At 38.0% G+C, this 72089-nt stretch overlaps 5 protein-coding genes across 6 annotated transcripts; 2 read left to right on the top strand and 3 right to left on the bottom strand.

Annotated features, from left to right (window-relative positions):
- Positions 1–16511: 16511 nt before the first annotated feature.
- Positions 16512–17598, bottom strand: LOC114490327 (olfactory receptor 4M1). The gene has a single exon (XM_028504308.2). It carries the CDS (start codon positions 17583–17585, stop codon positions 16656–16658), a length of 930 nt encoding a protein of 309 aa, XP_028360109.1. The 5' UTR covers positions 17586–17598; the 3' UTR covers positions 16512–16655.
- An 8793-nt stretch (positions 17599–26391) lies between these two features.
- On the bottom strand, positions 26392–39985 carry LOC114490268 (olfactory receptor 4S2-like). Its single transcript, XM_028504219.2, has 2 exons — positions 39746–39985; positions 26392–28395 (listed from the first exon to the last, which is right to left on the bottom strand). Exon 2 carries the CDS (start codon positions 28355–28357, stop codon positions 27419–27421), a length of 939 nt encoding a protein of 312 aa, XP_028360020.1. The 5' UTR covers positions 28358–28395; positions 39746–39985; the 3' UTR covers positions 26392–27418.
- A 4786-nt stretch (positions 39986–44771) lies between these two features.
- LOC114490349 (olfactory receptor 4Q3-like) lies at positions 44772–50681 on the bottom strand. 2 transcript variants are annotated; one of them, XM_036031186.1, is made up of 3 exons: positions 50542–50681; positions 46501–47481; positions 44772–44911 (listed from the first exon to the last, which is right to left on the bottom strand). In XM_036031186.1, the coding sequence occupies exons 1-2, from the start codon at positions 50577–50579 to the stop codon at positions 46518–46520; spliced, it is 1002 nt and encodes a 333-aa protein (XP_035887079.1). In that variant the 5' UTR covers positions 50580–50681; the 3' UTR covers positions 44772–44911; positions 46501–46517. The 2 variants fall into 2 exon arrangements, with proteins under 2 accessions (XP_035887079.1, XP_028360131.1); XM_028504330.2 differs by lacking the exon at positions 50542–50681 and adding an exon at positions 49557–49752.
- Positions 50682–57156: 6475 nt separating this feature from the next.
- Positions 57157–60248, top strand: LOC114490273 (toll-like receptor 11). Its single transcript, XM_028504224.2, has one exon. The coding sequence runs from the start codon at positions 57157–57159 to the stop codon at positions 59926–59928; it is 2772 nt and encodes a 923-aa protein (XP_028360025.1). The 3' UTR covers positions 59929–60248.
- Positions 60249–62930: 2682 nt separating this feature from the next.
- LOC114490368 (olfactory receptor 11G2-like) lies at positions 62931–70648 on the top strand. Its single transcript, XM_036031180.1, has 2 exons — positions 62931–63339; positions 67000–70648. Exon 2 carries the CDS (start codon positions 67017–67019, stop codon positions 67983–67985), a length of 969 nt encoding a protein of 322 aa, XP_035887073.1. The 5' UTR covers positions 62931–63339; positions 67000–67016; the 3' UTR covers positions 67986–70648.
- The last annotated feature ends 1441 nt before the right edge of the window (positions 70649–72089 follow it).

Raw genomic sequence — 72089 nt, 5'->3', positions numbered from 1 at the left:
AAACAGTGTTTTCTATCACAAAGGCACATACATGTGAGTATAAACACATGCATGTACACACACACATGACCAGCACACACATTTTTTCCTAGTGAAACTGAAGCATAAAAGTTTACAAATGGCACCATCCAATTAGCTTTTCTGTTCCCTTTATGCTCTCTCTCTCTCTGTTTCTCCATCCTTCTCTCTCCCTCTCTGTCTCTTCCTCCCTTCTTTCCTTCCTTTCTCCCTTCCTTCTTACTCAGATATCCATTGGCTTCAACATTTATCATTCCTTCTCTGCATAAAACCTGCTGTGAGACAAGTAAGCCAGGAATCTCTCTCTACTTACTCCTGAGTAGTGTGCATCTTCAACATGTTATACTGATGGTTATTTCACACTCTTTCAAACATCGAGACTGCCTGTCGGGCATAGAAGAAACTTTTAAGCAGCAGTAAGGTTAAAAGTTGAAGGCTCTTCCAACTGTGCTTTGTGTTTTATTTCCTGTCATGTATTTCTGTTCTACAGACTCTTTAACAGGTGGGATTTATTATCATGTAACATCCCTCACTTCTTTTAGTTAATATGATATATATATATTAAGACCAAGTAGTAATACCAATCTCCAAGACAATTGGTATTTGAATAAAGGCTTTCTATATCCCCAATAAAGCACTTGTAAAACTATCAGGTGGAACTGGAGCTGCATTACCAGGAGCAGATAAAAGGTGCTGCTATATTGCTGAATTCAGACCTCATATATTGACCCCTTTCTACTGTAATCATGACCATTTCATTCCAAAAGAACAGATATCTCACTTGAAGAGTTGTGATATATTTCCATTCTTTCTTCTTTTGTTTGTTTCTTATAAATATAAAGAATGGCAAAGGTGTTTACCTTTCTAGCAGTGTTACCAGAAGGTGATGGCACCCAGAGCAGGTTTTCTTCAGGCTGGCCTGTAGTGCATATGTTCTTGTCTTGACAAAGGAAAGACTTTACAAAACAAGTCCAGGTGATTTTGACAGTAAATTTATTAAAACTGGTGGCCATGAAACAAAAGCAAGACAGAGGACAGAAGAAGCAACAGGAGAGAGCTTAGGCAGTGCACTGCTTTAGCTTCCTAGAAACTTTATAGGAAAGGAATCATCCAAGACACCCTGCTGTTAGCTCACTGGGAAGTTGAGTCTCAGTGACAGAAGTGATCCAAGGTGAGGTTGCTTTTAGCTCACTGGAAAGTCAGAGCAAAAGGGGGCCTTGGAGACATGCTCAAGAGGTAAGCCCTGGATGAGCTGCAACTGCCCACTTCTCCCTTGGTTGCAAGTCTCATGGGAACCCTTAGAGTATAGGGGAAAGTAAAAATTTCATGCCCTAGAAGAGGCATGGTTGTGCTTGAGAGTGAGCCCACCCTGATATCCTTTGTCTTGAGGGTTTTTATCTTTCCTCTGCCAAAGAGATTCTTAAGGGAGGGCTTCAGCAGATTATTCATCAGCTTTCCAGGTGTGTTTTTAATATGCTGGTGAATCAAAATGATTGTAAGGGAGAGTTTGGGATTCTTCTTTGGTTGGCTTTACTGTTTTATTTTTATCTTGGGTCTGTGGGTTTATTTTTATCTGTGTGACTCTAATTGAGTTTTTGTCATTTGTTCCCTGAAGGTCATCCATCCTTTCATTTGGCTGGCACAAATGGCATTAATTGGGTCTCTGTTCTCTAAATCATCTTAAATCCAGAGTAATTTAAGCTATTTATTTTGTGTTCAGGGAGGAGAGGTATAAACCATTTGTTCTCAAGTGTCCTTGGTTAGGGAAGACAAGATCTCAGGCTTCACTATCTGTCTGTGAATTGGCCAAATTGCTGAGCTTGCTTTTATTGTCTTACCTCAGTTTCCCCATTCTGCAGGCATAGGAATTATCCTAGCTTCTTCCTCTCTTGCCTCAGCAGTCTAACACTGCTCTCACACAGCAGGCATCACCTCCTAATGAAAGGGACACTCACTGGTTATTCCTGTCTTGTTCTTACATATCTTTTCTCACAGACAATCAATCCTCTTACATTTTGAAATACACAACCAATTTGTGATGCAAGGAGGATATCCCTTGGGATTTGAAGGCCATCAAAGCTATAAAACACTTTCAATGGGAATTATTAGAATACTAACAAGATGTAGTCAAAAAATTAGATTAGCAGTCTGTTAGGTAAAAATATACAAATACAGGGTCTGATATGAATAATGTTCTTTTTTATTACAGAATCTTTTATTACAAAATCATAAGCATGTAATTCTATAACATAACAGAAGCACACTCAAGCATACCATATGATATTTAAGATAAATGTTCAAATTAAAATATAAATGATCACAACCATATTATTAACTAGCCAACCATACTCATCTGGCACTTATTCTATCAGACCCTGTATGTATCAGTTAAAAAGACATTGTGTCACATGGGGGTTGTAAAATCAGCATTCCATCAGTGGCAGGGATGATGGAATGTCAAGCATGTTTCTTGGGTCTGAGTGGAAAGTCAAGGAAGGTGATTTTATGTTTTACACTATAATTCAAAAAGAGAAAAATAGTATAATTGACAAGAAATCATTGATATGTCAAGAAAGGAAACAAAGTGGTCAAGTAGGTGGTAAAATGTTAGATTCAACATATTGCTGGTGATGAAGAGATAGGCAAAAAGAAAATAAATGATGCTCACACAGACTCATTTACATAGTCCTTCTTAGGAAAAAAGAACTGCATGTTGTAAGTGTGACAATTCCTGTAGGGCAGATGTCCTCCTAAGTAGACCTTATTGCAGCCTTGGTACTTGTTCTTTTTCCTTTTAGGAATAATTGTCTCTTTTGCTCTGCTAAAGCAATGAAGAGGAACTATTATTTTTCAGTTAAATAATTTTAAAGGGAAGAAAATTGTTCAAAATGATGTGGTAGAAGGAAACAATTTAAATTTTAGTAGATATCAATCATATAGTATTTGTCTTTCACTGCCTGGTTTGTTTTGCTTAGCATAATGCTTTCCAGCTCCATCCAAGTTGTTGCAAAGGGTCGGAGCTCCTTCTTTCATTCTGCTGAATAGAATTCCATTGTGTAAATGTGCCATAGTTTTTTGATCCATTCATTTACTGATGGGCACCTAAGTTGCTTCCAGCACCTAGCTATTGTAAATTGTGCTGCTATGGGGTACATAGGTTCTTTTGGATTGGTGTTTCAGTGTTCTTAGGATATAATCCCAGCAGTGGAATTGCTGGGTCAAAAGAAGATCCATTTTTAGTTTTCTGAGGAAGTTCCATACTGTTTTTCATAGTGGTTGTACCAGTCTGCCATCCCACCAACAGTGCACTAGGGTCCCCCTTTCCTCACAACCTCTCCAACACTTGTTGTTTGTTGCTTTGTTTATGATAGCCATTCTCACTGGTGTGAAGTGGTATCTCATTGAGGCTTTAATTTGCATCTCTCTGATAACTAGCGATATTGAGCATCTTTTCATGTGTCTCTGAATCCTCTGTGTGTCCTCCTTGGAGAAGTGTCTGTTCAAGTCCTTTGCCCATTTTTTAATTGGGTTGCTTGTCTTCTTAGAGTGGAATTGTGTAAGTTCTTTATATATTTCGGAGGTTAAATCCTTGTCTGAGGTATCATTGACAAATATGTTTTCCCATACAGTTGGTTCTCTTTTAATTTTGGTACTGTTTTCTTTACCTGTGCAGAAGCTTTTAATTTTGATGAGGTCCCATTTGTTTATTCTTTCCTTTATGTCCCTTGCTCTAGGAGACAAGTCAGTGAAAAAGTTTCTGCGTGAAATATCTGAGATTTTCCTACCTACGTTCTCCTCTAGGACTTTAATGGTGTCATGTTTTATATTTAAGTCCTTTATCCACCTTGAATTTTTTTTTTTGTATATGGTGTAAGTTGGTGCTGAAGTTTCATTTTTTTGCCCGTGGCTGTCCAGTTCTCCCAACAACATTTGTTGAAGAGGCTGTTTTTACTCCATTTTATGTTGCTGCCTCCTTTGTCAAATATTCATTGACCATAGAGACTTGGGCTTATTTCTGGGCTCTCTGTTCTGTTCCATTGGTCTATGTGCCTGTTTTTATGCCAGTACCAGGCTGTTTTGATTACAGTGGCTTTGTAGTATAGTTTAGTGTCAGGTATTGTGATCCCTCCCACTTTACTCTTCTTTCTCAGAATTGCAGCAGCTATTTGGGGTCATTTAGGATTCCATATAAATTTTTGAAGTGTTTGTTCTATGTCTGTGAAATATGCCATTGGTATTTTAATAGGAATTGCATTGAATGTGTAAATTGCTTTGGGTAGTATGGACATTTTGATGATATTATTCTTCCACTGCATGAACACGGTATATGTTTCCATTTGTTTGTGTTTTCCTTGATTCGTTTCCTCAGTGTTATGTAGTTTTCTAAATACAAGTCTTTTACCTCTTTGGTTAGGTTTATTCCTAAGTATTTTATTTTTCTTTTTGCTATATTGGATGGGATTTTTTCCTTGATTTTCTGCTTCTGCTGTTTCATTGTTGGTGTACAGAAATGCCTTTGATTTCTGGATATTGACTTTGTATCCCGCTGTTTTGCCAAATTAATTTATTAGGTCAAGCAGTTTTTTGGTGGAGCCTATAGGATTTTCTATGTACACTATCATGTCATCTGCAAACAGTGACAGTTTTGTTTCCTCCTTTCCGATTTGGATGCCTTTTATTTCCTTTTCCTGTCTGATTGCTGTGGCTAAAACTTCCAACATTATATTGAATAGAAGTGGTGAAAGTGGACATCCTTGTCTTGTTCCTGATCTTAGTGGAAAAGATTTTAATTTTTGCCCATTGAGAATGATGTTGGCTGTAGGTCTCTCATGTATGGCCTTTATTATGTTGAGGAATGCTCCCTCTATTCCCACTTTGCTGAGTGTTTTTATCATAAATGGGTGTTGTACCTTATAAAATGCTTTTTTCTGCATCTGTTGATATGATCATGTGGTTTTTGTCTTTGCTTTTGTTTATGTGATGTATTACATTTACTGATTTGCGAATATTGTACCATCCTTGCATCCCTGCAATGAATCCCACTTAATAATATAAAGTTTTTAAAATACATAATCAAACACATTTCATTCTAATTCATATCCAGTTCATAGAAAGAGAAGTAGGAGTTGCAAATGGAAAGAATGAGAGCCATATGGCCAAGATGGAGGCATAGGTATGCTTCACCTCCTTGCACAACCAAAAGAAGGAAGCAAACAATTAAAAAAAACACCCAGAACTGGAAGAAAGTAGAACTGCATGGAAGTCCAACAACTGAAGAGTTAAAGAACAAACATTCATTATGACTGAGAGGACTGGTGGTGATGGGAAGCCAGGGCAGAGAGAACATGAGTCAAGGCAGTGGCTGGAAAATCTGGTAAGTTAGGCAGCGTCTGGTGTACTGGGCAGCCTCACATTCACATGAAGATAAACTGGGAGGAACAACTGGGATGTGAAACAGACCATGCAGCTCAGTGTTCCAGCACAGTGAAAATAAAGCCTCAGAACCTCTGGCTGTAAATACCTTTGAGAGTTTTGGTGATGGGAGACAGTGCCAGTCTCTTGAAGTAGGGAATGAGCTGAGCAATCAGTATTGTTTCCTCTCCCCCACATACAGAGTCACAATGTAGTGGAGTAGGTTGCTGCACCCTGGTGAATACCTAAGGCTCCACCCCTTACAATGTAACAGGTGCGACAGAACAAAGAAATATGGCCAAAATGAAAGAACAGAACAAACTCCAAAAAAAGAACTAAATGACAAGTAGATAACCAAACTATCAGATGCAGAGTTCTAAACACTGGTAATCGCAATGCTCGTAGAAATCATTGAGTATGGCTGCAAAATAAAGGAAGGAAAGTAAAGGCTATATAAAGTGAAATAAAGAAAAATATACAGGGAACCAACAGTGAAGGTAAGGAAACAGGAACTCAAATAAATGATTTGGAAAAGAAGGAAGAAATAAACATCAACCAGAAGAGAAAGAAGAAACAAGAATTCAAAAAAAAAATGAGGAGATGCTTAGGAACCTCTGAGACAATTTTAAATGTTCCAACATCTGAATCATAGGGATGCCAGAAGGAGAAGAGGAAGAGCAACAAATTGAAAACTTATTTGGAAAAATTATGAAGGAGAACTTCCCTAATCTGTCAAAGGAAATAGACTTCTAGGAAGTCCAGGAAGCTATGAGACCCCCCAAAACGTTGGATCCAAAGAGGAACACAGCAAGACACATCATATTTAAATTGCCCAAGATTAAAGATAAGGAGAGAATCCTAGAAGCAGCAAGAGAAGAGAGTTACCTACAAAGGAGTTCCCATAAGACTATCAGCTGATTTCTCAAAAGAAATCTTACAGGCAAGAAGGGGCTGGAAAGAAGTATTGGAAATTGTGAAAGGCTAGGACCTACATCCAAGATTACTCTATCCAGCAAAGCTCTCATTTAGAATGGAAGGGCAGACAAAGTGCTTCCCAGATAGGTAAAGTTAAGGGATTTCATCATCACCAACCCTTTATTATATGAAATGTTAAAGGGACTTATCTAAGATAAAGGAGATCAAAAGTATGAACAGTAATATAACAACAAGCACACAACGGAACCTAAAAAAAAGAAGAAAAAGAAACTAAGCTAACAACTAGAACAGGAACTTCAGAATCATGGAAATGGAGATCATATGGAGAAAGAACAGTGGGGAGGGGGAAGAGGGAGAGTAGGGGGAAAGGTATAGGAAATAAGAAGCATAAATGGTAGGTACGAAATAGACAGGGGGAGGTTAAGAATAGTATAGGAAATGGAGAAACCAACTTAAATGAATGACCCATGCACATGAACTAAGGCGAGGTGGGTAATGCTGGAGGGAATGGGGGTACTGGGTGAAGGGGGATGAAGAGGAGAAAAAAGATTGGGACAATTGTAATAGCATAATCAATAAAATATACTTTAAAAGGAGATGAGAGAGAGATAAGATAAATATACAGATTAAGAGAAAGGGGAAATTAAGGAACAGGAAGAAATACAGACTATATTAGGAAAATAGGAAATGAACATTAGAAGACAGTCATATAAATACATATTCTATAAAGCCCTGGAGACAAATAAACTCAACCAATAAAAGAAAGTGATTTATTTAAAAAAAATTAAAATATGAGGCAAAAAATCCCACCCTGAAGTATGATGTAGTGTTTATTGACACCAAAGACATTTGAAAATGTGATTTTTGTTCATAATTATAGATATAATCAGAGACCTTACTTCCTAAGGTTTGCCACAAAACTTAAAATTAAATTTAAAAATTCCTCAGACTGAAGACTTTTTATTTCTTCTTGGAAAAATGTATCATTTTAGACAATCTTATAAGCTAAAATCATGAACCAGTCTGTACTGTGTGTAGTATCAGGAATGCCACACTGAAGTAAAGAAAAATGATTTTTGTTTCTGGGGATTTTACATTCTAATGCATAATAACAGGCAATAAACAAACATACCAGAGAGAAAATATCTGATAGTACTAAGTACTATGATAAAAATGTAACAGGCTGATAGGCTGGAAGCTTTTCTGAGGAGATGGCATTTCAACTGAGATCTGAATGTCTAGAATAAACCCACTATGTGAGGGTCTGAACAAGAGCTGGTAAAAGGCCATGAAGCAGGAAGGTGATAGTGCACTGAGTAGAAAAGAGGAGAAAGAAGCAGACAGACCGGTGTGTGCAGCAAAATACTAGTGGGCAAACGTGGTGGGGGGGGGGGAGCGTATTTAAGGCAAGATAAAGAGAAAAGGATAGATGTAGATTAAATGACAATTGGTCTTCATTATATCTGAAAGTTATAAGCAGAGTAGTGCCATTATCTGATTTACATTTTAAAAATATTATTCTGATTGCTATTAAAGAGTGAGTTATAGAGGGCAAAGAGTGAAAGCAAGAAGACCATTTAGGGAGCATTTCAAGTACTATATACAAAAGATGATGGCAGGTTAGGCTAAGTGGTAGAACAAGAGACAGAGGAAAAAAATTTTGCCAAAGATATATTTTGGAGAAATAGTCAAGAAGACTTGATAATGGACTGGATACAAGAGGTGAGTGAGGAAGTAAGAATAACTCCTGGGACTTTGAAGGGCATAACTGTGTGGATGGTTGTGCAATTACAAAGATGGGGATAAGTAGAAAATACAAGATTAGAAGTAAGACATTCTGCTTTAACTCTATTTGGTTTTTTAAATGTATTTAGTTTTGAATAAGTAATATAATATGTTTTAAAAATAAAAATGTAATTTGTACAATGAGAATTTTCCTTTCTATCTCAGACCTCCATATATCCATTTCTCCTCACATCTAAGAACAGAGAGTTGATATTGATTTCTGTTGTGTCCTTCAAAAATTATATGTACTTATAAGCAAGCAGGAAAACAAATTCTTGGTTATATTTCTTAAAATATAATTTATATACATTAAAATGCACAGATAAGTGTTGAAATTGATAACTTCTGTAAAATGCATGTTCTCAAGGTACCATTATTCCAAACAAGATGTAGATTATTTCCATCACTCTCAAATGTTGCTTTGTATCCTTGTCATTCTCCCCCGAAACCAACACTATAGTGAGCAACTACCTTCTAATTTCCAACATCATAGGTTTGTTTTGCTTTTCCTTGGATTTTTTTTAGATTTTTAAAATTTATTTATTTTTAGAGAGGGAAGGGAGGGCAAAAGAGAGAGAGAGAGAGAAATATCAATATGTGGTTGCTGGGGGTCATGGCCTGCAACCCAGGCATGTACCCTGACTGAGAATCAAAACTGCGACATTTTGGTTCGAACCTGTGCTCAATCCACTGAGCTACGCCAGCCAGGGGTTTTCCTTGGATTTCATAAAAATAGAATAATATAGCCCTGGCTGGCATAGCTCAGTGGATTGAGCGTGGGCTGCGAACCAAAGCATTGCAGGTTCGATTCCCAGCCAGGGTATATGCCTGGGTTGCAGGCCATGACCCCCAGCAGCCACACATTGATGTTTCTCTCTCTCTCTCTCTATCTCCCTCCCTCCCCTGTCTAAAAATAAATAAATAAAATCATTAAAAAAGATACCCACAAAAAAGAGAATAATATTATATGTATTGTATTTTATCTGGCTTTTTAACTTAGCATTATAATTTTAAGTTTCACTCATGTTGTTGCATTTTCTGCACCTGTTCTTTTTTATTACTGAATAGTATTCCTTTATATGTAAATAATACAAAGGTTTTATTGTTTTATCTCTTTTTTCTTTTTAAATATATTTTATTGATTATGCTATTACAGTTGTCCCATTTTCCCCCTTCACTTCCCTCCACCCTCCCACCCCCTCCCACCCACATTCCCCCCCTTTAGTTCATGTCCATGTGTCATAAGTTCTTTAGCTTCCACATTTCCCACACTATTCTTGCCCTCCCCCGTCTATTTTCTACCTATTGTCTATGCTACTTATTCTCTATATCTTTTCCCCCTGTCTTCTCCCCCCACTTCCCTGTTGCTAACCCTCCATGTGATCTCCATTTCTGTGGTTCTGTTCCTGTTCTATTTGTTTGCTTAGTTTGCTTTTGTTTTAGGTATGGTTGTTACTAACTGTGAGTTTGATGTCTTTTTTTACTGTTCATATTTTTTTTATCTTTTTTTTTTCTTAGATAAGTCCCTTTAACATTTCATATAATAAGGGCTTGGTGATGATGAACTCCTTTAACTTGACCTTATCTGAGAAGCACTTTATCTGCCCTTCCATTCTAAATGAAAGCTTTGCTGGATAGAGCAATGTTGGATATAGGTCCTTGCCTTTCATGACTTGGAATACTTCTTTCCAGCCCCTTCTTGCCTGTAAGGTCTCTTTTGAGAAATCAGCTGACATTCTGATGGTAACTCCTTTGTAGATCACTGTTTCCTTATCTCTTACTACTTCTAGAATTCTCTCCTTCATTTTTACCTCGGGTAATGTAATTATGATGTGCGTTGGTATGTTCTTACTTGGGTCCAACCTCTTTGGGACTCTCTGAGCTTCCTGGACTTCCTGGAAGTCTATTTCCCTTGCCACATGGGGGAAGTTCTCCTTTATTATTTGTTCAAATAACATTTCCACTTGTTTTCCCTCTTCCCTTTCTGGTTCCCCTCTAATTTGGATGTTGGAATGTTTAAAGATGTCCTGGAGGTTCCTAAGCCTCTCCTCATTTTTTCAAATTCTTATTTCTTCATTCTTTTCTGTTTGGTTGTTCCTTTTTTCCTTCTGGTCCCTTCCATTGATTTGAAACCCCATTTTCTTTCCATCACTATTGGTTCCCTGTGCATTTTCCTTCATTTCTCTTATTGTAGCCTGCATTTGTTCATCTAATTTATGACCAAAGTCAACCTATTCTGTGAGCATCCTGATCACCAATGCTTTGAACTGTGCATCCGATAGGTTGGCTATCTCTCAGTCACTTAAAAAAAAAAACTGGCTCTGGGGCTTTTGATTCTGGTTGAGCCATCTTTTTTATTTTATTTTATTTTCCTTTGGTCTGGTTGTGCCTGTTATGTATGAGGGGCAGAGCCTTAGGTGTTCACCAGTGCGGGGCACCTCAGTTGCTGAGTTGTGATGTTGTATGTGGGGGCGGGGTCTGAGAGGGCACAATAGCGCCTGCTCCACTCTCTCTAGGACTTCAATCCCCTTTGCTGCTTCCCACAAGCAAATTGGGCCCTTCTGGCGCTGGCTCCTGGGCGGGTGGTCTTGTGTACTTTCTTGGACTCTGTGTGTTTCCCCAAGGAGCTTCATGTGACGCTGAGAGAATCTCCTGGCTTCAACTCCCACAGGTGTTTTCAGTTGGTGCCTTCAGGCTTTGTTTCCCAGTGCTAGGTCCCTGGGTTGCTTGGTCTGTGTCGCTGCCTGTTTTTGCTTAGTTTGTCTGCGTGGAATGTGTGGCTGCGGACAGCCAGCTGCCTTGCACACCTCACTAGGTCTGCTCATTGCCTCCCACACCCAGGGTCTGCCACTGGTCCGTCAGCTGCCGTCTATGCCCTGCATGTCCGCATCTGCCAGCCACTGTTTTTTCCTGCTGGGACCCCTCAACCCCTCTCTGTAGTCCTCCGACTCCGCCCCTCCTTACCAGTTTGGATGAATGGTAGTCAGACTTCTGTTCAGTTTATTTCTCTCAGTTCTGGTTGTTTTTTTTTGTTTGTTTGTTTCTAAATTCTTCTTGTCCTTAGTTTTGGTTGCACAAGGAGGCACAGAGTGACTACCTATGCCTCCATCTTGGCTGGAGTGTTTTTATCTCTTTATTGGCATTTGGGTTGCTTCAAACCTTAGGCTATGAATAAGATTTCCACTGAACAAGTTAATATAAATCATTTTGTGAATATGTGTTTTCACTTCTCTTAGCTAAACACTTATGAGTAGGATTACTGGATTATAAAATAGATATATGGTTATATCTATCTGAAATTGTTTTCTAAAGTGATTGAACTATTTTACATTCCCAACAACAAAATATGAGATTTCAAGTTACTCTGCCAACTCACCATTTAATGTTTTGTGTTAATCATGCCTTTTTGTTTTCTGTATTTTTGGTGTTTTGAGATCATAGGGCCTTGCCAGCTCTGGAGATACTGCCTCTCCCAGAGCCAGCTACTTAAAGAACATATACTACAAGAATTTTACATTAAGCCAAGCTGTCAATTTTACATCAGTTTTAAATGTTCACTAACCCAGAAACTCATACTCATCAGCTTTTCCTGTTTAATGTACAACAGGATGTACTATTAAAGCTGTAGTTAAATAATTGAAGTATAATCATTAGAAACAGTATAAAGGTAAAATTAAGATAAGAATTTTAATCACTATAGTCTGGGTTGAAGAAGAGAAAAGAAAGGTATATATTAATTTTATCATTACTCATGGGCCTTATAAATGTACCTAAAAAAATCCAAAAATTATATCACATAAAATAAATAAAAACTCTAAAAATGTGCTTTTTAATATGATATCCACCAGCCATATGTGACTTGTAAGCACTTGACATTGGCTATGAACTGGGAAAATAAATTTTATTTTTTCTTTTATTTTTTAATTGAATTTATTGGGGTGACATTGGTTAATAAAATTATATAGGTTTCAGGTATACACTTCTATAATATATCAACTATATATTGTACCGTGTGTTCACTGCCCCAAGTTAAGTCTCCTTCCAACACCATTTACACCTCCATACCCTCTTCTGCCTCCCCTTATTCCCCTTTCCCTCTGGTAATCACTGTACTGTTGTCTGCCTCTATGAGTTTTTTCTTAATCCCTTCATCTTTTTCACCCAGTTAATTAATTGATTTTAAAAGTCATATGTAGCAACTATTGTAGGTAGCACTTCTCTGGACTAATACAAGAATTTTTTACTCACTTAAATAATAGTCTTTCTAATTTAGTTGCTATTTTTCATGAGAACCTTTTCTATGTTTTGGGAAATCACCCAAACCAGCAACAGATTTTGCATAAGAGAGAAATAAACTTTTGATGTATAAAACCAGTAAAATTTCACTCATTGGAAAAATCAACATAGTTAAAATGGTCAAAACAATACAGAGATTTAATGCAATCCCCGTCAAAATCCCAATAACACCAACTGTGTTAAAGGAAAACCTCAATCCTTGAGAAGAAAGTAATTGCCAGTATCAGTTGTGTTTTTTAATATAGTTTATATATTTTTAATGAACATGTATTATTTTAATAATTAAAAATTACAAAACTTTATTTTTGTTTGGATAATAAAGTCCAACTTGTTAATACTGACATTAGCAAAATGCTATGAGATGAGTGGAACTTGAGTTCTAAAATCTCAGGCACGTCAGTGAGTAATTGAAAGTGTAATTATCTGGAGCTAAAGATAATAACTAAATCCAGATATTGCTGATATTGAAAATAGAAGCTCAACAGCAGTTTTGGAAGGAAGGAAAAATAGAAGAGATTGAAAGACAAAAGAAAGATTAAAAGACATTTAGAAATAACAGAGAAGAAATAGAAAAGAGTTATGTGGGAAGAAGGAGTTTATCTACATAACTGAGGGTCCAGGGTTATTTAGAGGCATGAAAAGACTATACATGAGATTAATACCTATTTATCCTACACTAGCCTGCCTTATATCCCTGTTAGTTATCTAATGCAGTATCTCAAAATCTTGACATTTTGGTCCAGATAATTTCTGAGGAGTGACTGGGGCATATTTAACAATATCTCTGGCTCCTATGTACAAGATGCCAATTGTATTCCTCAGTTGTGACTGCCCAAAATATCACCAGACATTACCAAATGTCCCTTAGGGGTTGAAATTGCTCCCAGTTGAGAACTATTGATATAAGTCTTTATACCAATTCTGTCCTCCATGAGTCAAGCTAGGTCACTGCTCACTAGTATGCCAACATTAATTCTACTAATATTAATTAGAGGTAGTATTCCTAATTATGCAATTTTTCATTGCACTACTATTTTTCATGCTTTTTTCTTATTACTAGCTTCAATATTTTCCAAAAATATCCTTTGTAGCAATATACTGGTATTTGAAGAGCATATTAAGTCAGTAGTCTCTTTCCAAAGAACATTAATCTTAGCTAAATGAAGGATAAGTGATAAAATGAATGGAAGTCTGTCTGGTTCTGATACAGAGAAATAACAGTAAGGTAACACAAAAACTCCAAAAACAACTCATCATTATATTTTTTCACTCCTAGTGTTAAATATTAGAGAAGTCTATTTTATTCATTTCTAGAGAATGTGAAATCAATTCAAAATTCAATAATCATAGTTTTAATTAATGCCATTGGGTCTTTGAAGGGAAGTCACTGTAACATTAAAGATAAAAGAGTGTCATCATAGAGGAAAATTCCAAAAGCAAAGAACAAACTGTATGCCCTATCATTTAATCCTGTGTACCTCAGATGCACTGGGTCAGGCACAAATTACCATCTTAATTAATAGAATACAAATAAAGAGTTCCCTAGAATTGTTTTTGGCATTTGCTTACATGTATTTATTTCTGATGCTGACAGGAATCTACTTTCCCCCAACTCTTGTCATGTTATGTTATCAAATAAAATACAAGACTAGCCCTGGCTGGCGTAGCTCAGTGGATTGAGCGCAGGCTGGGAACCAAAGTGTCCCAGGTTCGATTCCCAGCCAGGGCACATTCCTGGGTTGCAGGCCAGAACCCCCAGCAACCGCACATTGATGTTTCTCTCTCTCTCTCTCTGTCTCCTTCCATTCCCTCTCTAAAAATAAATAAATAAAAATCTTAAAAAAAAAATTACTAAAATGATCTGAAATTATAAAAAAAAAAGACTAAATAAAGCTCAAAGCATACAGTGTTCTTGTCTTTTGATGGAGAGACCCCTCATTTTGAAACTGAAAAGTCAAGTAAATAAATTTGTATGAACTCAAACATTCTATCTATCTTTTGCATTCTAAAACATAGCCAGTAGATGGGGTCTTAGTGTCAGGGAATAGAAAACTGATCACTAACAAATAATTCACTAGAGGATTATAGAAGCCAACATATCTAGGCCTCTTCCATATGTACTAAAAATGGCTTAATGAGAAAGAACTCTGAATTATAGTGCTAACAAAAGCAACATGTTGCTTGAAATTAATTTAACTTCAACATGAGAGGTATAATTAGCAGATACAGAAAATACACAAAATTGGAAAAGGTAAGACCAGTTTTTTAAAAATCACACAGCTAGATGTCTATCAATCCTAGTCAACCTAGAATCCATTTTCTCCGAGTCTGCTTTCACTCCAGAGGGTTTGAGTAGAGACTGGCTATAAAAACCACTAGTGTCCTTTATAGATGTTCCTGAAAGCCCTTTTCCCCCTTTCCCCCACCATTATCCCTTCCCATCTCCCCTCTGGTTACTGTCAGTTTGTTCTTTATTTCAATGTCTCTGGTTATATTTTGCTTGCTTTTTTGTTTTGTTGATTAGTTTCCACTTAAAAGTGAGATAATATGGTATTTGTCTGGCTTATTTCACTTAGCATAGCATAATACTCTTCAGTGCCATCCACACTGTTGCAAATGGTAGGGTTTTCAGGAACACATATAAAGGACACATGGACAAAACCAAAGGTGGGTAGGGTCAGGGTGGGAGGTGGGGATGGCTGGGGTTGGGGAGTGGTAGGGTGAAAATGGAGACAACTATACTTGAATGACAATAAAAAAATTTAAAAATAGAATAATTTTAAAAAAGCAAACCAGATCTTTGAACATAAAAAAATTAAAATAGCCCTGGCTGGCATAGCTCAGTGGATTGAGCACGAGCTGGGAACCAAAGTGTCCCAGGTTTGATTCCCAGCCAGGGTACATTCCTGGGTTGCAGGCCATAACCCCCAGCAACTGCACATTGATGTTTCTCTCTCTCTCTCTATCTCTCTCCCTTCCCTCTCTAAAAAATAAATAAAATAAAATATTTTTAAAAAATTAAAAAAAAAATAAAATAAAATGGAAAAAAAACCTACTAGTAGAATACTACACAGCAGAAAGAAAGAAGGAACTACTACCCTTCACAACAGCATGCATGGGTCTGGGGAACATTATGCTAAGTGAAATAAGCCAGGCAGTAAAAGATAAGTACCATATGATATCACCTATAAGAGGAACCTAATCAACAAAACAAACAAGCAGGCAAAATATAACCAGAGACATTGAAATGAACAGACAGTAAAAAGAAATCAGATAGAAGGGGGATAACGGGGGAAAGATAGGAAAGGGTCATCAAGGAACATGTTTAAATGACCCGTGGTCCAAGCCAAAGGGAGATAGGATTGAAGGTGGGAGGTGGAGATTGGTGGGGTGGGGGAGACTGCTGGTGGGGAAATGTAGAGAACTGTACTTGAACAACAGTTTTTAAAAAAGAAAAAATGAATAGAAATAAAATAAATAACCATTAGTTGGCTGGAGACTTTCTCTGGAAAGAGAGGGGTCTCTTGTAGCAACTAAACTATGCTCTACTCTGAATTAATAAAATTTGTTTCTAGGACATGACAAAATCCTGAGTTCTGTCACCAAAATACTTTATGGCTATCACCTGAAATATCAGTTGAAATAGCTTAAATAAATGTTTCAATCATTAACTCTGCCAAGAGAAAGACATAAAGTACAAAATAACCTATTTTTACAGTCCCAGGAAGATGGTTTACCAAACACTATCCCACTGGGCTAAGATTGAAATATGACAACAATATTTAATTTGGTCACTTAAAACTACTCATATTCATATCCTGGCTACTTAGTTCTTCATATTCATAGCGGGCATGCCTCCCAGGACTTATGTATTTTAATATTTCTCAACATGCATTCTCTTCACATTCAAAGCCTCTCCAGAATAGTAACTCAATAAAAAATTAATATAAAATATATTTTAATACACCATTATATTGTAAATTCTAATATTGATCTGGCAGCAATTTCAGGGAGAGTGTAAATTTATTGCTATCTTATTTTTTGTTGTTTTTTTCACCAAATAGAGGGGAAAAAACCTAGTGGAATTTTTAAGAACTCAGATGAAAATAGGTAGTGAAAGTAGCATTATTACCACAGCAAATGCTTCTTATTTTAGGTCAATGACCTTCAGAAAGACTATAAATGTGCCATTAATCTTTCACTTCTCTTTATATAAAATTTATGTTGACCAACTTCCTCATGGCTGTCTTTACTTCCTTGTTTCTCATTGTGTAGATGATGGGGTTAAGTAAAGGGAATATCACAGTGTGAAACACAGATACCACTTTATCGAGGGGAAAAGAGTCAAATGGGCGAGCATAAATGTAGATGGATGGCCCAAACATTAGCACCACAATGGTGATGTGGGAATAGCAGGTGGACATGGCCCGGCTGGTACTTTCACCTGAGCCTGAGTGTTTCCTGAGCACCACCAGAAGGAAGGCATAGGACATTAGGAGAGCAATGAAACACACCACAGAGATCAGACCACTGCTAAATATCATCACTAACTCCTCCAGGAAGGTGTTGACACAGGCAATCCGGACAACCTGCGTGATGTCGCAGAAGTAACTGTCTAACTCATTGGGCCCACAGAAGGGAAGTCGAACAATGAGAGCCACCTGTATTATAGAATGAATGAAGCCTCCCATCCAGGAAACAGCAACTAAAATACAGCAGAGACGTCGATTCATGATGGTAGCATAGCGGAGTGGGTGGCAGATAGCAGCATAGCGATCAAAGGCCATTACTGTGAGTAGGAACATCTCTGAAGCCCCAACGAAGTGCAAGAAGAAGAGCTGTGCAATGCATCCTCCAAAGGAAATTTTCTTCCTTTCCACAAAGAAGTCTATGAGCATTTTAGGGGCTGTGATGGAGGAATACCAAATGTCAAGGAAGGCCAGATTAGCCAACAGAAAATACATGGGTGAAGTCAGATGGGGGTCAAGCCTGATGGTGCAGATAATAAGAATGTTTCCTGGAAGAATGAACAAATAGAAGAATAGAAATATAGCAAATAGGACTAGTTGTACCTCCCGAGTCTGCGATAGACCAGTAAGAACAAATTCTGTCACCCTAGTATAATTTGCAGGTTCCATTTCTTCACTTTTTAAATATGTCTATGAAAAATAAAGAAATTATAATTACTCCAAATGGCACTTAACTAGAATTATATTACTGCTTTCAAAATCATTAGATGTTTTCTGTCATTAAGAGATAGCATTAGGATACATTTGGTTGCCCCATTTTATGTTTGATAAGCCAAGACATGCTGCTTCTTCAATGAAGGACTAACCAACACATAGAATTCCTACATGAACATGAACATGACCATGGCCTGAATTATTAGCAAACTTACAGCAATTCTGACCCTAGCCTGTATTTGTGATTTAATGCATATCAGAACAAAACTTCACACATGGCACTGAAAGCTTTATCCCAAAACATATGAAATCTATCCAGAAGGTATCCAGCCATGTAATATGAAAAATAGAGATATTTATTGAAGATACAAGATACAAGAAATATTGTACATAGAACAATAATACCTCAGTCCCCTTCAAAGTAGGCACCTTGGGTCCTCACACACCTCTCCCAATTTTCACCACCTGCCCCATTGTATTTTCCTGAATTTCATCAATGATCTGAAATCTCTTCCCTTTCAAAGGTGATTTTAGTTGGAGGAAAAGCCAGAAGTCACAGAACACCAAATCCGGGCTGTACGGAGGCTGAGTCACCTGGGTGATTTGATGTTTTGCCAAACAACTCCACATGAGACGTGATGCATGAGTGGGTACATTGTTGTGATGAAGCTGCCAATCATCAGTTGCCCATACCTGTGGCCTTCTGAATCATCTGAATAGTTTCTGTGGAGGAATGTCCAAGCTTAATGCAAAATTTGGTGCAGCTTCATTGCTCTACTCACTCAGTCATTTTGAATGGGATGGCCACACAGTACACTTGCTCACTTAATGTCATCTACTGCCCCCACTGACTAGTACAGTGAAGTCATCATCATTTATGCATGCACATTCCAGTCCACTCTCCTTGGCTGCCAGGTTACATGGATGTCACACAAACCATTCTCATTATATTAACAATGGCTGGACTTTTTCCAGACATCCTCATATAGCTTCTGTGCCACTTCTGTAAATTATTCATTTTTTTATTTAACAAATAGTTAAAGAGTATGTACTACTTGCTAACTGCTGAGAATACAATAAAACAGTGCCAGAAAATACAAAGATATAGTAATTATCTTGATTTTCTATAAACTGTTGCCCACAGTAACTAGTCAAGAAGAAAGCATTAGAATGAGAGAAGGGCTGATCTCAATATGAGAGTTGTGAGGATTATTGGCTGGTTGAGCATTTCTCTTATAATAGACTTAGATATGAAGCATAAGCCCCTTGGTTGTAACAGAGGTGACCAGTTACTACCTATCTGACCTTGAGCAACTCACTTTTCTCTGCCTTAATGTGCCCCATCAGTGCAATGGAAATAATAATAATACCTACATCATAGTTACTATTCTAAAGATTAATGAGTTAATGCCTGTAAAACTCAGAAAAATACCTGATACATAGCTTGCACTTACTTAAATTATTATTGTTGCTATTGCTGTTATTATATTTCCTTGCAAAAGTGGCAAATTTAAAAAAGAAATCATCATCCTAATATAAGATTTCCAAAATCTTACCCTTTAATGTTTGTTTATACTTCTTTATCCCCACTCTATCCCCAGTTACTACTATCTTTGGACCTAGATGAGTAAGAACAAGTCTAAGAAATAGCTTAGAGAAGAAGACAAGCACATCTGACTTCTAAATATTACATCTCCTCTCATTTTCTCTATATGACAGTCCTATGTGAGTGTTAATAATTGTTGTTATTAAATCCTCCAGTTATTCTCAGGAGGACTTTTTCCCAAAAATTCTTGAAATTTTGTATGAATAATTTCTAATAAGCACCATAGAAATTTGGGCTCCCATAGCAGTGTTCTGTTTACATCTCCAATAAAAACTTTACTCATTGAATTATAATTTTTCAGTTTGTGTTTTGACCAAAATAAAACAGAAACACTAAGCAACTGAGGCCAGGAAGTATTTCTCACTTATATATCTATCTAGTGTCTAAGATAGCTCCTGGAACACTGGATCCTTAATTTGCATTTATTGGAGGAAGGAAGGAAGGAAGGAAGGAAGGAAGGAAGGAAGGAAGGAAGGAAGGAAGGAAGGAAGGAAGGAGGAAAAATGGATTTTCAAGTGAATAAATACATTAATTAATGATGTGTAGAAAAAATGTCAAATCCTTCCAGATCTAATTGTTTTATAGCTCACTTAGTGTTTTCTGACTCTGCTTCATGATTCTTAATTTTGTTTTATGGAATCCTCTTTTTAAAATACCTATTCTACCCATACTAATTTCAAATGAATCTCTTTGCTTTTAAGTTTCTTTTTTCTTATTCATTTCCAAAGTTATTACTTCCATCAACTCCAATCCTCTCACAGTGAAACATCTCAGGCCCTGTCTCCCCCACCTGCTTCATGGTGTGCATCCCAAAAGAACCATCATAAGCCTGGATTTTCCTGACCTCATTTCAAGAGTGACAGGATTAAAGATTTAAAGATATTTTAATGATTTGGCACTCTGGAGACCCATAAATCAAAACAAACTTCTCTGTTTGACATAGTGTTAAAGTGGTTTATCCTGTAAGTATGAGATGACCCAAGTGCCTTCTCCATGCCCTTTTCAGCCTTGAGTTTAAATAATTTAGTCGGTAGGATCAAGAAAAAAAAGAAATAGCTTATCAATTAACTATCCTATCATTGTATTTATTTTTTAAAAGATTTTATTTATTAACTTTTAGAGAGAGGGGAAGGAAGGGAGAAAGAGATAGAAATATCAATGTGTGAAAAATACATTGATTGGTTGCCTCTCACACACCCCCATCTGGGCATCTGGCCTGCAAGCCAGACATGTGCCCTGACTGGTAATTGAACTGGCGACCTTTTGGCTCATGGGTAGGTGCCTAATCCACTGAGTCACACCAGCCAGCATCTATCACTATGTTCTTCCAACAACTCTCCTTACTGAAGGCTTTCTGCTTCTTACCACTATCCTCTGAGTAAGTTACACTGTCATTCCCATTATTATCTTCATCCCATTGTCCCCCCAAAAGAGTGGTTGATGTAAATATTAAACCCTGGTCTTCCACCTACCAATTAGTGGTGCTAGTCTTGGTGTAATCTGGGACAATAGAGGGGGTAGAAGTTGCCTCTTCCCTCATTCATACAGAAAGCTTTGTCTTCTCTTTTAGTATATATCAGTTTCTTCCCTGATGTAACAATGAGCTAACTAGCACTGCAGATTGTGACTAAGAAGATCATTTCTCTGGAGGCCAGGTCCAGCCAGCTAGGAATCAAAACCTGAGGGAATAATTTAAAAATTTATGTGTGCTTCATCCAGGGAGCATAGAAACACAACATTTGAATTGCCCAGAACAAGTAAGGAAAATGGCTCATTTTTTTTGGATTAAGAGTGAAAAATATTATGATGTGTGACATGCCCTCTACAGTACAATGTGCATTTCCAAATCTACTGTCCCAAAGGACAGTATCTCTTAGAGATGTTGGATCCTTAGATAAGTGTAAATTTTTCCAAATCTAATATTAAAACTACATAAATTGAACAGTTTGCACATTTGTAATAAAGGCCTTTAGTAATAACTCCTTAATATTTGTTTTATTCAATAACATGTGTTTAGTGATTACTACATGTGAGACACTGTGCTAGGCACAGGCATACAATAATGAACAAGAGAGAAGTAATTCTTATTTCTTTAAATTAACCTATATTGGCTTTTCTAACTATGAATCTATGAATACTTGTCTGTATCTCTCATCTAGAAATATTTTATGATAACCAACATTAGGTTCTATCTCAATTTTCTATTAGTGTAATCTCCATTGCACATCTTTCAGAAATATATCCTCCTAAAGTCATCTCCATTATATTTTCAATGACCATACTTGATGTTTATGAGGTAAGGGCATTTCCCTGTAATTAAAAAAAAAATTGCCAGGTTTGATTCCCAGCCAGGGTACATTCCTGGGTTGCAGGCCATAACCCCCAGCAACCACACATTGATGTTTCTCTCTCTCTCTCTCTCTACCTCTACCTCTATCTCTATCTCCCTCTCTTCCCTCTCTAAAAATAAATAAATAAAATCTTTTAAAAAAAATTGCATTCCCAGTGATCCATGAAAGTCTATCAGGTATTCTTCATAAACTGCTAAAGCCCTGTATTTAGAGTGGTTGGACATGAAAAGATTCAGAAAGGGCTTAAGTGTAATTTGTATTTTTTTATTATTTTTAATTTTTAAAATTGTTGTTCAAGTTGTAATTGGTTTTGAATGGCCACATGGGGCAAATCTGAACAAATATATATTTTAGAGAGTTTGATTAAACAAATATTTTCAAAAAGTTTAGCTTACATTCAGTTTTAAGTGATTGAAAAACTCCAATTCAGGTCAGGTTCCCCCAAATTTTTATTAAATGCACATAAGGATACACAAACAATGAAAGTGTCAAGTTATCATTCCACCAGATTATCATAAAAATAGTAGAAAATCCAGGTTTCTTTCCTACTGCTTTTTTATTTAGAAGGCTTCCTAACTCCATTCCTTGGGCGAGTTCCTAACTTTTGGAACTTAGTTTTTCATATTTGGAAACTAGAGATGCTAACAGCATAGAGTTGCTATGAAATAAAATCAAGAAAACATATGCCACATGCCCAGAACAGAGTCTGGTGCATATTAGGGGAATAAATAATGAAAAAAAAATGAAAGTGTTATTAAGACCAATAAATAATGTTTTCCAAATTCTAATGAGAATAAACAATTAATGAATAAGAAGATAATGTTGAATTAATTTTTTTTAAAAAGCGAACTAGATTTTAACATGTGGCATGCTCCATAAAATGGAGATCAATTAAAGAATTCATGGGAGTTGCCTTAGGTCAGAACACCTGAATAATCATACTTTTGCCCTTTCAAATGTTCTCCGAAAGAGGTTCCAAAGATAGGCAGCCATTTCATTTGTAATCTCCAAAGGCAGAATGTGAAATACTTTTCTCTAATATCATTCAATTTCTTAATGCAAAGATGTCAACACTCTGTGAAGCATATGACCATGTGAGCATCTGGGAGGGAGGGATGGAGAGACTGGAAGATTGAACCATTCATTTCTCTTAATCTCTCTATTGCCTGCCATGAGCCCCATCATCTTTCTTATCTTGTGTCCTGGCATCCTAAGCATGTCAAAGATTCTGGGAGAGAAGGCTCTGTATTTCTCCCGAGTATTCCTCTCAGTTAGTGCTTTAGAGTCAACCTTCCCAACTCTGCCAAATTGGTTACTGTGCTTTTGTCTGCTCTTTTCCAAATATTTGTTGGAATCTTTGTCTGTATCTAACATTGGTCTCATTTTCTTTGTTCCTGTGAATCTAAACTTTTTCCCCTTTTGTGTTGGTGTTATTATTATTACTACTATCATTTTTTTAATTCTTAGGACTAAAAAGGAAAACTAAGGGAGTGGGGTTAGTAAAAGGTAAAGGGAGTCAAATAAATAGTAACAGAAGAGGATCTGAGTTTAGGTGGTGGGCACACAATGTAATATACAGATTATTATACACTTAAAACCTATATAATTGTATTAACCAATGTCACCCCAATAAATTAATAAAAAAGGAAAACTAATATAGCCTGCAATTTTAAATATAATTTCAGTACATTTATTATTTAATTTTAAAATTAGGTATTTAAAATGTGAATAAAATGTTCTTTTTTATGGAGAAAAGGCAATGTAAAAAGTAGCTATAGGAAAATGCAAACAAAATGGTGATTACATATATGAGGGTTGAAGGTTCAGGTTATTCCTTTTAAAGACTTTTCAGAAGTTCCACTCACCAGCCACTGTTAATATCATATAGTCAACCCCATGCTGCAAAGGAGAGACTGGTAAATGCAATATTTTAGCGGAGTTACCATAAATAATATCAAGTCTCTGTTACTAAGAGGAAAAAAGAACAATGGTTGTTGGGGTGACAGGCAGCAGACTGTCACAAGCATCTACTGTGCATCCAACTCTGTGCCATATATAGCGAATAAAAAAAGAGATGTCATTTATATTCTCAACATAGGGAAATGAGATAACAATCCATTAAAAACCAAAACCAGAAAAAATCAGTGTCAGATACCATTTTATAAAATACATACAGGAATTCTTTTTTTCTAAGATTCCCTTTCTATGTTTTTAAAAAGATTTTATTTACTTATTTCTAGACAGAGGTGAAGGGAGAGAGAAAGAGAGGGAGAGAAACATCAACGTGTGGTTGCCTCTGACACCCCCTACTGGGGACCTGGCCTACAACCCCAGCATGTGCCCTGACTGAGAATCAAACAGGTGACGCTTTGGTTTGCAGTCTGGTGCTCAATCCACTAAGCCACACTAGCCAGGGCATATACAGGAATTCTTAAAGCTTACAGAAAGCAAATCTTGGATGAAAATAATCAGGGCAGACTTCTTGAAGGATATGCCATAAAATAAGATCTGAAAACTGCCTCAGGACAAATAAAAAAGTCTTTTCTGAAGAGCTGAGAATACCCAGCTGCTTTCCAACTTTACTAAGAATACAAGAAAAAAAATGTGCTTAATCCATTTTGTCCCTTAATATTAATGGTATATGTAATTAATCTATTCTGATTAGTAAAATGACTAGTAAACATTTTGAAAGAAAACAATTTATAACACTGAGGAGAGAAATCAAGGAAGACACAAACAAATGGAAACATATACCGTGTTCATGGATTGGAAGAATTAATATCATTAAAATGTCCATACTACCAAAAGCAATTTACACATTCAATGCAATACCTATTAAAGTACCAATGGCATATTCCACAGACATAGAACAAACACTTCAACAATTTATGTGGAACCATAAACGACCCCGAATAGCTGCTGCAATTTTGAGAAAGAAGACTAAAGTAGGAGGAATCACAATACCTGACACTAAACTATACTACAAGGCCACTGTAATCAAAACAGCCTGGTACTGGCATAAAAACAGGCACATAGACCAATGGAACAGAACAGAGAGCCCAGAAATAAACCCAAGCCTCTACGGTCAATTAATATTTGACAAAGGAAGCAGCACCATAAAATGGAATAAAAATAGCCTCTTCAACAAATGGTGTTGGGAGAACTGGACAGCTACGTGCAAAAAAATGAAACTGGAGCACCAACTTACACCTTATACAAAAATAGATCCAAGGTGGATAAAAGACTTAAATATAAAGAGTGACACCATTAAAGTTCTAGAAGAGAACGTAGGTAGGAAAATCTCAGAGATTTTACACAGAAACTTTTTCACTGACTTGTCTCCTAGAGCAAGGGACATAAAGGAAAGAATAAACAAATGGGACCTCATCAAAATTAAAAGCTTTTGCACAGCTAAGGAAAACAGTATCAAAATAAAAAGAGAACCAACTGTATGGGAAAATATATTTGCCAATGATACCTCAGACAAGGGTTTAATCTCCAAAATATATAAAGAACTTACACGACTCTACTCTAAGAAGACAAGTAACCCAATTAAAAAATGGGCAAAGGACTTGAACAGACACTTCTCCAAGGAGGACATACAGAAAATCCAAAGACACATGAAGCGATGCTCAATATCGCTAGCCATCAGAGAGATGCAGATTAAAACCACAATGAGATACCACTTCACACCAGTCAGAATGGCCATCATAAACAAAGCAACAAACAAGTGTTGGAGAGGATGTGGAGAAAGGGGGTCCCTAGTGCACTGTTGGTGGGACTGCAGACTGGTACAACCACTATGGAAAGCAGTTTGGAACTTCCTCAGAAAACTAAAAATGGATCTGCCTTTTGACCCAGCAATTCCATTGCTGGGACTCTATCCTAAGAACACTAAAACACCAATACAAAAGAACCTTTGCACCCCGATGTTCATAGCAGCACAATTTACAATAGCTAGGTGCTGGAAGCAACCTAGATGCCCATCAGTAAATGAATGGGTCAAAAAACTATGGTACATTTACACAATGGAATTCTATGCAGCAGAAAGAAAGAAGGAGCTCCTACCCTTTGCAACAGCATGGATGGAGCTGGAAAGCATTATGCTAAGTGAAACAAGCCAGGCAGTGAAAGACAAATACCACATGATATCACCTTTAACAGGAATCTAAACAACAAAACAAAACAAAAAAAACTAGCAAAATATAACCAAAGACACTGAAATAGGGGATAGTCTGACAGTGGCCAGAGGGGAGAGAAGAGGGAATTTCAGGGGGGAATGGGTAGGGATTACAGGAACAAATTTGGAGGACACATCGACAAAAACTAGGGGTGGGGGTAGTGGGGGGAAGGGGGGAGGGTTGGGTGGGTGGGCTGGAATGGGAGTAGGGGGGAGAAAACTGTACTTGAACAATGATTAAAATTTTTAAAAAAATTAATTAATTAATTAAAAAAAACAATTTAAAAATTTATAATAAAAATACATCTCTTTGGCTCAGTCATTTCAGTACTTCAAATGTCAAGTCTTTTAGTTGCTCTAATTAGTCTACTCCATGTATTGAAAAAAAATACCCAAAGCACTAATTTGAAAGAACACAAGCACCCCTATGTTCATTGCAGCATTACTTATAATCACCAAGATATGGAAGCAGCCCAGGTGTCCATCAGTGGATGAGTATATAAAACAACTATGGGACACTTACACAGTGGAATACTACTCAGCTGTAAAAAAGAAAATCTTACCCTTTGTGACAGCATGGATGGGCCTAGAGAACATTATGCTAAGGGAAATAAGCCAGTCAGAGAAAGACAAATACCATATGATTTCACTTATATGTGGAATATAATGAACAAACTGAACTAACAAGGAAAATGGGGACAGCCTCGTGGATAGAGAGCAGGATGACAGCTATTGGTGGGGGAAGGTTAGCAGGTGGAGAGATCAGGCAAAAAGAAAAAAGAACTCATGGACAATAGTGTGCTGAGTGCAGGGGGAGGAGGGTATAAGGGGGTTAAATGGTAATGGAAAAAATACAATAACATTTTTTAAATAAATAAATGATTATTTTCAGTAAGAATAATATACCAGTGCAGTGATATAGAATATTTCAGTTCTTCAATAGGATCATTAACAAAGATTTCTCAAGACCAAAATATGTAAAATATTCCTTTCTACACCCTTCACCTGGTACAGAAACCATCATTATGCAGTTTGTCAGTTTAAATGAACCCCTTCCTAGTATGCAATGTATATTTCTATGTCTGTATTTTCTGCATTTGTTATATTGTTATAATTATCTCTTTATGAATCTATTTCCCCTACTAAATTATGCAATATTTATGGCAAAAGACTAAGGAGAAAGAGAGGGAGAGAAAGAGAGAGAGAGAAGACAGCTCCTGGGAAGTTGGACTCCTGTTTTTACAAGAAATATTCTGATTACTCAGAGATATATGCCTATTTCTCTTGTAAACCTATTCTAAATCATTAAATGATAGCTAAAGAGTGCTGGGACTTTTTTGAATTGAAGGGATCTAAATGAGGTACTGAGCTAGGAATGTTTACTCCCCCACTCTAGAAGAGAGGATAAACCTTCCTAGTAAAAAAAGATTTAAGTTTAGCCACCTAAAGGCAGAGAAATGAAATAGCCTCAAATTATCTTGTTAAACTAAAAGTATGAGATAATTGAATTTTAGAGACTATTTACTTTATTGTTCAATTACAGTGGTCCCCATTTCCCCCCATTACTCTCCCTTGCCTATTTTAAAATTATTAATAAGTTAGGGATGACTGAAGGTATTAGCTAGTTCTCTGACTTTGCACTTCAGACAATCTATCCACTCTGCTTTTCCCTCAAGAAGACCTTGCAACTCCATAGCCATTTCACAGCACGCTTTACATCCTCATTCCTCAGAGTATAGATGAGAGGGTTTAGCATTGGGGTGATGGTGGTATAAAACACAGATATGGCCTTATCCAGTGGGAAAGTAGTGGATGGACGAAGATAAATAAAGATACAAGGGACAAAGAAGAAAGTTACTACAGTAAAATGAGACCCACAGGTAGAGAGAGCCTTGCGCCGGCTCTCTGCAGACCGCTTCCGAAGACTCAATAGAATGACTGTGTAGGAGGCCAGAAGAATGAGGAAACACCCCAGGGAAATGAGACCACTATTGGCAACCACCAACATATTTACCAGGGTTGTATCAGCACAGGCGAGTTTCAGGACTGGGTGGACATCACAAAAGTAGTGGTCGATGACCCGAGCATTGCAGAAGGGCAGCTGAAAGGTCAGGAGGGTCTGAACTAAGGAATGGCCCAGAGCTCCTATCCAAGACAGCGAGGCCAGCACAACACAAGCGCTAGCACTCATGATGGTGGTGTAACGGAGAGGTTGGCAGATGGCGGCATAACGATCAAAAGCCATGACAGTCAGAACAAAAATCTCAGCACAACCAAAAAAGTGGAAGGTAAACATCTGAGTTACACAGCCCCAGTAAGAAATAGTCTTTTTGTCAGAAATGAAGTCTGCAATCATCTTGGGTGCAGTGGCTGAGGAATAGGCAATGTCCACAAAGGACAGGTTACTGAGGAAGAAATACATGGGGGTGTGGAGCCAGGAAACAGAGAAGACTGTAAGCAAAATGAGCAGATTTCCCAAAACGATCACGATGTAGAAGAGGAGGAACAGGGCAAAGAACATCAGTTGCATTCCAGGATCTTGGGAAAGTCCTAGGAATGTAAACTCAGTGACGTTGCTGGCCACTTCCATGTGGACCCAGGTAGGACTGGTGGAGTGGCTCTGGTTCTCTGCAAAAATAAATAAATGTTTATAAACCATTCTCAGTGTGGTAAAGCCTAACAACAACAGTCTTGTTAAAATATTTGTGTTGCTAAATATAGGAGAGAAAATTACTAATATTCCTTGAATATAGTTCAAGGATATTTTCTCATTAATTTTCTTACCACATAATTGACTTACATTTGATTTTCTGTTACATTCAGATCTACAGTTCCTTTCTCCCAACCAAGAACCTAGAGAATATGAGTTTTTCTATTAAATTTATTGGAGTTTTTCTGATTATTTCTCCTTCCCTTTCTCTTGTATCAGAAATTCTCTTTTGGGCTAAAAAAAATTTAATTATTAAATGGATACATTAATTTTGAAGCTGCAGGTAAAAGCAAAAATCAGCTTCTGAGATATGATCTCTAAAATTCCTAGCTAAATCATTTTTCATATTAGATAGATAAATAGATGATTGATAGATAGATAGATACATAGATAGATACATTTTAAAAGACTAATATTCTGCTGGTTGCTTGAAGGCACAGAGAGGGGAGTGAGGACTGAGTAGCAATCACACAGGGGCTGTGAGCACCCACGCATACCCTTGGGAAGAGTATGTGCCCCAGCCTCTGCCACCAAGGGTGGCCTGGCTGCACACCCATGCCCACAATCCAGAGAGAGTGTGCTCTTGTGGAAGACCCGGAGCCCACAGCTGTGAACACTGAAAAGGCGCAGGTGCCCCACAAGATCCCCAGAGCACACAGCTGTGAACACAGGGAAGGCGCACACACTCCACAGGATCTGGGGAGCCCACCGCCATGAGCTCTGGAGAACGTGCTTAGGAGAGCCCTGATCCCACACCCAGGGCCCTGCAAAGAGGCACCAGACTGGCTCTGGGGAGAACGTAAGAGGCTGACTGAGTGCTGATCTGGAAGGGAGAAAAGTGATACCAATCGCCCTTCAGTCTGCTGAAGCCAGCAAGACCAGAAAAAATGGTTTAGCCAGTTTGAAACCAACAAGAGGTTTTTTTGTTTAGTTGTTTGATTTTGTCTTTTTTTTAAGTAACTTCTTATTTTTTAATTCTTATTATTTTTATATCTCTCAATTCCTTATGCTTCTCTTTCTTTCTTTCTAGTGTTATTCCTTCTTCTTTTCTTTCCAAATTTATCTCTTCTTCCTTCCATCTTCTGCTTTTTTTCCTTCTTTTTATTTATTAATTTTTTGAACCGGTAAGTTATTGCATATTTGTATTATAATTTTTTCATTATTCTTACATTTTTTATTTTAATAGTATTTTTTCTACTCCTCTTCTTTCTGTTTAGTCTTCTTTGCTTGGGAGTTATATTGTATCATTTGACAGGTTTCCCCTGTTATCTCATTCACAGTGTATTGCTCATTTACTGTCCTTCACTTCATTTGTGTTCCATTAGTACACTACTCAAGGTTGTATACTCCCTATTCTTATTATCTAGATCTCATAGAGTCTGACATACAATTGTGGCTCTAATATTACTGTAATTGATAGCTATTCCATACATTGTAAATACTACACAACACCCCTCCCAGATCTTAGCTCACTTCACAATTTCCCAAACTCTATTACTACTATAACCACTGTTAGTGGTTAACGCTATTCTCTCACAAACTACACCTATTTACTATTCTTTACTCTCACCCTACCTCAGAATCTGACCTCCCAGAACCTCACTACTTTCTAGATCCAACTCATAATCCTTTCCTCCCCAACAACAGTCTTATCTTCTTTCCATCCTTTCTAGAAAGTAGCTAGTGGAGTGGAAGATCACAGTTAACACTATACATAGCCAAAGGATGTCCTATCACTTCTCTTCTGACTGCTACTGTAAATATCATAGAATATTCTCTTACTGTCTTAAACCATTTTGCCTTACTCCTCCAAATGATCACAAAGAAGTGTAGGGGGAAGCAGTGAACACCAGGATACCCAAAGGAGATTGCACCACTGAATCTCACAGGTATTCTACTACAGAAGTTCACACAATAAACTCAGGGAACCAGAACAGATCAATTTAAGAAGCACAGGCTAACAAGTAGAGCCTCACAAACAATGAGAAGACACAGAAACAATCCCCAAATAAAGGGGAAGGAGGAAGCCTCAGAAAGAATGCTAAATGAAATAGAGGCAACTCAACTATCAGATATTGAGTTCAAAGAAATGATTACCAGGAAGTTCAACGAGCTCACAATGAGCTACCAGAAACTACAGGGAAACTACAATGAACTCATTGCAAACTATATCAACACAAAAAAAAGGAAATAGAAACTATCAATAAGGACCAAGAGGAACTGAAGAATACAATTTCTGAACTGAAGAACACAGTAGAAGGAATCAAAAGCAGGTTCTATGAAGCAGAAGATCGGATCAGCAAGCTAGAGGACAAAGTAGAAAAAAACACCCAGAAAAAGCAAGAAAAGGAAAAAAGGCTCAGAAAGAATAAAGAGGGATTAAAAGAAATGCAAGACAATATGAAACATAATAATATCCATATAATAGGGATAAGAGAAGGAAAAGAAGAAGAGCAAGGGATCAAAAACCTAGTTGAACAAGTAATGAAGGAGAACTTCCCTAATTTGATAAGAGAAAAAGTCACACACAAAAATCACGACACAGAGAGAGTCCCATTCAAGAGGAACCCAAAGAGGCCCACGTAAAGACACATCATAATTGAAGTGGCAAAATTTCAAGACAAAGAGAGAATCTTAAAGGCAGCAAGGGAGAAACAAGAAGTAACATACAAGGAAGCCCCAATAAGGCTAGCAACTGACTTCTCAATGGAAATGCTCCAAGCTAGAAGAGAATGGCAAGAAATATTCCAAGTAATGAGAGCCAGAAGTCTGCAACCAAGGCTACTTTACCCAGCAAGGCTCTCAATCAAGATAGAAGGCCAAATAAGGAGCTTCCCAGACAAAAGAAGTCTAAAAGAATACACCTCCACAAAACCAGCTCTTCAAGAGATGCTAAAGGGACTGCTTTAAGGGAAGGAAAGAAAAGAGAGAGACAGAGAGAGGAACACAGGTAGGTAAATGGCAGTGAATAAGTACCTAACAATGATAACCTTAAATGTAAATAGATTAAATGCTACAATCAAAAGACATAGAATAGCTGAATGAATAAGAAAGCATGACCCACACATATGCTGCCTGCAAGAGACCCACCTCAAGATAAGAGACCTACACAGGCTGAAAGTGAAGGGCTGGAAACAAATTTTCCAAGTAAACAGACAGAAAAAAAAAGCTGGGGTAGCAATACTCATATCAGACAAAATAGACTTCAAAAAACGACTATGAAGAGAGACCCAGAAGGCCACTTCATAATATTCAAGGGAAGAATCCACCAAGAAGACTTAAACATTGTAAATATATATGCACCCAACACAGGAGCACCCAAATACATAAAGAAAATCTTAGAGGACTTCAAGGAAGATATTGACAGCAACACAATTATAGTGGGGGATTTTAACACCCCACTGTCAAAAATGGACAGATCTTCCAAACAAAATATCAACAAAGATATTGTGGCATTGAACAATACCCTAGATGAAATGGACTTAACTGATATATAGAGAGCCTTCCATCCCAAAGAAGCTAAATACTCATTCTTCTCAAATGCACATGGAACATTTTCAAAGATAGACCACATGATAGAACACACAAAACAAGCCTCAACAAATTCAAGAAAATTGAAATCATACCAAGCATTGTCTCAGATCACAAGGGATTGAAACTAAAAACCAAGCCCAAGGGAAAAAACCCGAAATACTCAAAATCTTGGAGATTGAATACCATGCTATTAAACAATGAATGGGTCAAGAATGAAATTAAGGAAGAAATCAAAAGGTTTCTGGAAACAAATGAAAATGAACTCACAACAACCCCAACTTATGGGACACAGTGAAGGCAGTCCTGAGAGGGAAGTGCATAGAGATACAGGCCTACCTAAAAAGATAGAAACATTTCAAACAACCTAACCTTATGCCTACAAGAACCGGCGGAACAACAACAAAGACAGCCCAGAGCAAGTAGGAGGAAGGAAATAACCAAGATCAGAAAAGAATTAAATGACATGGAGGCTAAAAGCACAATTCTAAGGATCAATGAATTCAGGAGCTGGGTCTTTGAAAAGATAAACAAAGTGAACAAGCCTTTAAGCAGACTCATTAAGAAAAAAGAGAGAGGACCGAAATAAACACAATCAGAAATGAAAGAGGAAAGATTACAACTGAAACCACAGAAATACAAAGGATTGTAAGGAATTACTATGAAGAACTGTATGCCAAGAAATTTGAAAATCTAGGTGAAATGGACAAATTTCTAGAAAAACAATCTTCCAAAACTGAATGAAGAAGAAGCAGAAAGCCTGAACAGACCAATAACAGCAGATGAAATTGAAGCAGTAATCAAAAAATTCCCAACACACAAAAGCCCTGGACCAGATGGTTTCACAGGAGAATTCTACAAAGCATTTAAGGAAGAGCTAACCCCTATCCTCCACAGACTATTCAAAAAAATCCAAAATGATGGAAGACTCCCAAACTCTTTTTATGAGGCCAACATCATCCTAATCCCAAAACCAGATGAAGACACAACAAAGTCAGAAAACTTCAGGCCAATATCACTGATGAACATAGATGCTAAAATCCTCAACAAAATATTGGCAAACTGCATCCAACAATACATTAAAAAGATCATACACCATGACTGAGTGGGATTCATCCCAAGGATGCAAGGATGGTACAATATTTGCAAATCAGTAAATGTAATACATCACATAAACAAAAGTAAAGACAAAAACCACATGATCATATCAATAGATGCAGAAAAAGCATTTGAAAGGTACAGCACCCATTTATGATAAAAACACCCTGCAAATTGGGAATAGCAGGAGCATTCCTCAACATTATAAAGGCCATACATGAGAGATCTACAGCCAACATCATACTCAATGGGCAAAAACTAAAATCTTTACCAGTAGGATCAGGAACAAGACAAGGCTGTCCACTTTCACCACTTCTATTCAATATAATGTTGGAAGTCTTAGTCACAGCAATCAGACAAGAAAAGGAAATAAAAGGTATCCAAATTGGAAAGGAAGAAACAAAACTATCACTATTTGCAGGTGACATGATAGTGTACATAGAAAATCCTATAGACTCGGTCAAAAAACTGCTTGACCTAATAAATGAATTTGGCAAAACAGTGGGATACAAAGTCTATATCCAGAAATCAAAGACATTTTTGTATACCAATGATGAAACAGCAGAAGCAGAAATCAAGCAAAAAATCCCATCCAATATAGCAAAAAGAAAAATAAAATACTTAGGAATAAACCTAACCAAAGAGGTAAAAGACCTGTATTCAGAAAACTACATAACACTGAAGAAAGAAATCAAGGAAGACAGAAACAAATGGAAACGTATACTGTGGTCATGGATTGGAAGAATTAACATCATCAAAATATCCATATTACCCAAAGCAATTTACACATTGAATGCCATACCTATTAAAGTACCAATGGCATATTTCACAGACATAGAATAAACACTTCAAAAATTTATATGGAACCATAAATGACCCCGAATAGCTGCTGCAATTTTGAGAAAGAACAGTAAAGTATGAGGGATCACAGTACCTGATACTAAGCTGTATTACAAGGCCACTGTAATCAAAACAGCCTGGTACTGGAATAAAAACAGGCATATGGACCAATGGAACAGAACAGAGAGCCCAGAAATAAGCCCAAGTTTCTATGGTCAATTAATATTTGACAAAGGGGGCAGCAACATAAAATGGAGTAAAAATAGCCTCTTCAATAAATGGTGTTGGGAGAACTGGACAGCTACGTACAAAAAAAATGAAACTTGAGCACCAACTTACACTATACACAAAAATAAATTCAAGGTGGATAAAAGATCTAAATATAAACTGTGACACCATTAAAATCCTAGAGGAGTACATAGGCAGGAGAATCTCAGATATTTCGCACAGAAACATTTTTAGTGACATGTCCCCTAGAGCAAGGGTCATAAAGGAAAAAATAAACAAATGGGACCTCATCAAAATTAAAAGCTTCTGCACAGCTAAAAAAACCAGTATTAAAATAAAAAGGGAACCAACTGTGTGGGAAAACATATTTGCCAATGATACCTCAGACAAGGGTTTAATCTCCAAAATATATAAAGAACTTACACAATTCCACTCTAAGAAGACAAGCAACCCAATTAAAAAATGGGCAAAGGATTTGAACAGACACTTCTCCAAGGAGGACACACAGAGGATCCAGAGACACATGAAAAGATGCTCAATATCACTAGCTATCAGAGAGCTGCAAATTAAAGCCTTAATGAGATACCACTTCACACCAGTCAGAATGGTCATCATAAACAAAGCAACAAACAACAAGTGTTGGAGAGGTTGTGAGGAAAGGGGGACCCTAGTGCACTGTTGGTGGGATGGCAGACTGGTACAACCACTATGAAAAACAGTATGGAACTTCCTCAGAAAACGAAAAATGGATCTGCCTTTTGACTCAGCAATTCCACTGCTAGGATTATATCCTAAGAACCCTGAAACACCAATCCAAAAGAACCTATGCACCCCAATATTCATAGCAGCACAATTTACAATAGCCAAGTGCTGGAAGCAACCTAAGTGCCCATCAGTAAACGAATGGATCAAAAAACTATGGTACATGACAGTGTTCAGAGGGGAGAAGAGAGGGAATTTCAGGGCGAAAGGGGAAGGATTTATAGGAACAAGTATAAAGGACACATGGACAAAAACTAGGGGTGGGTGGGAATGGGAGGGAGGAAGAGAGGGCTGGGTGGGTGAGTTGGGATGGGAGTAAAAGATAGAAAATTTTACTGCAACAACAATTAAAATAAAATTTAAAAAACCAACTATGGTACAGCTACACAATGGAATTCTATGCAGCAGAAAGAAAGGAGCTCCTACCCTTTGCAATAGCATGGATGAAACTGGAAAGCATTATGCTAAGCAAAATAAGCCAGCCAGTGAAAGCCAAATACCATATGATCTCACCTTTAACGGGAATCTAAACAACAAAACAAAGAAACAAGCAAAATATAGCCAAAGACACTGAAATAGAAAACAGGATGACAGCTACCGGAAGGGAGAGTGGAGGGAATTTCAGGGGACAGTTGGAAGGGTTTACAGGAACAAATATAAAGGACACATGGACAAAAACTAGGGGTGGGGTGGGAGTAAAGGACAGAAAACTGTACTTGAACAGTTATTAAAATAAAATTTAAAAAAGACTAACATTCTACTCAATCAAATAATAAATACTCCATTTCCAGTTTCTAAATTAGGTTGGAATTTTAATACAATTAAAACATTCATTTCAATACATTTTTAGTGACTGAGAACATGTACAGTGGCTTCCTGCTTATCAACAACCCATGTTTATTAATCAACATTGAAGGAGTTTGAGTCCTAAGCTTTGACCTACATGTAAAAATTCTAGTTTATTTGCCAGTTAGGAATTCATGAGGAGTGGTCTAATTATATAGATAAATACTTTCTCCTATATCACTCTAAAGAAGTGAAAAGTTTAAAAATTATTAAAGTCCCTATCATCTTCAATCCATTTGCCTTGAAAAAGCCCCAGATAATTCTCCATCTTTGCAATCATAAGTAAGAATTAGTAATAAAATTTTTATATAGATGATGTTATAAATGGTATTTACAAAATTAAGTGTCTGATACTGTTTTAGAAACTCTGTATAAGAATGGCTAAGGCATACAGAGAAAACTATTGGATAAAAACAATCAATAAAGCATTCTTGAAAGAGATGAACTATGAGAAAGATCTAAAGAGGTTCCTCAGAATAAAAATTGCTTTTCTGAATCATGCAAATTACTAGCTATTCTTCATCGTTTCTGGGAACATCTCTTTTCTGATTGGACAGTGGAAAGAACACTGCCCAGAAGCTGAGTGAGTCAAGTGTGAGCACCCTCACCAAATGGTACCTTTGGCTAATGTATTTATTTTTTTTTCCCTGAATCTCAGTTTTCTCATCTATAAAATGGATAGTAAAGTTATTTACCTCACAAAGTTATTACAAAAATAAAATGAAATAGACAGTATAAGGTGTTTTTTTTTTTTTTGTATTTACAAAGTGTTTGGCTTTACAATTTGAATCTATAAAGTAGGATCTCTCTAGTAAGTAGGATTTGTAATTTGACTTAGTCAGCTATTATATAAACATTATATAGACAACTACTCAGAAATATTAAAATTTATACATAATTCTATTACTGAGATAATGAATTCTATATCTGCTCATTTTCACTGCAGAGATACTATTAATAGTTAATATTTATTATGCACTTGAATATGTGCAGGATTGTACCTTAAACTATTAGCATGTTACCTCATCCACCCTCACAGCAACATTATAAATCTTATCTTTATTTTACAGTGCACCAAAATTTAAAAAGGTTGGGTAAATCAACCAATATAACATAGTCAGTAAAAGGTTTGGTATTTGAATTGCTGTATTCTGATTCCAAAACCCATGATATAACACATCTCCTTAAATAAAGGATAAACAGAATGATAAATAGAAAGATAATAGATGATAGACAGACATAGATAAATAAGTGTGATAGAGAGATAAATTCATGATAAAAATTACATTTAAAAAATCAATTGATCTCTTATGGTGTGAAATCTTTTGATTTGAGGATATGCTCCATGTCCTTAAGTCTTTGAATAAACTACGAAACTATAGCAGTGAAGTCAAATTATGCTCATTATCACAAATTAGTAAAATTAGCAGTTGAAAAAATATTCAATAATAGAAAATACTTATAATGTACTTACTGCGTGCCTGGTGTTGTTCCAAGTGATAATAACATTTAATTCTCATAACAATTGTATGAGGTAGCCTAGCATCATTATCCTCACTTTAGAAATGAAGAAACTAAAGCACGGAGAGAATAATTTGCCCAAGGTCACAGAGATAGTTATTCACAGAGTTGGTATTTGAACTTAGGCAATGGGACTAAAAATGTATTTTCTTAATGAATATGCATATTCCTGAGTCTGATGACATCAAAGTCACCATACTTCTGCTAATTATGAAGAGTTTGGTTTATTTTTTAACTATATCCAGTATTTAGAGACAAAGACTACAGTTGCAGCTGGCAAGATCATCACAACATACACAGTTTGTGCCCAAGTTTACTCAAATTAAACTTAAAATAAGAATGCAGCCCTGGCTGGTGTAGCTCAGTGGATTGAGCATCAGACTGCAAACCAAAGGGTTACTGGTTGGATTCCCAATTAGGGCACATGCTTGGGCTGTGGGCCAGGCCCCCAGTAGGGGACACATAAGGAGTAACCATATATTGATGTTTCTCTCCCTTTCTTTTTCCCTCTTTTCCCCTCCCTCTAAAAACAAATAAATAAAATCTTTTTCAAAGAATGCAATAACAAGTGATGTGATATTAATTGTTAATCTAGACATTATTTCATTTAATATGTGTTATTGACAATCAAATAAAGTTGAGGAGTTGGAATTTATCTTGAACATTTTGAGAGATCATAGGGAAAGATCTCTCCTATGGCAGGAGGACTACAGCATTAAAGGCGGTGAAGAGTACTAGTTTAAGAGAGAGAGAGAGAAGAGGGAAGAGGAGGAGGAGGAAGAGGGACAAAGAAGAGGAAAGAAGAAGGAAAGAAGCCTGAAATCCAGTTTACCAAGCTTTTAAATTCTAGCTCTATTACTTGCTAACACTATGACTTCAGGAAAATTATATAACTTTCCTTGGCTCAGTTTTTTCAAGTATAAAATATAAATAAGAATATTACACACCACAAAATTTTTGTAGATTAAATGTGTGTTAATATAGAGCACTTATATACATGGCACACTGTAAGTCTATAACCCATCTTAGTGACTGGAGAACATGCTAACAGGAGGATGGGAGAGAAGCCTGGATAGGAGTCACCTTAAGACACTAAACTCTTCACCATGTTCGTCTCCTCATTCCCACTTATATGTATTTCCATGCTTTTCAAAACATATAAAACTAATCTGCTGCTGAAACTCACCCTCTCAAATACATTCTTTGACTAAAGTAGTAAGAGGATATAGTCCATATCCTTGCATGACTTTCTTTAAACGATGCCCAAAGATGTTTGGGCAGCTGCTCCTTAATAGTGATGATCTTGACTTTATCTGGGATCCCCTTCAGGAACCCAAAAATTTAATCCAAGTCTAAGACCAAAGACTTTTGTACTATCTTCATTGGGAGAAAGAGCACAGGATTCAAACACAGAGTAACTGGGCTTGACTCACACTTCTGCCTCTTACAGGCTGTGTCATCTTAACACCATTTCCCTCACTTCTATTAACCCCAGAATCCTCCCCTGTTAGACAATAATGACACAATAGTGAACAGAAAAGCAATAAATGATCTGCAGATCTAAATCATGATCATTTTAGTGGTGGAATTTCAAAGGCATCGGTATCAGACATCTGAACTCTGGGGACTAGAGCTTCCACAGGGCTGCTCATTTCCACTGATCCTCCCAGGTTCTTAGGTCAAATTTGATCTCTCTAGGATGATGTCAAAGAATAAATGCTGGTTGTAATAGGATCTATGCTGTTAAAGAAACAAGGTTGTTCCTTTACTTGCCACCATGAGTCCACCTAAATTATTTCAAAGAGAACAAATAGCAGGACTGCAGCTCCTGAAACCTTCTGTGCCCTTTCATGCAATAAATAATGTCTGAGCAAGTAAAGTCTTGAGACATATGCAAATAAGTTAATATAACACAATGCAGAAATATACATTTATATTTCACACAGCACCAATATTTATTTATCCTTTCACTTAATAAATATTTTATTGCACACATTCTCTTTGTCTCTTTGTCTGGTACTGTGCTGTGGATATAAAAGGATGAATAAAACCCTATTCCTGATGTAAAGCCATTCATTTTAGAGTAATACTTTAACCTTCTCAAGTCCTCTTAGATTTATATAAAGTTCTATACTTATATAGGTAGAAAAGGATCTTAGAGATCACTTGACTTTATTCCACTCATTTAGGTGCAGAGAAGAAATTGGATTATCTAGGTTTCACTGTGGTACAGCTAGGGCTAACTTCCAATTGAAATAATATTTATACACAGTTTAAAGTGTAATAAACTACTTCATGCATTATGTAATAGAATTACCAGAACAGACATTGTAGAGTGGGTAAAATCTTTGAAAGTTCCTCTTTATCCTTGAATACAATTTGAATCAATGAAAATTGCCCTTGCCTCTTTCACCAGTTAACTTGACATTCCAGCTGGAAAACTTCAGCTGTCTTCTTGACATGGTCCCACCACATGAATTTGGATGATCTGTGATCTTCTTTGATCAAAAAAACCTTTCTGAGGTAGAAATGTTACCTGTATCCAGATATTTACACTAAAAAATGGAGATATGTCTAGTGTTGCTTCTTATATATGTTCAGCTTAAGAAGAGGTCCTGAGTCTGTCTGTCTGTCTGTCTGTCTGTCTGTCTCTGTCTCTCTCTCTCTCAATTTTATGAGTTTATTGCCATACCATTGCTTCTGATCTTGGCCTGCAAGAACTTTTTATGTTCCTGCTTCCAAGAGAAACCATAAGCGATCTCTATGCCTCATCACAACCCTGAGAGAATTGTTTGGCCACTGATTGGGTAGCAGCTGGAGAGTATTGTTAGGAAAAGAAAGTGCAAGTGTAATTACCATTAAATGACTCATTGTAAAAGTATAGGCCACTCAATAAGTAACTAGTTAATAAATATTGAAGCCCTTTGTACAGTTTTGCACAATTTACTCAGGGGAGGGGAGAGGGTGGTTCATAGTTTCCCTATATTGAACCACTAACCTAACAACAAAATATTGGTTTATAAAACTTTTTAAATATTTTATTTTTAAATTTGCTAAAGCTCAAGTAAACAGGCAAAATGTTAAATTTATTGGCGCTGTTAAAATGCTGCCTCAGTCCTATTACATGAATGAGTTCTATGGTATTGAGGTATTTAGGACCTTGCTGGAGATGAGGATTGCACTTCTGAAACTGAGTGTAAAATTTATCACTGAAGTACAGAATGAAATTTTGGGTCAAGCCTGAGGCTCCATGTGTTTGAATGGCATGATGATTTGACAGGAAAAAATATAGTAACCCAAATAACATTCACCTTGCTAGTGATTTTCTGAGGCAAAAAAATGATTGTTATGTTGCAATTTAAAGTGCTTTTTGTTGTTGTTGGCAAAAGTTTATTATTCTATGACTCTCTGAGTTGTAAATAAAAGGAAAGAGCTAACTGCAGCAGTCCCCACTTTACTAGGTTTACCACTCAAATTCCTTTTGAGATGAAGGACTATATCACATGATTCTCTTCTCTCTTCTTTATCTTATTCTGGTTTTTTCCTTCCTTCATTTCTTCCTACGTTCATTCTTTTTTATTTCCTTCCTTTCTTGACTCAAAAACCCCCCAACTATTTATTCAGACAGAAAAAAAAAATGAATAATGTGTAATATTACTTATACTTATGTGTATCTGAAAAATGCCAAACTTATAGAATGGTGGTTACCAGGGGCTGGGGGAAGGGAGGGATGGGGCAATGTTAAAGGGTGCTAACTTGCAGTTAGATGAATAAGTTCTGAAGATCTAATGAACAGCATAGTGATTGTAGTCAACAATAATGTACTATATACTTCAAAGTTGCTAAGAGACTTGATCTTAAATGTCCTCACCAAAAAAAAAAAAAAGGAAATAATAATGACATGACATAAGTGTTAGTTAAAGCTATGGTGGTAATCATATTACAATATATAAGTGTATCAAATCAACACTATGTATAAGGTCTGTCCAGAAGGTATCCAGCCACATAACATGAAAAACAGAGACAGCTACTGAAGAAAATACAAGATACAAGAAACATTGTACATAGGACAGTAATGCCTCAGTTCCTTCAAAGCAGGCACCTTGAGACTTCACATAGTTCTCCCAATCACCATAAGCTGCCCATTGTATTTTCTTGAATCTCATCAATGGTCTGAAATCTCTTCCCTTTCAAAGGTGATTTTAGTTTGGGGAAAAGCCAGAAGTCACAGGACACCAAATCTGGGCTGTAAGGGGACTGTAATCAGGGTGATTTGATGTTTTGCAAAAAAAGTCTACACAAAATGTGATGCATGAGTGAGCACATTGTCGTGATGAAGCTGCCAGTCACCAGTTGCCCATAGATACAGCCTTCTGAATCACCTCAATAGTTTCCACAGAGGAATGTTCAAGCTTAACACAAAATCTGATGCAGATTTGGTGCTCTACTCATTCAGTCATTTTAAATGTAATGGCTACACAGTACACATGCTAACTTAACAGCATCTACAGCACCCACTGACTACTACATTGAAGTTCATGCATGCTCATTCTGGTCCACTCTCCTTGGCTGCCAGGTTACACGGATGCTGTGCAAACCCTTCTCATTATATTAACAATGGCTGGACTTTTTCTGGACAGACCTCATATGCACCCATATATTCATTGCAGCATTATTCATGTGGCCAAGACATAGAAACAGCCAAAGAGTCTATCCTTCAACAGATGATTGGATAAAGAAGATGTGGTACAATGGAATACTGCTCGGCCATAAGAAGAGATGAAATACTGCCATTTGTGACAACATGGATGGGCCTTGAGAATATTATGATAAGTGAAATAAGTCAGTCAGAAAAGCTACAAACCACATAATTTCACTCATATGTGGGATATAAAACTGAAACTCAGATACAGACAACAGTATGGTGGATACCAGAGAAAAGGGTGTGGGAGGTAGTAAAGAGTAAAGCTGATCAAATATACAGTGATAGAAGATGATTTGATTTTGGGTGGAGGGCACACTGTGCAATACACAGATCAGGTATCACAGATCAGGTATCAGAAATGTACATTTGAAACCTCTACAATTCTGTTAACCAATGTCATCCAATAAATTTAAAAATAAATAAATAAAGTGATGGTATACAAGCCTTGAAAGTACAATGTGATGTTAATGTGAACATTAAAAAAACTAACAATTTGACTTTTTACATAATTTTGAGGAAGCATATACTATCACCTAACAGTCTTGTATTGAGGCTGATTTTAACATGAATGGGGGAGTTATTAGGGATTTTACTGTCACATGACAGGGGACTGGGGTCAAACGCTCTCTAGTGAATCTTTTTGTCCTGTGGTTCTCTAAGAGTGAACAATCATAGTCTTCTTCCAGCCTCTATTTCTCTTTTAATTTAACAGAACAATTAGCAATAATAGTAACATAAGCAATGTTTATTGAGTTCTGAGCATAGGTAGACACACTCATTTGAGCTTTACAAGTATTGTTTTGTTTAGTTTTCTTGAGAACTTTATAAAGCAGAAACTATTGTTTATTTAACAGTCAAAGGGGTACTGTGAAGTTCAGTTGTTTGTCCTCTAGTAAGTGGTGGAGCTGGACCACAATGAGGCTATCTGACCCCAGAATCCACACTTCGGACCTCGTTGCTCTACTCCCCCCAGTCATCTGGGCTCACACATTGTCTTAGAGTGTTCTGTACCTTCCTCTGGTGAACACTGAGAGACCTTATGATTGGATATTGGGGTGATCTATTGTTGCATGGGGGAACAACCAAATGGCAAGATGTCCACCCCATCTCCAGGAACATAATGGGCACTCAGCAAATAGCTATTAAAATAATGAATGGATAATAGTGGCTTAATAAATGAGTAATGAATAAATTAATAAATGTTAAAACATCCAAAACTCACTAGGAATTATTTATTAGAGAAACATCTCACAGAAAATATTTTTTCTAAATTAGGGGTAAATATTGTGAAGGCATGTTGACTTCTCTCAAATAATACTTTCTGGTCTCTAGGAATTTTAGAAGGAGAAATTTGGCAATGGGAAAAACTTCTCCTTCTAAAAATCCTCACTAAATGACTCCTTATAAAACTATATTAAAGGTTACTAGGTAAATAACTATTTAATTAATGTTTAGGTCATTTCTGCATGGTTTTGTACAATTTACTCAAAGCTGGATAAGAGAATGGGTATGGTAGTGCTCAGTATTGCTGTATTGGACCTCTTACCCAACAATAATAACAAATAAAACATTATTTTTCTTTATTATTATTGGCCTTCTTACTATTATTTCTCTCACTATTCTTGGCTCATTGACAATACATAGTTTGGAGCTAGGCTATAAATGTTCAGTCATCGTACCCATCTGTTCTCAAAGTATAAAGTCAATAATCTTCCCATGATCTCATAAACCAGGCTTGTTTTTGTCTCCTTTCAGTTACTTCAGTAGCCCAAAGGGCCATGGGAGCTGGAAAGAAGGGAAAGACCCACCACAAATATCTGTGGTGCTTAAAGCAAGAATACACATGGAACCCAGATACATAGGTCTAAAAACTATAAGTCAAGGTAACATAATTTTTTTTAAAGATTTTATTTATTTTTATTTTTAGGGAGGGAAGGAAGGGGGGGGAGAGAGAGAGAGAGAGACATCAATGTGCGGTTGCTGGGGATTATGGCCTGCAACCCAGGAATGTACCCTGGCTGGGAATCGAACCTGGGACACTTTGGTTCCCAGCCCGCTCTCAATCCACTGAGCTATGCCAGCCAGGGCTAAGGTAACATAATTTAAGTGTCCTGTCTCCAAGAAAGCCTGAAAACATACTCAGAGAATAATGTTGTTAGTCTCATAATTACCAGAAGTCCAGTTTCAAATTTAAAATCCTCAGATTCCTTGAAATATACATGAGGCATGGCAGTGTGGAAAGAGTAAGCTTTGGCTCTCAGTCTCCAGCCTGTTTCTTCCTGGTTCCAAATCCCAGCACAAGAAGTCTCATGTATGAATGTGGGCTCTGCATCCCAGATGTCCAGGCTCTGCCCACACACTTTAAATAGAGTAGCCCTCAGCTAAAGGTGCTACACATTGGTGTGGTCCAACCTTAGAGGAGATAGAACCAAGGAAGAGGATCAGGCAGACCCTGGAGGTGCTCTCAGGGCATTTGATCAGGGAAATCTGTAGAAAATATGAATCATGTAGTCTGAAAAACAGACATATTATTAGTGCTTATTAATAGTGAAAATTTTAATATAGACAATTGATTAAGTAAGTATTGGAGGATTGAACATGCAAAGGGGACTAAACAAAGTTCTTGCTTTCCTGAATATTATGCTACCTATCCCAGCTATCCACAGCACATTTAAAATGATTTGCCAAGAATCTTAAATTTTACTTTGAAAGAAGAATATTAGGAAAAGGAGATTTTTGCAGTCAGTGGATACAAAAAGAAAGCTTGTTCCAGTTATGTGCCTAGCAGAACCACAGCATCATTCAACCATTCCTATAAACCCACACACTACTTTCTGTCTGTTGTTTTCCTCCTGTTTGTTCTTCTGGATGCTTATTGCAGGCAATGGAGCTCTGTGGAAATGCTGTGGAGTAAAAGAGAAAGAAGAGAGTATGATCCACACCAGAGATGACACTCTCATCCTCACTCATTCTCTTAAGAAATCACTTAAGTAGTAGCCTTGTTTCTGGTCTATCAGGAGTCCTTCTGCAGCAATACATACATATTAACATATATGCATACATTATCTACAAACAGTTTCTCAAATGTAAAGTCACTAGCTCCCAGCATAAAAATGAAAGTCCATTCTTTATTCATATGTAAAGAAAACTCTTATGTGTTGAAGGGATTGCAAATTACGTAGTTAAATCTTAGTATTAGGTGGAATTTTAGATATTTTTTCCTGAGTCATGTTTTTCAGCTTAGTAATTAGAAAAGTCTCTCATAGCAATTTATTAAGAAATAAAGCAAACACATATAAAAATATTCCTAAAACTCCATCACTATATTATTATTTAATAAGTAAATACATTTCCATAGCTGTAAAGTAGCAAAGAGCCTTATACCAGAAATAGATAACCTCTAATACAAATGTTTAAGAAAACATTTTTAAGGATGTCCTAGTTCTGGAGCTCCTATACAGATATAATTGAAATTAAGCAGTTAGCCCACATACTTGGAATAAATACTCTTTCTGGAGAGAAGAAATATTAGCTTAGTCTTAATTACCTAAAGTTACTGGCTTTCTTGATTACATAAGTGATCTTGGGCAAGTCAATGAACAAATCTGAGTTTGCTTGTAAAAAATGAAGTTGATAATATTATCTAGTCTTCAAAGCACTTTTGACACTCAGAGATTATAACTATGAGAACCTGAAGGGCAGGGACTAACTAGGTGGGGGAGTGCTCAAACACAGCTCATTTCTTCCTTTTTTTTCTAGAGTTCCTATCTCTTAAACATTATAATCAGTTAAAGAGCCAGCTTATCAACTTTCCCTCACTATAATTCCCACTCAAAGAAAACCTCAAGGTGAAATGGGAAGCCTCACCTAGAGAAGTCTCTACAGCAGAATACTAAAAAACTTCCATCATCCAATGCTCCCAGACTCTTTTTTTCACACATAAACTTTGTGAGTTGTTCAACTACAGTTTGGCACAATACAGAATGCAATTCCAGGGTGAACACCACCACATGTGGTGTTTTCAGGCTTTGGTAAGACAGCACAAAAGGAAGTCACTGCTTCTGAAGAGACTCTGATGATACATCAGAAGGAACTTCCTGACACCAGGAATTCTTAAACCCTGGAGGAGTAGGATGCAAATGGAAATGTGGTAGCCTTTTTCATTTGAATAGAGTTTAATAAAGGAAGCCTACTAATAGACAAAGGACAGAGGAGTTGACCTTTCAAGGTGTCCTCTTGACTCTAGTACTTGATTAATTATTGTTGTTATTTGTGGGGCAGTAAGCACTCTTGTATTCCCTGCTTGATATTTAACACCTGAGACAGTCACCTATACCCCCAGCTATAATCAAGAGCAATACAATAATCAAAAGCAATAACTTTTATGCTGTCTTCTCTTTTCTATCAAAGTCACCAGATTGGTTTTCCTACATGTGTTCATGTACAGGATGAGTTAAGAGTGTCCCAAGAAAGAGCATGTGTTCTAAATCACCTCTTCCTGCTCATCCTTTAACATGGCCAGCAGGATGCCACGTGCTTTTTGCTGAGCTTCTTCATGGCTGTCTTCATATCAGCATTTCTGAGTGTGTAGATGAGAGGGTTCAACATAGGTGTGATCACTGTGTAAAAGATGGAGAACACCTTATCCACAGAGAAGCTGCAGAAAGGCCTCAGGTAGATGAATACACATGGCACAAAGATCAGGCTGACCACTGTTAGGTGCGAGGCACAGGTAGAGAGTGCCTTGCTCCGGCCCTGGTGGAAGCAAGTCCTCAGGGTGATGAGGATGACAGCATAAGAGAAGAGCAAGATCAAAAAGCAGACAAGAGACAGCAGACCACTGTTCGAGACCATCAGTATCTCTATTACATATGTGTCCATGCAGGCTAGCTTGATGACCTGTGGAACATCACAGTAGAAGTTGTCCAGTTCATTGGGGCCACAGAAGGGCAGCAGCATGACCAGTATGACCTGTGTGATGGAGTGAATGAAACCCCCACACCAGCAGGCAAAAACCAACTGGAAGCATAGCTGGCGGTTCATGACTGTCAGGTAGTGCAGTGGATCACATATAGCAACATACCTATCATAGGCCATCACTGTCAGCAGAAGCATCTCACTGGCTCCCAGAAAGTGCAGGAAGTAGATCTGAGCCAGGCATCCTGAAAAAGAGATGATCTTGCCCTGCCATAGGAAATCCCCTAACATCTTGGGCACAGTAACACAGCTCAGACATAGGTCAATGAAGGACAGATGGCCCAAAAAATAGTACATTGGAGACTGGAGTAGGCAAGTATCGGCTTGCACTGTTACCACTATCAAGAGGTTTCCCAGGACAATTGCCATGTAAAACAACAAAAATATTAAGAAGAGAAATAGCTTCAGCTCCCAAGAGGATGATAGGCCCAAAAGAACAAATTCTGTCACCTTTGAATCATTTCCTTTTTTCATTGAGTCAAGAATACCAAGTGACCTAAAAAAGGAATTAAATTGGAACAAGAGAAATTTTAGTTAAACAAAGGGCGGGGGAAGAAAAGTCATCAGATTTCGAGTCTGGTGTTTATAAACCATATTACAAGATTAAAAAACTTAAGCAAGTTCTGTGAGGTGAGACATATATTTCTGTATAAATAGAACATTTTGCATCTCTTCCAACTCTTCCTGGAATGCTTTTAAATTGCATTTACAACTAGGAAAGGAGAAAATGACTTGCAGTGACATGACATGAGGTGATGAGAGCATGAAAATCATTCCTTTAAAAAAAAAGATTTTTATTTATTTTTAGAGAGAGGGGAAGGGAAGAAGAAAGAGGGAGAGAAACAGCAATGTGTGGTTTCCTCCTTTGTACCCCCAGCTGGGGACCTGGCCTGCAACCCAGGCATGTGCCCTGAACGGGAATCAAACCAGTGACCCTTCGGTTCACAGGCTGGCACTCAATCCATTAAACCACACCAGCCATGGCTAGTTCTACTTTTTAAATAGACAGAATTATATTCTTTAAGAACAAGAGTTCTGGAATGAAGTGTCTGGAGCCAATGCCCAGTTCTAACTCCCCAATGGAGTAGCCTTAGGCAAGGTATTAAATCTGAGTTTTATTCTTTATGTATTCAGTTTAATGGAAGGATAATAATATCTATCAAAGTTGCTTTGAGAATTGAATTCAATCCATCTTTGAGCACTACACACTAACCCCCAAAAATGACTAAGTCCTTCAAAGTGAGGAAATATTTCTTATTCATCTTTTTACTCATACCACAATGCTTACTGAATAATAATTTGTCAAATTGAAGGAAGAATATATTATGGTGTGAATATTTCATGGTGTGAAGTACAAGGGTTAGTAGTTTTCATAAATATGTCTGTTAGAAAACAAATCAAGCCCTGGCTGGTGTAGCTCAGTGGTTTAAGCACGGGCTGCGAAACAAAGTGTCGCAGATTCGATTTCCAGTCAGGGTACATGCCTGGGCTGCAGGCCATGACCCTCCAGCAACCGCACATTGATGATTCTCTCTCTCTCTTTCTCCCTCCCTTCCCTCTCTAAAATGAAATAAATAAAATCTTGAAAAAAAAAAAGAAGACAAAATGGCTTCTTAAAAAAAAAAGAAAGAAACAAATCATTTAGGAAGAATTGAAAAGAACCTTATGTTCTTTGTCTTTATTATCCCAGGTGACAGAGGTTGGTAAATTTATAGAGATTGAGTAAAAAGAAATAAAATCTTTACCTTTAAAGTTTAGGGAAACTTCAAACTCAAGATGAATAGGACAGTTGCTGGAACACACTAATTACCAAAATAAGAGACCAAGGGTGGTGATTCATATCATTGAGGCATATACAAAAGAGGCTCACCATGACCCATTTTATAGAAAAGGATAATAAGGGAAATAGGAATTATTCTGTTTTTGGACTTTTCAGTAACCACAAATACATTTAAGATAATTAGAGAACACAATAAGATATTATTTATCCATGGCTCCTGCTCTACACCCACATTCACCCCTAACTTGGGGTGGGAATATCTAGATTACAAATGAAAAATCAGGAAACATTGATACATTTTTTCCATTGAGGTGCTTAAGAATTAGCAGATGCTATCTGTCCAGATTAGGATATTTTCAATCTAGACCTAGATCTAGGCAAAACTTTAAGTGAGACAAAATTTGTATTTTTCTGTCCTCAGTCCCAGTTACTTGTTCCAGGGGTCCCTGACACTCCTGACCACAGGCCAGTACAAGTCTGTGGCTTGTTACATACCAGGCTGCACACCAGGAGGTGAGCTTGAATGTAATGAGCTCGAATCATTCCGAAACCATTCCACCCCTCTCAGCCCTGATATGTGGAAAAACTATCTTCCACAAAACCAGTACATGGTGCAAAAAAGGTTGGGGACCACTGACTTATTCCATGTTGCATTTGGTTCTCTCAATTTATTCAGGGAAAGTTTCTCTGAAATTCAGGGAAATACCAAGAAATTTCTCTGTGTACATTACTTCAAGATAAGCAAGCAGAAGAGAGATTTTGGGCCCAAGGAGCTTTTTGATGTCTCACACCATGTATGTGACCATCCTCTTCACCTGCCTGGAGAGCAAGAATGTGACAGTCTTTGAGGAAAAATCCAAATGCAGCACGAAGGGTGGAGGACAAAATCAAGCTCTTTACACTATCAAAGACTATTTGCGGATAGCAGAGCAGCTCTTGTCTTGTGTTTTTAAGTAGGGAATCAGAGAGATCTATGCAGAAAATACTAAGAATGGGAGTAGTTTTTTTTTCAAATAGAGTATATTATATTTTGTTAGTTTGCTTGTTTGCCTGTTTTGAACTCAAAGAATTCTCAGAAAAAGAAACTTGACCAAAACAATGATGGAAATTGATTTTCTAGTTGGAGTTTAAGTGCCATGTGAACTCCTTTCGAAGATATCTGATTTGTTTTCTAATTTCTTTTGAAACACCAAGAAATAGATATCATTCATTAAAGATGGTACTCACCATCGTATTTCCCATTGAGAAGGGCATAATCCTTCTCTTCTAAACATATAGCCTTGTTTGAATTACTGCATTTTAAATTGCATGTAGGGGAAGTGAAGAAGATTTAACAAAAAGCAACTGAAATAATTCAAGAAATGGAAAATAGAATCTATGAGGGACCATTGTAGAATTAGGTAGTCTTAAGACAGTATTACATGAATCAAATGCTTTCTGTTATATCAAATTGATTGAATCTTATCCAAACCTTGTAACCACCTTTGAAGGTATCACCAGTCCTAGAATTTCCTGATGCTATGGGAACTTCATTGTTCTGTGAATGCTTCTAAATGTATAAACCTAGAACAAAACTCCAATAATTTCATAAATTTAAAAATGATGAATGTCAGAGTATATACAGAAAAAAAATACAGATAACAGGAGGTATAAAAAATGGTTTTAGAGACAGAAAGAGGAGCAAGTATGGTAAGTGGATCTTTGAATAAATATATCTGAGAAACTTACATCATTGCGTGTCAGGAGCTATGTGGGTTTAAGGAAGGGATGTGTTACCCTGACATGCATCCCCCTTCTGAAGAAACCACCTTCATAGTTTCAGGCCTGCAAAATGAGAAATTCTCGTCACAATTGCCCAGTATGTGCCCAGCTGCTTTCTTATAAGTCAAGCCCTAATTGAGTGCTGGCTATACAGATTAAAAGATCTCTTATCCCTAGGGCTCTGGCTGTGTCTGAGGCTTTTCTAGTCTTTATGCCACTGCTCAGCTTAATGAACTCTGTGATCCCCAAGGCTGCTGTTGTTTCAATTGTCTGAATCTCAGTTCTTGCTGGCAAGCTCACCTTAGGCCCTACAGGCTCTGAAACACTCAGACCTTATTGCATAATACAACCCACCCCTTTTACCTACCTGGGATTGATTAATTTCAGGGCATTGCCAATCATGGTAAATTTGGGATTCATTTCAAAAGCTTTGCAAAGAACACTGAAGTTAAGGTCCAGGGTCTCCCCTAGACAGAAAGACTTGTGGGAGATACTCTGCATCTTACGCTGGGACATGAAGAGCTATAACTTCAGGAAAGTGGAAAACAGGACTAAGCACGTTTACCACCCCAATTCTAGTGAACTGTAGGGAAGGTTGCTTTGACAATGAGTACAGGGGAAGAAAAACAAGGAGAGAAAATAATCCTTAAGAAGTAAGGGCCACAGAGAAGCCCTCATAAATGTGGCAGTGTAGTATACATAATGGGAATCTCAGACTTTGCCTTTGCTTAAGGATGTTCTAACAAACAGTGTCCTCAAATGCCTGAAATTCACAAACCCAAATCCTCTGTGGAGGAAGGCATGTTCCTCCCAGGTCTTAGAGAATCTCACGAATAACTTTTCAAGGACAATGAACAGACAAAGCCAAAAATAAATGTATTACTTTTCTGTCACCATGGTAATGTAACAAGTTATTACAAATTGGTGGCTTAAACAAATAAATTCATCATCTTACAGTTATGTGGGTTGGAAGCTTGACCAGGTCTCACTGGGCTAAAAAATCAAGGTGTAGGCAGGGTGTACTCCTCTGGGGAGAATCCATACCCTTGCCCTTTCTGGTTTTTAAAGCTTTGATGTGAGAAGTTGTCAAACTCCCTAGTCAATCTTATCAGAATTCTGCTATATATCTCTCAGTTATCTAGTCCACTGAGGATGTTTCCTAACTCCACACCCTTCCCCGAAGTACCTGGCTTTTCAATTTCCCATGATTAGATAAGCAAAGGAATCAAGAAAAGGTAGTCAAGGCTGGAACTATTTCTACCCCTGCTTTGGGTTACTTAGTTAATATATTTGTGCAGCCACTAGCTTTTCTAGGCCCTCTTTTTACAACCCCAAGCCCTTGATTGGTTCACAGTCCTTTCCACACTAAATTATTTGACATACCGTTACAACTTATATATGATATTTTTTCAAAGTCAATGGCATCCCAAAGAGAGAGATATGGAGCAAAAGCATTCAGGATGGCAATGAGAAAATAGTGTTCTTTTTTAGTTCTGAGCACTTAAGCTTTCAAAATGACAAAGTAAGGTGACATTTTACAGTTATTGTACTGGTTCATGGTTTCCTCTGAGGAAATGAAAGCAGAAAGTTGTTTTTTACTTTCAAATATGAGTCATGGTGTTTATTAGCTCCCTTCAAACCCTTGTTAAGCTGACCAAATATTGAATCACTCTCAGTGGCAACTAACTCACTCACAAAGTAATATTTATAAAACAAACATTATGTATGTTCAAGGTTTCAGGGAAAATAAGGGCATGGGGCACATGGGAGAAAAATATTAGTTTAGCAAGTTTCGATGTGCAAAATCACCACTATAGGGTTTGCTCTTATTGACAACATTGAAAGGAATAAGAATTAAAATTTTGAGCCACTTATTTTGCACCAGGCACCATTCTAAGTCCTTTACTTTGTGTAGTATTCACGACAACCCAGAGATTTCAGGTCAGAATTATTGTATTTCCAGTTTATTGAGGATGAAATAGGCACAAAAAGGAACTTATTTACTTAGAGATGATATTTGATCCTAGTCAGGCTAACTAACTACAGGGCCATACTTTTCTACTACCATAAAGAAAAAGGGCCAACACTCTGGAATCAGGCAGATTGGTTTCAAACCTAAGTACTATCACTAATTGTGTAAGCTTCTTGTATGCAAATTATTTGTCCTTTCTTTCCTGATTTTTTTTTACTTTATAAAATAGAACTAATGAGAATACTTTTGTCACTGTGATAAATACATGAGGGCAATCAGAATAAGACCTTATACATACTGTTGTATGAAATTGATTTCAGTTAATATTATAAAGTATCTTTCTTTTGTAAAACTATCATTTATAAAAGACTGATATACTCTCCCAGTTCATCCTCACAAATTCTGTGACATAGTTAAATTAAGGTAGTTTTTTTTTTTCATATTGTTTCATAGATGAGACCCAAAGAAACCAACTAACTTGTCTCATGTCCCTTTAGAGAAGGGAAGAGGAGTTTTTGGCAGCCAACTCTGGCTTTACCGTTTTTGTTCTAGATGCTTGGGACACAGGAAGAAAGGAAATAAAGAGACATATCATACAAAATTTCTAAAGAATCTTCCCAAACAGGAAAAATTACCCAGAGACTTCCTATCTACATGTTTCTATCCCTCACCTGAGGCCCTGCTTACCACTAGTACAAGACTAAATTTTCACTAAAAGAGACTTTGAATTATTATTCTTCGAACACCTACCTTTCATTTACTTCTGTTTCTTTTCAACAATCTATTTCAAATGTTCATATCTTTTAAAGATTATAAGCCATGCCCTGCCCAGGTGACTCAGTTGGTTGGAACATCATTCCCTCTGTGCACCTAAAGGTTGCAGGTTCTATCTTGGTCACAGCACATAGCTGGGTTATGGGTTCAGTCCCCAGTCAGGGCGTGTACAGGAAGCAACTGATATTCACTTTTTCTCTCAAATCAATGAATAGATTTTTGAGTGAGGATTAAAACAAAGAATGTAAGCCATTTATCTCTCAATATAATATACTTTAAATCATCTTAATAAAAACAGAGACACTTTTTTAAAAATGATCATTTAACTGCCTCAAAAAAAGAAAAGAGTCTAGAATTGAAAGAAAGAATAATATTTTGTATTAAATAATGTTCCCCCACATTTTTTCCAAATGAATGATGAAAACAAAAAGGAAATTCAAGATCTACCCAGGCACCCAGAATTGTTGTATACATTAGCTTTAGATTTAGCTCCCAATAATAGAAACCCAAGTAACAAGAGCATATGCAAAATATTTAGGTTTTTTCCTCACATGTAAACTTGTAGAGATAGACAGTCCAGAGGAAGGCAGTTCTAAGATGCCATCAGGGACTCAGGCTCTCCAGGCTTTTTGATAAACCTGTTTTAGTACTCGTTTTCATTCTCACAATTACCTTATGATCTGAAGATGGCAGCTGCAGCTCTGACGGCAAAAGCTTTTGACTGAACAGAAGTATGTCACGTGACCCCTATGTGTAAGGTAGGCTCTGTGACATTTAATTTTTCAGGCCAGCACCTTACAACCAGAATAGTACTGAGGCTGTATTAGTTAAGAAATAATTGGATAGTACATGTGCAGCCCCACATGTATTGGCCATAAAATAAGGAAATAAATGTAGTGATGAAATTTTAGAAACAGCCCCTTTCTCGATTTTACCTTTTTAGGGTGTTGATATTGAAAGAAATCTTTATATACAAATAAACAAAAAGAGAGACACATTTAGTGGACAAAAGAGTCTTGACAGATAAAAGTGTTAGACCCTAAGACTTTATCAAAACTTATGAATATATGCAAAAAAAAAGAAACATAAATTTGTTTCCCCAATCCTCAACAAACAAAAGTTGCTGTTATCACAGCAACTCATGTGATACTTTTAAAAACTGAATGCTTGGGGAAAATGACAAGAGAAATATTTTAATATTGCCATGATCAGGCTTTTGCAATTGTTACTCCAAAAACATAGATAGAAAAATATATACCCAAAGAGAGTTTCTGTCAGTCAAACATCATATGAATTAGAGTGTAGGGGAACCCTTCATTTGGGGGATACTAAATTACCAAACCCAATCCTGGCTCTCATTTCATGACTTCCTCCCAGAAGTTTGTCAATGGCTTATATCCTCTGGAAAAGTAGATCCAACGGTTTAGGTAGAAATTGCCCTTTCCTTTCTTACTCCCTCTCTGTACTAATGACCTCAGTGTGAAGGTCCAATTTCCTCCAGTAAGATTATGGGTCCCTCTTCAATCTTCCTGTTACAAAAGAGCTTAATTTTAAGACTGCTGGGAGGGCTGAGAGGAAAGAGGTATAAATGGTGCAAATAGTGGGTCACTTTTATTGCCAGAAAGAAAACTATCCTGGAAAATGGAGAAAAATTTGTTCTTTCAGATGTTAAGAGGATATGATACAATAGTGAGAACTGAAATCTCCAAGTCAGACTGAAAAAAGGGAAATCATGATGTAGAAAAAGTTGTTAAGAGGGAAAAGAGAGAGAAAATAGTGCAGTTTGGAGAGAAGAGCTTAACAAAGCACTCTTCTTTGCCCTGGCTGGTCTCACCTTCAGTTTAACAGAGGGGTCTGCCCACATGTAGGCAGAATCACAGCAGAAAAGGCTTTTACACCTTCCCTGCAGGAGATGAGAAAGAACACTTCCCGAGAAATTTCAGCTTGTCTTGACTGACCTCCATTTCCTCTGCTCAGTGGAATGCAGTGCCAGGTAAGCTTTGTGGACAAGGTAGGAGAGCAAGAAGTGGAAACTGTCAAGAAAGAAAGCAAAGGTGGTGAATCTCCACCTCCCTACAGTTCCTGCCCATTTTCAGGGAAGGCTGGAGGCCTCAAACTCAGCAGGGGCTAGACAGAGTTTAAGGGGAACATTCAGGTTAAAGTCTTCCACAGCTACCTTGCCAGAGGAAGAACAGTCATTGTAGACAATCTAAGTGATGCTTCAGGTAATACCATTGAAGCTGATCTCCTAAAGACAAAGATCACTCCACAGTCCAGCATTTTTCTATATTCTCAGGATCTCTGCCCCAAGCCCATTGTATCTCCCTGGGCTGAGATCTATTCCAGAGCCTAAAATCTCCCTACATACTAGAATACAAAGGCTAGTTCAAGAGTAACAGGGCATGCTATTACACAAGTCAGGAACTGCAGTGTGGGCTCAAGATACAGCTTTTCAAAACTTCAAGAATAGCTGTGGAATAGCTGTGGAATAGATGTGGCACTGCAGTATACTGAGTGACATCCACAATAAGACTGATAGTTTTGCAAGCTCAAGTCACCCAGATGACGAATTCCCCCAGCCCTTCTCCTCAGGCCTCCTGTGAACTTTTCACTGAAGTCTGAGACCCACACAACTAGGACGCTTCAGCAACTGAAGGCATAGGACTTGAGGAAAGGCAGCTCAGTGCTTCCAGAGCCAGTTTTATCTGACCACCCACATAGTTTTACCTCATGACAAACTCAAGGGGAAGAGAAAAGTGCCATGTCTTTTAATACCAAGTCCTCCTTGGCCCACAGGCATGAATTACTGAATAATCTCCAACCCTTCCAGGAGGACAATGCCCTTCACTCTGGTTAACTGTCCTCTGTCTCCCCCCAGAGGGCCAGTCTGCTCTCCTGACTCCTTCTATCTTTTCAGGGACCTTGGATGGCAGACCTGATTACTGCTCATTTCATACTTGGGGGATTTGAGGCCTGACCAACAGAAAGGAGCAAGTCAGCCGTGAGAAAAGGTCAGTGGGACCTCATACCTCTGCACTGTGTTCTGACCACAAAAGTATCATGGCTTTGTTTTTTCCTTTTACTGTTTTTTTTTTTTACTTTATTCTCCCACTCACTTTCCCTACTTTCTTTATTTTTCACCTGAACTAACTCTGGAGTCTCTATAACCTCAACATATATTCAACAGTAGAGTTCACTTAAAACGTTTCTTTAGTCCTGCCTGAGGACTTTTGTAATGAGAAGACCAGCAAACTTGGAGTCAGAAGACCTGGACCGTAGTCACAACTCTGTCACTTTTACTTCTGTGGTCTCAGGCAAGTCACTTAACTTCTTTGACATTCAATTGCCTCCTGAGTAAAATAAAGATAATATTGGGCCCGTGTATATAACATGGCTAAGGATGAAGTAAGAGTGTATGTTCAGGTCTTTTTATTTTTATACCATTACCATTTGTTTCTCCTCCAATCTACTTTGTAATAAGTAAATTGTCTGCCCAGTCTTAGAGGTAGCCCATTCATAGCTCACATCTCCCCTCCGAAGAAGTTAGAAATCAGAGCTAATCATCCTTAGCAGGAGAATTGGGCTGTGTTATCAGTTTCTCTCCTGAGGTCTCTTACACATTGCAGGCTCTTCTTGCTGGTCTGTCTCTATTTCTGTTGCCACTGGCTTTCTGTCTGCAGGGAGGCATATCTGAGTGGGTATAACTTGATTTCCCTGCTTGACCAAATGTCTCCTTTACATGATAATCACAGAGCTGTGTCTTCAATATGTTCCTCAACATATTGTGTGTTATGAGTCTCAGAAGCCCCAGGCCTGGGATTGTTGACTTTTGTAGGATTTGACACTCTCTTCTTTCCCCTCTTTCCTTAGAAGCAGAACCAAGAATGGACAGACCTCTGTTCTCCTTCACTCTGCTCTCTCTCTTACTGCTGTCCTTGATGAGCCTCAGCTGGATGAGCTGGGCATGGACTGCTCCCAACTGCAGCATAGGAGACAGCTCCCTATTGCATAGTATCTCCTACTACATCCCATTCTGTCCCTTGGCCCCAGGACTGCACCTTTTTGCATCCTGCTTCAATATTAAAGATCTGGCTCAGACACTAAGAGCAGTGCCCCGGGATATAGAGGCACTATGCCTCCAGGGTACAGTTCCCATCCTGCCTGCCAATGCCTTCAGACACTTTTCCACACTGCAGCTTCTGAGGCTGCAGCTGGGCACCATCAGGGTTACATCTGGGACGTTTCAAGGATTGGACCAGCTGCAGCACCTTTCCTTTGAGCATCACACTCCCTGTTGCCTCAGTCTGTTTCTCCCTCCAGATTCGCTGGAGCCCCTCACATTCCTCAACACCCTTTCCTTCCATGGCTACTGCCTGAATAATAGTCAGAATGTCCGGTTGCCCATCAGCCTTAGTCATCTAACCATGAAGCACAGCTGTCTGACAGAGCTGCAGGAATTACAAGGGCTCTTCCCAAATCTTGTCCCTGGCTCCTCTCTTACAGCCAGCCCCAGGCCACAGACCCCTTTCCTAGAGGTTCTGGATCTGTCTGCAAACCTGCAGCTGAGCAGGGTAGGTGGCCAAGCTCTGCATGGCCTCCAGCTCCACTCCCTGAAATTGGATGGCACCCCACTAAGTGCATCAGACCTCCCAGACTCAGGGCTGCTCCACTTGGACTCCCTCTACCTTGTGGGGACAGGTGTAGAAAAACTACCTGAGAATGTGACAGGTTACTTTGGGCTTCGTGCACTTGACCTTGGGAGAAACCAAATCCAGAACCTAGAGGCTGAGGATCTCCTAAGCTGCCGCTCCCTGGAACTCCTCAGCCTTCATGCCAATGGCCTTCAGTTAATTCCATCCAGTTTTCTGAGTGCCCTGCCCCAGCTTCAGAGGCTTAATCTGTCAGTGAATAAGTTAGGTCCAACCTTGGTGCTCCCAGAAGGGCTGGTCAGCTCAAGTCTGAGGGCTCTAGATCTGTCCCACAATGAGCTCTGCATTCTGCCCTACAAGGCCTTCTCTTCTCTTCCTCAGCTACAGGAGCTCTGGCTGAGTGGTAACAACATCTCCAACTTATCCAGTGAGAGCCTGGAAGGACTGAGGTGGCTAAAGACCCTAGACCTCAGTTGGAACCAAATTAAGGTGCTGAATCCAGGCTGCTTCTCCTCTCTTTCTGCCCTTACTTCACTGAACCTCCTGGGCACCCATTTAGAGCATTTTCCAGGCAAACATCTCCAGGGTTCCCAGAAGCTGAGCCATCTACAGCTTGGTTCTACTGAGATGCTGGAGATCTATCCTCCCTGGCCTTCAGCACTGCTCAGCTTGGAATTATGGGCAAGTAGTTCCATAACACTTAGGGTCCCCAGCGGAGAACCCTTCTTGTTCCTGGAGAACCTTACCATACAAACTAACTACGTGTTGCTGAGTCCATTCTACCCCACACTCCATTTTCCTTCCCTGCGTCACCTTACCTTGAGAGGCTGCAGCCACGACATTTTCTCTGGCCGTCAACCCCAGGGAGTCTTCTCACAGCTTCCTCTCCTGGAGCACCTGCACTTCTGGTCTGATCACCAGGGTGCAGAAGGTCTGTATCTATCTGGGATGCCCAGGCTGCGAGTGCTGGAGCTGGGGGACTTGGATTTCCTCTACAAGCCAAGATCAGTGCAGCTGGAGATGCTACTGAAGGATCTGCCTCAGTTACAGGTGCTGGCACTGAGTAACCTAAACCTCAGGAACCTCTCCATCTCTAGCTTCAGGGGTTTGGACCCCCTTCAGCTGCTGCTACTCAACTCTGAATGGGCCCTGGAGCTAGACAGTAGCCTCCAGGAACTAATCCCCCAGATGCCTCAATATGTTTATTTCTCAGATATCACCTTCACCTGCCAGTGTGAAAGCTCTTGGATGGGGCCTTGGGCAACACGGGCCCCAAACACCTTTGTGTATGGGCTGGAGAAATCCATCTGCAAGGCCAATGCCTCTGATTACTCCCAGACACTGTTGCTCTCCTTCCTTTCTGATCACTGCCCACATGATCTTGAGTTTCAGAGTTTTTTAACCAGCTTCACTCTGGTGCTCCTCCTCACCTTCCTGGCATTGCTTGGTTGCCCCAAATGGCCCTGGCTTCACCACCTCCGGACCCTATTTCATGCCTGGTGGTGGAAACTGTGTGGGCAGCATCCCAGAAACCAATTCCACTATGATGTTTTTGTATCCTATTGTGAGCAGGATCAAGCCTGGGTGCTGGAAGAGCTGGTTCCTGCCCTGGAGAAGCCTCTTCCAGAGGGTGAAGGTTTGAGGTTATGCCTGCCTGAGAGGGACTTTGGGGTTGGGCAGGACAGGATGGATGCTATGGCTGCCAGCATGGAGAGCAGCAGAGCCACCCTCTGTGTGCTCAGCTGCCAGGCCCTGGGAAGTTTCTGGTGTAATCTGGAGCTAAGGCTGGCCACCCACAACTTGGTGGCCAGGCCTGGGACTGCTTGCCTTCTGCTGCTGTTTTTGGAACCTATTGATCGGCGGCAGCTGCACAGCTACCACCGCCTTGGCCAGTGGTTGAAGAAAGAGGACTACTTCGATTTGTCCCAAGGAAGGATCGACTGGGATGCCTTCTGCAAACAACTCCGGAAAAGGCTAAAGACAGCTGGGAGAGAGGGAGAGGATTAGTGGCTATGAAAGGGAGATTCAGCCAAGCCAGAATGCCTCCCAGCCAGGGCCTGGATGCCATCATGTCATTGGAGGGCAGGCTCAGAAAGGCAGCGCTCTGCAGGCAATGATCATCATCAGTTCAGGCCCACTTTCCATCCTAAAAGTGATGCATGAAGAAGCCAAATCCCAAAGGGATAACAGATTAGAAAGCACTTAGAAACAAGATAGTCATTCAAAAAAACAGTTCTGATACCCACTAGTCCTGTCAGCACAAGGCATCCCCTAAAAAAGAATACACCAAAATGTTTTCCAGAATCACATCTGCATTTTCATAATAAATTCATTCTGCCTGATGAAAATAATGTATTTACTTGTTTGTTTAAAAAATTTATTCTAGTGGAATGGGGCAAGAATCAATGAGGTATATGTCAGCATATTGAAGCTAAATTGAAACCATGTTTGCAATTAACCAAAGGTCAAAAAATTCAAAGAGCTTTCCTAACTTATAAGGCTCTCACAATAACAGTATTACAGGGGGAGGATAATAGTTGTGATCCTATATTACATGTGGGGAACCTGAGCACAAAAAATCTTGCACTGCCGTTACATCATAAAGTTTACATTTGGCCCCAGTTCCTCTGAGACACAGTCCAGTACTCGGTGTTCTCCACGCCGTCATTCTATCTCTAACCAATGCCAGCTTACCTTGCTACAAAGTTTAAGTAGGCAAACATTTCCCCCTGCGCGCAAATCTGTCAAAGCAATGTCACCGAATAAAATGTGTGTGCTACTGCCACCTCGTGGTCTTATCTTTTTTCCTTGTTCATCTGGGAAATCCCCCGGAAAAACCCCTACCCAATCGTTGGTCAAACTAAGGAACTACTCAAATTCTGGCTCAGTGAGTGAAAAAGTTCCACACATTTTTTTCAGGAAGAAGTACCAATTCCTTCAGTTAATAGTCCGATGGCATAACTCTGAAACTTTGCTGACCAAGCCGCATTGCAGAAGTCCTTCCCACAGCCCCAACTTTGTCTGCTGTCCACTCATGACCCTTGGAAAATGTGATTTGTTTTTGTCAGTGTGGATGAAAACCTCAAGTTCTCATTAACCTTAATATTTCCCATGACACTTTTTTTATCTCATCGAGGTTACCTGGATAGTTTTCTTCTTTTCTTGACACGTCCTTGATGCACACCATGAAATTTTAGGATTGAAAGAAATTTGCTTCTGACGCTTAAATCCCTTCTACCACTTTCCCAGCCTGTATCTGACAAAATCCATGATCTCAAGTAGTCTTCTGAAGCAGCTTGTTCCAATGCTGGATATTGTAAGAAAGTCACTCTTTATATTGAATTATAATAAGTTTCCTTATAAGTTTTAACTATTATTTGTAACTCTGAACTTTTAGGATTAATTAAGACAAATTGTGTTGCTCTTAAATGATCACCCTTACTTTCTTCCAATAGAGTCTTTTGTTCACCAATTTAAATGTCCCAATTCCTTCCACTTTTGCTCATCTTCCCTGCTTCTCAGCCCTTCTAAGTTGCTTCCCTCCTAATGCTCTGCATTTACCCATGTACTGCTTAAACTGTGAGACCCAGAACTTACGAAGTGCTACAAATCTGATCTCTGTAGAACCAAACAGGATTAGATCATTCTCGCCATTTATACATTCTGAATTCACATTATTAGATGTGGCAAAATATTGATTTAAATATTTAATTTGCTTATATAATTTCATGTATATATGGAATCTAATGAACAAAATAAGCTAATAAACAAAATAGAAACAGACTCAGAGACAGAGAACAAACTGATAGCTGTTAGAGGGGAGGGGAGTTGTGGGGCTCCGTGAGAAAGGTAAAGAGATTAAGGAAAAACAATAATAATAATTGATAGACACAGGCAATAGAGGCAACAGTATGGCAACCTGAGGGGAAGGGAGTGGGGGAGGTAGAAGAGGGTAAAGGGGGATAAATAGTAACAGAAGGAGACTTGACTTGGGGTGGTGAACACACAATACTGTATACAGATGATGTGTTATAGAATTGTACACCAGAAACCTATATGATTTTATTAACCAATGTCACCGCAATGCATTCAATCAAAGATAAAAACAGAAGATTAAAAAAAGAAAGAAAAAAGAAAATTTGCATGAACCATAAATACTTCAGATAATCACCTTGAATCCCTTCTAACACTAAATGATGCTTGTGTTTTTGTGATTTTAAAAGACAGTATAGTGGAATAATATTTAATGATAAAATAACTGTCAAGACAAATTTGTAAGAAGGAAAGTACTATACCTTACATTAATTTAAAAAAACCTCAGTATAAAATAAATAAATAAATGTTTAATTTGCTTTTCTCTGGCCGAAATGAGATTAAAAGAACAAATTCAGAAAACAAGTAAGACAACAGTTTACAATCAAGTGCTAATGGAACTGTTGTTTTAATTCAAAAATCCCAGCATTACCTCAGCACACCCGGGACTGGTATAGGTGTAGAATTATGGAAAGAAGGGAATAGATGGAGTGAGCCTTTGAAGTGGTTTGTAAATTCTTTGCAATAGCTAACCTCTGTCTTTCTATCCTTTGGCTGTGTAGAACCCTTTGCTCTTACATTTTCATTTTTAAATCTAATATCATCTCTTTGATGGGAAAACACAGCTGCCTTCCTATAAATCTATACTGATACTTCTCCTTATAGTTCATACTCTTTTTTTATTCATGTCTCTATATTTGTATAGTTCATATTCTGCTCCAAGGCTTCAAGCCAGTTTATTCTTCAACTTAGACCCAGGCTTCATCATCTTACCATTTTCCCCTAGAGGTTGAACCAATTTAGACCTCAGTTAAAGAAATACTTTCTGAGATCGGGCCAAAACTTACTTGTTGTTATCCCTAGTAGAGGCAACTGGGAAAAGTTGGGTAATCCAGGAGGGTCAGAAGCAAACCTTGACACATTTATTAAAAAGTGTAGGGAGTCCTGGAGCTCAGCAGAAGGCGTGAGTGCTCACACAGAGTGCTCTGGGTCACCACCCCTCGAAGATGGGCTGCCCAGGACAGAATAGCCAAGGCTCAGAATGTGCTTGCTACACGTTCTCCTCTAGAGGCAGCAGTATACTCGGTCCTTCCCAATTCAGGAGAGATCATAGTGCCCTTTGCAACTGTATGTAACCACCTTTTCAAGCTGTATAAGCAATATGGTCATTGTATGGGCTTCAAATAGTTGCTATACTTGATATTACCTTCCAACAGTCACCCCCCAAGAAACTGGGATGTGAGCACTGCTGTGTTGGCTTTGCTGCACTCTGGCCTGTTGAAAGAAGAGAAGAGCGAGACTGAGACAGACTGCACATCCCAGAGAGACCCATATTTGGACATCTGCCCTCCTATGGATTCTATAATTCTCACACAGCAGCTTCAGGTAAGGCATAGCTTAGGGTTCTTTGTAATGTCTTTTTCACCTTCCTCTAAAAGTGTTGCATTTTCCCCATGTACAATGTAAATTAGGGTTAAAAAGATGAAAGGGATCAAAGAGTACAAATTGTCTCTTATAAAAACAGTCATGGGATATAAAGTATAGCACAGGGAATATAATCAATAATATATAATAACTATGTATGGTATCAGATGGGTAGTAGACGTAACCAGGTGGTCACTTCACAAAGAATATAAATTGCCCAATCACTATATTGTACACCTGAAACTAATATAATAATATAATATTGTATGCCAACTATAATTAGAAAATATCTTTTAAAAATAAACAAAATAAAATTAGTCTTAAGATTGGAAAAAATGTAAATTAGAACAGCTTCCTGATATTGGAAGTTGGTTAGATTCTCAGTTATAGAATATTGTCTCCAGAATCAGCACTGGTCTCAATAAATGTTGGGTTATATGTGTTTTGTTTATAAATATATAAGTATCTTTAATAAAAATAACAATATTTTACTTAACTTGAGATGTTAACTAAGCCACAAAACCACATGAGCCAGGAGAAAAATTATAGAATGACAGCCTTATTCTATTCCTTATTACATATTTAAGTCACACATATCAGATTTCCTGACCCTGAATACGGGGCAGAAGAAAATACCAGGCAATAAGGGAACATTTGTCTATGAAAGCACACTGGTTAACCACATCAGTGTTCACCCCAGTTCACACTACTGTGAAATCCTCTACCGTCCACCAGAGCGTCTTAACTTACCTACTTCCATAATTGTATACTTAGAGACTATTATCTCACAGGACTTAGACTGATAGTTTAAGTGTCAGTCTAAGATGTCAGTTATAGACTACAAGCACATTCTGTTTAAGAAGGAGAGGTCTAAAACAGTTCACTTACCTACTTAAAAATAGAGGAATATATTATAAAAGCATTCAATGGAAATATTTAAAGATATGAACAATTGTAGAAACAGACTGAGAAGACAGCAGAAATCAGTGTGTGTACACACACACCCCCTACACACACCCTTAGAGAGTGGTTACAACTTAGCAGCAATAAGAAAGCACAGAGCACAGAGCAGAGTGGGAAAGGAGAGCACAAAGAAAGATGAGGTGATTCAGAGGGAGAGGTAACCCGTGTGGGATTGCCATGAGTAGGCTTCTGTCATGGGTATGCTCCTGTTTAGGCTGAGGATGTATCCCCATAACAAAGTCCTTGTTGCCTTGCTTTCCCCCGCCCCAACTGGAGATTCCAGTCTTCGCATTCTTTTTGAAACTTTTTCCCCTGGCTACAAGCAATTGTTTTCCTAATTGGTTACAATTAGGGCATGTTCATTGACTAAGACCACAAATATTTATTGAACAGCTATATACTGGACACTGTCCTTGATGAGCAAAACATGTCCTCCTCTTGTTTTCAGGTGGTTAAGACAGGAAATACATACTAAGTATATACAAAATGCGGAGTGATATGTGCTTTGAAGATATGTGCTTCAAACTAAAGCAGTATTGGTAAACAAAGTAGCAAAGATGGGATAAACTAGGGAGGGTTTCTCTGAGTCCCTGATTTTCACCAGAAATCTGAGTGAAGTAAATTAAGGCACACGAATATTAGTGAGGGGGAAAGAAGGACATTCCAGGCCTTGATATGTGCCACACTTGACATAGTCAGGTATCAGCTGGCAGAGTGGGTCAGGAGAAGGAAGAGTGGTAGGAAATGAGGGCATGGAGGAAGGCATTGTCCTACAGGCTGTGGTAAGGAATTGGGATTTTATTTTAAGTGTGTTAAAAAAAAATTGAAAGGAAGTAGTTGACATCAGATTTTTAAAACTATCAGTCTAAGTCCTATGAGATAATAGTCTCTAAGTATACAATTATGGAAGTAGGTAAGTTAAGACGCTCTGGTGGACAGTAGAGGATTTCACAGTAGTGTGAACTGGGGTGAACACTGATGGGACTGCTAGAAATAGTTCAGATTCTGAAGGCTTTGAACGTGAAGGCTAGTGGATTTGTTGATGATTTGGATGCAGAGCATTGGAAGGGGTGGCCTGAGCAACTGAATAAATGGAGGTGTCATTCACTGATATGGCAAACAGGTCAGAATCGGCCAGTTTGAGGTGGGAAGAATCATTTAGAAATGGGCATATTCTGACTTAGTTATGTTAGATATCAAATGGAGATGCTGAGTAAGAAATTGCATGGGTAAATCCTGGTTGCAGAAGAGACCTCATAGGTAGGAAGAGAAAATGTGGCTTTGTCTCACGTGGATGATTTTTATGTCAAGGGGCTAGATGGCAGGTCACTTACAGAGAGAATAGAGTAAGAGAAGGAAAAATATCAAGGATTCGGTCCTAAAAAACCATTCACAGGTCAGGTCAATCAGAAGGAACTCTAACAGATATATGTATATATTATAATGAGAATGAATAGCCCATGGATAGTAATGTAATTCAAATCTGAGAGCACTTTCAACGACATAGCACTGTAGTTTTGTTTTGTTTTGGCTTGATCTGGGTTTGGGGGGAAGTTGGTTTTATTTGTTTGTTTGGAGTTTTTTTTCCTCTATGTGACAAAATGCATATAGAACACTATCATGCAGTACTCTACTGGCATCTGATACATTTTAACTGAGGACTGAATGCTGTGTGCTGTAGTTAGGGTGACTCTCAGTTAAAAGAGGGTCATGTCAGTTTGTAGTCTGAACCTCATTTCTTCACATCAATTTCATATAAACTGTGTATTCAAGTTGACAATGCATAAAGCTTACATCTCTTCAGCAATAAATGCTTAACTGCAAAGAAGACCAAGTTAAAAATAAAGAGGGTTTGCAGGAACTAGTAGTACAAAGGACACATGGACAATAACAAGGTGGGGGTGGAGATGGGAGGGAGGAGGGGAGGACTGGGATAGGGGTAAAGGATAGAAAACTGTACTTGAACAATAAAAATAAAAATAAAAATAAGAGTACTTTAAACAATTGTGTATATGTCACTAAACACGAAGAGAAATTAACAATGCAAATTGTGGAATTTCTTTCAGAGATCTTTCAAAATAAAGAGGGCACACAAATGTCAGAATTGACTTCGCTGTAAGCAATCATTGATTAAAAGTCATTTTCCTTATCTCTTTCCCAACATTCCTAATACTACACAGAAAGAAACCCCATATGAAACTATGCCTGTGGTAGCATTAGATTACAAACTCTTGCTTTGTGGCTATTCATTCTTGCAGTGTTTTCTTCTATTTACACAGGGCTAGAACTGTACAATTGTTTAAACCTCCATGTTTGGCTGAGGTTGATGTTTCTGAATTAGGTTAAGAGCCTCTGAATGGCTCTATCTTGTTTTATGAGCATCTATCTTGTTTTGTGGAGTGTCGCAGGCACTTAAAGGAAGGTAAGTGTTTAATGGTCCATAATGGGCATGGTGACCACAATGGGAGGGTGTAATAAGCACCCACACCCCAAGTTTTTCACTTTCTCACACTATCACATTTGGGGCAGAGAATGCTGAAAATCTTTAAGTCATCTAAAACTATGGTGCTAACTGAATTATAAAGAAATTCAGGGAATATCTTAATGAGAAAACTTTTGTAGAGTCATTTGCAACATGGTAATGTCTTCTTTTTGCAGTTTTAGGAGAAAAAAAAATGAAAAGCCCAGGAAGGAGTAATCACTCTGACCCTGTGAGTGTATTCATTCTTCTTGGATTTCCTTGTACCTGGGAGACTCAGATCTTCCTCTTCTCACTCTTCTCTGTGACCTATGTCCTGACACTCATCGGAAACCTCTGCATTATCTGTTCAGTGTGGTGGGACCGCTGTCTGCACACACCCATGTATGTCCTGCTGGCCAATTTTTCCTTCCTGGAGATCTGGTATGTCACTTCTACTGTCCCCAACATGCTAGCCAACTTTCTCTCGGAGACCAGCACTATCTCCTTCTCTGGCTGCTTCCTCCAGTTCTATTTCTTCTTCTCCATGGGCACCACTGAGACCTTCCTCCTGTCTGCCATGGCCTTCGACAGGTACCTTGCTATCTGCAGGCCCCTGCACTACCCCACTGTCATGACAGTAGAACGCTGCATCCGAACTGGAGCCTGCTGCTGGGTGTGTGGCTTCTCCTGCTTTCTCCTCCCAGTTTATCTCATCTCCCAGCTTCCTTTTTGTGGCCCCAATACTATTGATCATTTTTTATGTGACCCAGGACCCCTTATAAAGTTGTCCTGTGTGCCAGCTCCTGCCATTGAGATCACCTGTGGCATCTTAAACTCGGTCCTCATTTTCGCCACCTTTTTCTTCATTACTGGCTCCTACACCCTGGTGATCAGAGCTGTGCTGAAGGTCCCCACAGCAGAAGGCCGGCATAAAGCCTTCTCTACCTGTGGCTCCCACATGGCCGTAGTGTCCCTGTTCTATGGTTCTATCATGGTGATGTATGTGAGCCCAACAGCAGACAATCTAGCAGGGGTTCATAAAATTGTGACTTTATTTTATTCTGTGTTAACTCCACTTTTTAATCCCTTGATCTACAGCCTCCGGAATAAGGAGATGAATAAGGCCCTGAGAAAACTGCTGACTAGTGTGAGATTTGGTCAAAGGCAGCCTCTCAAGAACTAGAATCCCTATGTGTATAGGACACACAGGAGGTTTCTGGTCTTGAGTAAATCTGAGAGGCAAATATTGCCTTTATTTCCTGGAATATATTTAGGGATGCATTTCAATGAAGCAAATAACAACAATATCTTAGCAGGACTTGCACAAATTATTTACTTGTACTAGGCTTTATTGTATTAACATTCATGTGTGTATGGCATGGAAACAGGAAAATGTCATACATTCTCAGGCATTTTTGAAGAAAAAAAACACACACAATCCAGAGGTCAACTGGTGAGTTTCTGTCCTTTGAAGGTTTAGGTGAAGGTGTCTCCAGCCCTCATTCCATAGGGATTAAATGTCTAGACTTCCCATCACTACCTGCCCAGACACACACACACACACACACACACACACACACACACACAGGCATGCGTACACACACACCTTTCAAACATGTGCATGTGTTGTTCTCCCGCTCCTGAATCTCCCTGCTCCCTTGTTTGGATCACATCAGTCTGGATGTGAGACTCATCCCCTTCAACATTTTATATAAAACCAACCTCATTCCAGCTTTGTGTGGGTTTGACTTTAAAACAGGTTGGGGGTAGGGGAAGTCAGAGGAAGAGCCACCATGCTGAACACCTAGCCGATCTCTCTCATCATACCTGGTGCTGCCTTTTCTACCTTCCTCATCTTCTTACCCCCCACAAGAATAGCTAGAATATCTTGCCCTTTCTTATTCAGAATAATTTTATTTATACACAGACCCTTTGGGGTTTGTGATTCTTCCTCAAATAGACTTGTCCAAAAAAAAGTTCTTCTCAGCAAACCTAACTTTTGTACAAGATCTTCTGAGAATAGTTTTCTCCAACTGGTTGTATTTTAGGTTCTTATAACTTGATGTATTCCTTCTTTATCTTAATACTACCACTTAATACAAAACAATAAATTTACTGGAACAGAATAGAGGTGAGACCTGGAAACAAGATTACCTGAAAAAACTTAATGAAACAATATTTATATATTATGCACTTTTTCATTTTTAAAGTGCTTTTCTCGCTGTATGTGTTAGAATGAACACTAACCATGCAGAGAAGATAGTGTTTGTGAGTTTGAGGATAGAAATAAGAGAGGATGGTCAAAGTCTGAGAGGAGGTATATTACTCTCCAATTAATTCTCCAAGTGGCCTGTAGTCATCATATTTCATCTTGATAAATAAGTTCTACACTCAGATGGCACAGATTAATTTACTGGTAAAATTCTACCTAGTTCCTTAAGAGCACAAAAGACCAAACTCACCAGTCTATCATCATTTCAGCTATGCAAAGGAGGTGAAAGTCAGGCTCTGTGTTGGGGTGCTAGCATGACTTACGTTAAAGCTGGGGTGCAGGGCCAAAGCTAGTCTATGAGCCCTTTACATAAATCACAAAAGTCACAAAGCAGGCCCTCAGCTGCAGGTCTTATTCAGAAGTGCCTTTATGCAGCCCTTCATCAGGAAGGACCCAAACACATCAGGGTGCACATTTCTGTTCCCAGGGCACAGGTTAGATGACAGTCACCACTCCTTCTACTGGACAGGTTCCTTCATGCCAGGAACAACTTGTAAAGCCTTATATAATATCCCTTGGTAGATAGGGGAAGGAAGAAGTAAGCCATGTGTAGCCTTCCCCACATTCTTTCTTAGAGGTACTGACTGAAAGGGAAAGGCAAATATTTAGTCTTCCAACACTCCTAAAGAAAGAAGGAGAAGAAGGTGGAGATCAAACATAGCACACCAATTCTCATCACTCATCTCTTGAATTGAAACAGAAATTTTCTATCACCCCAGTGCTTATTTTTCTGCCTCATTTTTAAACCCAAAGATGAGTAAATATTGGGTGTGAATTCTCATAAAAAATAATTTCAAACAGTGATTAAAATCAATAAGAAATTTTAAAATGGTGGCCAAATGCCAAGTAAATATACAGAAGATAATAATCAGAAAGAAAATATAATGGAAGGAAAAGTCCATTTATAATAACAATGAAATGTAATACACCCCTAAAAATTCACTAAAGAGGAGTGAAGTATATGAGAAGAAAATTGCAAGTACCTTGAAACAGTAGAAAGATATGAATAAATGGAGATATCCACCCTGTTTCTGAATGTAATGGGTAAAGGTTGTAAATTTGTCATTTACAACCTTTATTTATCTCAAATAAATTTATAAATTTAATGAAAAATAAAATAATAATATCAAAATTACACCTATCCAAATGTTCAGTAATTGGAGAGTAATTAAGGGAATTATCATACATCCAAATGATAAAACATCATACAGATATTGAAAATCATGTTTTGAAACATTTTTGGTGAGTTGAAAAAATGCTAACAATATAATCTTTTTAATTTTTATTTTTCCAAAATAAAAACCTAAACAATTGTTTCCAAACTTATTTTGTAATTAAGAACCTACAGGAAGTGGTGGGGGGAAAAGGCAGACAAATGTACTTGAACAACAACAAAATAAAATGAATAAAAAATAAAAAGAAAATACAGGGAGAAATATATTAAAATTTTAGTTGCAATTTTTAGTAAAATTGTGGGTAATTGTGTTTTGCTTCTTGTTGTGTATTACAAACTTATTGTGGTAATTTTATTTTTTTCTTATCAAAATAAAAAAATGTTAACTCAAAAATCTCAACTTGGCAATGTTAAAAAGACTTACTCTTTTTACTGTTGACACTATTGCAGATGTCCCCCTCTCCCACCCTCTACTCAGACCTCCGCTCCCCATCCTTCACCACATTGTTGTCTGTGTCTGTGGACTCATGCATATATTTGCAGATGTTCTTTATCCCAAAACACCAATCAGAAAGAATCTATGCACCTCTATGTTCATTATTTACAATACCCAAGATGTGAAAACAGCCCAAGTGCCAATCAGTAAATGAATGGATTAAAATGTTGTGGTACATTTACACAATAGAAATAAGGCTTATTGTTTATTTCTAATTCTTCCTTCAAAGTGGGAGGATATTGCTTCAGGAAATGAAGCTGAGTCAGCATAATGAGTCCATGTGATGCTAGTATGCACCCCAATGTTCATAGCAGCACAATTCACAATAGCCAAGTGCTGGAAGCAACCTAAGTGCCCATCAGTAAATGAGTGGATTAAAAAACTATGGTACATTTACACAATGGAATTCTATGCAGCAGAAAGAAAGAAGGAGCTGCTACCTTTTGTGACAACATGGATGGAACTGGAGAGCATTATGCTAAGTGAAATAAGCCAGGCAGTGAAAGACAAATACCATATGATCTCACCTGTAAGTGGAACATAATTAACAAAAGAAAAAAGCAAACAAAATATAACCAGAGACATTGAAATTAAGAACAATAAAGGACACATGGACAAAACCAAGGGGGAGGGTGGAAGCAAGGGAGGGAGGTGGGTTTGGCTGGGGAGGGGGAGAGTGGTGGTGGGAAAATGCAGACAATTGTAACTGAACAACAATAAAATAAAAAAAAGAAGATCAAAACTATGAATATTTAAAAGGCAACAAATTCAAAAATAAAAGAAACTTCAGCAGCTAAATCTGCTGATTTTTTGATAATAGCCATTCTGACTGCCCTGAAGTGGTATCTCATTGTGGTTTTGATTTGCATTTCCCTGATGATCAGTGATATTGAGTATCTTTTTATGTATGTTGGCCTTACGTCCTCTTTAGAGAACTGTCTTTTTCATGTCCTCTGCCCATTTTAAAATCAAGTTGTTGCTTTTCCTATTGAGTTGTATAAACTTCTTATATTTTTTGGATATCAGCCCCTTATCAAATACATCATTTGCAAATATATTCTCTCAGTCAGTAGGCTTTTTGTTTTGTTGGTTTCCTTTGCTGAGCAGAAGTAGTTTAGTTTGATGTATTCCCATTTGTTTATTTTTACTTTCTTTTCCCTTGCTCAAGAGAATATATCCAAAAAGATATTAGACTGATGTCTAGACTAAATAGTTTACTATTTATGTTTTCTTCTAAAAGTTTTATGGTTTCAAGCCTTGCATTTAAGTCTGTAACCCATTTTGAGGGTTTGTTTTTTTTTTATACGGTGTAAAAGAGCGGTCTAGTTTTATTTTTTGCATGTAT

This window comes from Phyllostomus discolor, chromosome 1, assembly GCF_004126475.2.
Source record: "Phyllostomus discolor isolate MPI-MPIP mPhyDis1 chromosome 1, mPhyDis1.pri.v3, whole genome shotgun sequence".
Taxonomy (NCBI): Eukaryota; Metazoa; Chordata; class Mammalia; order Chiroptera; family Phyllostomidae; genus Phyllostomus; species Phyllostomus discolor.
This window is presented reverse-complemented; position numbering and strand designations above follow the sequence as displayed.

Excerpts from the sequence above, each read along its gene's own strand:
- LOC114490327 (XM_028504308.2), bottom strand. The coding sequence starts at position 17,585 with ATGGAACCTGCAAATTATACTAGGGTGACAGAATTTGTTCTTACTGGT.
- LOC114490268 (XM_028504219.2), bottom strand. The coding sequence starts at position 28,357 with ATGGAAGTGGCCAGCAACGTCACTGAGTTTACATTCCTAGGACTTTCC.
- LOC114490349 (XM_036031186.1), bottom strand. The coding sequence starts at position 50,579 with ATGAAGGTGGTTTCTTCAGAAGGGGGATGCATGTCAGG. Across the intron at positions 47,482-50,541 it reads GAAGGGGGATGCATGTCAGG|GTCACTTGGTATTCTTGACT; the intron begins GTAACACATCCC and ends TTCCTTTTTTAG.
- LOC114490273 (XM_028504224.2), top strand. The coding sequence starts at position 57,157 with ATGGACAGACCTCTGTTCTCCTTCACTCTGCTCTCTCTCTTACTGCTG.
- LOC114490368 (XM_036031180.1), top strand. The coding sequence starts at position 67,017 with ATGAAAAGCCCAGGAAGGAGTAATCACTCTGACCCTGTGAGTGTATTC.